The sequence below is a fragment of the Taudactylus pleione genome, unplaced genomic scaffold (genome assembly GCF_031769625.1).
Source record: "Taudactylus pleione unplaced genomic scaffold, aTauple2 ptg000910l, whole genome shotgun sequence".
Lineage (NCBI taxonomy): Eukaryota > Metazoa > Chordata > Amphibia > Anura > Myobatrachidae > Taudactylus > Taudactylus pleione.
In genome coordinates, this window is record NW_028285311.1 from 979533 (window position 1) to 1051621 (window position 72089).

At 43.1% G+C, this 72089-nt stretch overlaps 3 protein-coding genes across 10 annotated transcripts in view; 1 reads left to right on the forward strand and 2 right to left on the reverse strand.

Annotated features, from left to right (window-relative positions):
• Positions 1 to 9073: 9073 nt before the first annotated feature.
• Positions 9074 to 22344, reverse strand: LOC148473819 (uncharacterized). 6 transcript variants are annotated; one of them, XM_088459428.1, is made up of 7 exons: positions 22258 to 22344; positions 20700 to 20864; positions 19883 to 20072; positions 18314 to 18391; positions 18066 to 18163; positions 17540 to 17909; positions 9074 to 11651 (listed from the first exon to the last, which is right to left on the reverse strand). In XM_088459428.1, the coding sequence occupies exons 4-7, from the start codon at positions 18345 to 18347 to the stop codon at positions 10741 to 10743; spliced, it is 1413 nt and encodes a 470-aa protein (XP_088315554.1). In that variant the 5' UTR covers positions 18348 to 18391; positions 19883 to 20072; positions 20700 to 20864; positions 22258 to 22344; the 3' UTR covers positions 9074 to 10740. The 6 variants fall into 6 exon arrangements, with proteins under 6 accessions (XP_088315554.1, XP_088315553.1, XP_088315556.1 ...); XM_088459427.1 differs by having other exon boundaries at positions 19883 to 20119; XM_088459430.1 differs by lacking the exon at positions 20700 to 20864 and adding an exon at positions 21057 to 21093 and having other exon boundaries at positions 22258 to 22315.
• Positions 22345 to 25815: 3471 nt separating this feature from the next.
• LOC148473820 (uncharacterized) lies at positions 25816 to 40875 on the forward strand. 3 transcript variants are annotated; one of them, XR_015872949.1, is made up of 3 exons: positions 25816 to 26156; positions 32805 to 36724; positions 40818 to 40875. XR_015872949.1 is itself a non-coding variant. In XM_088459437.1 (2 exons), the coding sequence occupies exons 1-2, from the start codon at positions 25826 to 25828 to the stop codon at positions 33722 to 33724; spliced, it is 1251 nt and encodes a 416-aa protein (XP_088315563.1). In that variant the 5' UTR covers positions 25816 to 25825; the 3' UTR covers positions 33725 to 37432. The 3 variants fall into 3 exon arrangements, 2 of the variants coding, with proteins under 2 accessions (XP_088315563.1, XP_088315564.1); XM_088459437.1 differs by lacking the exon at positions 40818 to 40875 and having other exon boundaries at positions 32805 to 37432; XM_088459438.1 differs by lacking the exon at positions 40818 to 40875 and having other exon boundaries at positions 32808 to 37432.
• A 27213-nt stretch (positions 40876 to 68088) lies between these two features.
• LOC148473821 (uncharacterized) overlaps positions 68089 to 72089 on the reverse strand; it is a 16622-nt gene continuing 12621 nt past the window's right edge. The window contains exon 6 of the mRNA XM_088459425.1: positions 68089 to 69777. Coding sequence (XP_088315551.1) covers positions 69044 to 69777 — 734 coding nt within the window. The 3' untranslated portion in view covers positions 68089 to 69043. The remainder of the gene's footprint in view (positions 69778 to 72089) is intronic.

Here is a 72089-nt window from a genome sequence, read left to right on the forward strand (position 1 = left end):
ACATAGTCTATGTACCCTCACCAGTGACCACCTCGGCAGCGCCGCTCTTCAGCGCTATACACATTATATCACATAGTCTATGTACCCTCACCAGTGACCACCTTGGCAGCGCCGCTCTTCAGCGCTATACACATTATATCACATAGTCTATGTACCCTCACCAGTGACCACCTTGGCAGCGCCGCTCTTCAGCACTATACACATTATATCACATAGTCTATGTACCCTCACCAGTGACCACCTTGGCAGCACTATACACATTATATCACATATTCTATGTACCCTCAGTAGTGACCACCTTGGCAGCGCCGCTCTTCAGCACTATACACATTATATCACATAGTCTATGTACCCTCACCAGTGACCACCTTGGCAGCACCGCTCTTCACCATTATACACATTATATCACATAGTCTATGTACCCTCACCAGTGACCACCTTGGCAGCGCCGCTCTTCAGCACTATACACATTATATCAAATAGTCTATGTACCCTCACCAGTGACCACCTTGGCAGCACCGCTCTTCACCATTATACACATTATATCACATAGTCTATGTACCCTCACCAGTGACCACCTTGGCAGCGCCGCTCTTCAGCACTATACACATTATATCACATAGTCTATGAAGGTCTGCGGGATGGATCTTGTAGTGTTATTAGGAGACAGCAGCCAGATCACTGAGGCCTTTATTCCCGGCCCTTGTGGTGTAGATTTGTGGTGCCGACAATAATTTTCTCTCTGCTTTGTATTATTTATGCAGAACCCACACAATTCATAAAAATACCATTAGTTTCCTTATTTCTCCTAAAAAGGCCAAAATAATCTCCCCAAAGGAGACAAAAACATTTTTCATTGAATTGCAAGAAAGTGAATAACAATGGCCCTGATTCAGAGCCGGTCGCTATTTGCGCTCGCTCGTCCAGAAAATAGGGGTGGCTATTCAAATGAACCGTTAGCTGTTTGCTGTCTGTTCACGCCTCTAGGTCTGAACGAGCGAACAAAACTTGCGGTCGTTTTTTGGGAAACTACGCCCCCTGGCCGCTCGCATCCGACGTCATGTCCGCTATTTATTAGATTAATCGAGTACATCGAACAGGGTATGAACTGCTCGCTATTCTTGTGGTTGGTTTTTGCTACCACAATTTTGCGAGCAGTTCTGGCTAAAAAAAAACTCAGTGCCGTGGTCAGTGACGCTGCTGTTTTAAATATGCACACCCATAAAACGCCCGTTTTGACCTTTAAGCACGCCTGCGTTCTGATTTCCACTCCCCGTTTTCAAGCACCTTCCCCTGTTACCACCCACATACGCCTCATCCTGTCACTCAAATTATCAGGCATTCGCTTATTTGCGAGCACATGAATTTCGGCCGCACTGACTGGTTCGCGCATGTGTATAACGATCCGTACGCATGCGCAGTTTGGCAAACATCGCTCGGAGCGAACGAGCTGCCGCTTACGAGTGGCTCTGAATGAGGGCCTATGTTTTTAATTTTTTCTCTAACCACCACTATGAAATACTTTGTGGTTTGTGTACGTCACCATAAATCCACCATTCCAACAGCAAACAGCTGGATTCTACCCATAAGTTTCTATAATAAAATGTTTTAAAAAATAATAATATATTTTATCTTCTCTGTGTATGACTGATATACATAAAATGTATCCCCTATATAACAATGACGTGGTCTGTTATTACTGCAGAGAGTGGTGCTGATATCTAATAGTATAATAATGTATTTTATCTTCTCCGTGTATGACTGATATACATAATATGTATCCCCTATATAACAATGACCTGGTCTGTTATTACTGCAGAGAGTGGTGCTGATATCTAATAGTATAATAATGTATTTTATCTTCTCCGTGTATGACTGATATACATAATATGTATCCTCTATATAACAATGACGTGGTCTGTTATTACTGCAGAGAGTGGTGCCGATATCTAATAGTATAATAATGTATTTATCTTCTCCGTGTATGACTGATATACATAAAATGTATCCCCTATATAACAACGACGTGGTCTGTTATTACTGCAGAGAGTGGTGCTGATATCTAATAGTATAATAATGTATTTATCTTCTCTGTGTATGACTGATATACATAATATGTATCCCCTATATAACAATGACGTGGTCTGTTATTACTGCAGAGAGTGGTGCCGATATCTAATAGTATAATAATGTATTTATCTTCTCCGTGTATGACTGATATACATAAAATGTATCCCCTATATAACAACGACGTGGTCTGTTATTACTGCAGAGAGTGGTGCTGATATCTAATAGTATAATAATGTATTTATCTTCTCCGTGTATGACTGATATACATATAATGTATCCCCTATATAACAATGACGTGGTCTGTTATTACTGCAGAGAGTGGTGCTGATATCTAATAGTATAATAATGTATTTATCTTCTCTGTGTATGACTGATATACATAAAATGTATCCCCTATATAACAACGCCGTGGTCTGTTATTACTGCAGAGAGTGGTGCTGATATCTAATAGTATAATAATGTATTTATCTTCTCTGTGTATGACTGATATACATAAAATGTATCCCCTATATAACAACGACGTGGTCTGTTATTACTGCAGAGAGTGGTGCTGATATATAATAGTATAATAATGTATTTATCTTCTCTGTGTATGACTGATATACATAAAATGTATCCTCTATATAACAATGACGTGGTCTGTTATTACTGCAGAGAGTGGTGCTGATATCTAATAGTATAATAATGTATTTATCTTCTCTGTGTATGACTGATATACATAATATGTATCCCCTATATAACAATGACGTGGTCTGTTATTACTGCAGACAGTGGTGCTGTTATCTAATAGTATAATAATGTATTTATCTTCTCTGTGTATGACTGATATACATAAAATGTATCCCCTATATAACAATGACGTGGTCTGTTATTACTGCAGAGAGTGGTGCTGATATCTAATAGTATAATAATGTATTTATCTTCTCTGTGTATGACTGATATACATAATATGTATCCCCTATATAACAATGACGTGGTCTGTTATTACTGCAGACAGTGGTGCTGTTATCTAATAGTATAATAATGTATTTATCTTCTCTGTGTATGACTGATATACATAAAATGTATCCCCTATATAATAATGACGTGGTCTGTTATTACTGCAGAGATTGGTGCTGATATCTAATAGTATAATAATGTATTTATCTTCTCTGTGTATGACTGATATACATAAAATATATCCCCTATATAACAACGACGTGGTCTGTTATTACTACAGAGAGTGGTGCTGATATCTAATAGTATAATAATGTATTTATCTTCTCTGTGTATGACTGATATACATAATATGTATCCCCTATATAACAATGACGTGGTCTGTTATTACTGCAGAGATTGGTGCTGATATCTAATAGTATAATAATGTATTTATCTTCTCTGTGTATGACTGATATACATATAATGTATCCCCTATATAACAATGACGTGGTCTGTTATTACTGCAGAGTGGTGATGATATATAATAGAATAATAATGTATTTATCTTATCTGTGTATGACTGAGATACATACAATGTATCCCCTATATACCATCGACGTGGTCTGTTATTACTGCAGAGAGTGGTGCTGATATCTAATAGTATAATAATGTATTTATCTTCTCTGTGTATGACTGATATATATAAAATGTATCCCCTATATAACAATGACGTGGTCTGTTATTACTGCAGAGAGTGGTACTGATATATAATAGTATAATAATGTATTTATCTTCTCCGTGTATGACTGATATACATAATATGTATCCCCTATATAACAATGACGTGGTCTGTTATTACTGCAGAGAGTGGTGCTGATATCTAATAGTATAATAATGTATTTATCTTCTCTGTGTATGACTGAGATACATACAATGTATCCCCTATATACCAACGACGTGGTCTGTTATTACTGCAGAGAGTGGTGCTGATATATAATAGTATAATAATGTATTTATCTTCTCTGTGTATGACTGATATATATAAAATGTATCCCCTATATAACAATGACGTGGTCTGTTATTACTGCAGAGAGTGGTACTGATATATAATAGTATAATAATGTATTTATCTTCTCCGTGTATGACTGATATACATAAAATGTATCCCCTATATAACAATGACGTGGTCTGTTATTACTGCAGAGAGTGGTGCTGATATCTAATAGTATAATAATGTATTTATCTTCTCTGTGTATGACTGATATACATAATATGTATCCCCTATATAACAATGACTTGGTCTGTTATTACTGCAGAGAGTGGTGCTGATATCTAATAGTATAATAATGTATTTATCTTCTCTGTGTATGACTGATATACATATAATGTATCCCCTATATAACAATGACGTGGTCTGTTATTACTGCAGAGAGTGGTGCTGATATCTAATAGTATAATAATGTATTTATCTTCTCCATGTATGACTGATATACATAAAATGTATCCCCTATATAACAATGACGTGGTCTGTTATTACTGCAGAGAGTGGTGCTGATATCTAATAGTATAATAATGTATTTATCTTCTCTGTGTATGACTGATATACATAAAATGTATCCCCTATATAACAATGACGTGGTCTGTTATTACTGCAGAGAGTGGTGCTGATATCTAATAGTATAATAATGTATTTATCTTCTCTGTGTATGACTGATATACATAAAATGTATCCCCTATATAACAATGACGTGGTCTGTTATTACTGCAGAGAGTGGTGCTGATATCTAATAGTATAATAATGTATTTATCTTCTCTGTGTATGACTGATATACATAAAATGTATCCCCTATATAACAATGACGTGGTCTGTTATTACTGCAGAGAGTGGTGCTGATATCTAATAGTATAATAATGTATTTTATCTTCTCCGTGTATGACCGATATAGATAAAATGTATCCCCTATATAACAATGACGTGGTCTGTTATTACTGCAGAGAGTGGTGCTGATATATAAAAGTATAATAATGTATTTATCTTCTGTGTGTATGACTGATATACATAAAATGTATCCCCTATATAACAATGACGTGGTCTGTTATTACTGCAGAGATTGGTGCTGATATATAATAGTATAATAAAGTATTTATCTTCTCCGTGTATGACTGATATACATAAAAAGTATCCCCTATATAACAATGACGTGGTCTGTTATTACTGCAGAGAGTGGTGCTGATATCTAATAGTATAATAATGTATTTATCTTCTCCGTGTATGACTGATATACATAAAAAGTATCCCCTATATAACAATGACCTGGTCTGTTATTACTGCAGAGAGTGGTGCTGATATCTAATAGTATAATAATGTATTTATCTTCTCTGTGTATGACTGATATACATAAAATGTATCCCCTATATAACAATGACGTGGTCTGTTATTACTGCAGAGAGTGGTGCTGATATCTAATAGTATAATAATATATTTATCTTCTCTGTGTATGACTGATATACATAAAATGTATCCCCTATATAACAATGACGTGGTCTGTTATTACTGCAGAGAGTGGTGCTGATATCTAATAGTATAATAATGTATTTATCTTCTCTGTGTATGACTGATATACATAAAATGTATCCCCTATATAACAATGATGTGGTCTGTTATTACTGCAGAGAGTGGTACTGATATCTAATAGTATAATAATGTATTTATCTTCTCTGTGTATGACTGATATACATAAAATGTATCCCCTATATAACAATGACGTGGTCTGTTATTACTGCAGAGAGTGGTGCTAATATCTAATAGTATAATAATGTATTTATCTTCTCTGTGTATGACTGTTATACATAAAATGTATCCTCTATATAACAATGACGTGGTCGGTTATTACTGCAGAGAGTGGTGCTGATATCTAATAGTATAATAATGTATTTATCTTCTCTGTGTATGACTGATATACATAAAATGTATCCCCTATATAACAATGACGTGGTCTGTTATTACTGCAGAGAGTGGTGCTGATATATAATAGTATAATAATGTATTGATCTTCTCTGTGTATGACTGATATACATAAAATGTATCCCCTATATAACAATGACGTGGTCTGTTATTACTGCAGAGAGTGGTGCTGATATCTAATAGTATAATAATGTATTTATCTTCTCTGTGTATGACTGAGATACATACAATGTATCCCCTATATACCAACGACGTGGTCTGTTATTACTGCAGAGAGTGGTGCTGATATCTAATAGTATAATAATGTATTTATCTTCTCTGTGTATGACTGATATATATAAAATGTATCCCCTATATAACAATGACGTGGTCTGTTATTACTGCAGAGAGTGGTACTGATATATAATAGTATAATAATGTATTTATCTTCTCCGTGTATGACTGATATACATAATATGTATCCCCTATATAACAATGACGTGGTCTGTTATTACTGCAGAGAGTGGTGCTGATATCTAATAGTATAATAATGTATTTATCTTCTCTGTGTATGACTGATATACATAAAATGTATCCCCTATATACCAACGACGTGGTCTGTTATTACTGCAGAGAGTGGTGCTGATATCTAATAGTATAATAATGTATTTATCTTCTCTGTGTATGACTGATATACATAAAATGTATCCCCTATATAACAACGACGTGGTCTGTTATTACTGCAGAGAGTGGTGCTGATATCTAATAGTATAATAATGTATTTATCTTCTCTGTGTATGACTGATATACATAAAATGTATCCCCTATATAACAATGACGTGGTCTGTTATTACTGCAGAGAGTGGTGCTGATATCTAATAGTATAATAATGTATTTATCTTCTCTGTGTATGACTGATATACATAAAATGTATCCCCTATATAACAATGACGTGGTCTGTTATTACTGCAGAGAGTGGTGCTGATATCTAATAGTATAATAATGTATTTATCTTCTCCGAGTATGACTGATATACATAAAATGAATCCCCTATATAACAACGACGTGGTCTGTTATTACTGCAGAGAGTGGTGCTGATATCTAATAGTATAATAATGTATTTATCTTCTCTGTGTATGACTGATATACATAAAATGTATCCCCCTATATAACAATGACGTGGTCTGTTATTACTGCAGAGTGGTGCTGATATCTAATAGTATAATAATGTATTTATCTTCTCTGTATATGACTGATATACATAAAATGTATCCCCTATATAACAATGACGTGGTCTGTTATTACTGCATAGAGTGGTGCCGATATCTAATAGTATAATAATGTATTTTATCTTCTCTGTGTATGACTGATATACATAAAATGTATCCCCTATATAACAACAACGTGGTCTGTTATTACTGCAGAGTGGTGCTGATATCTAATAGTATAATAATGTATTTATCTTCTCCGTGTATGACTGATATACATAAAATGTATCCCCTATATAACAATGACGTGGTCTGTTATTACTGCGGAGAGTGGTGCTGATATCTAATAGTATAATAATGTATTTTATCTTCTCCGTGTATGACTGATATACATATAATGTATCCCCTATATAACAATGACGTGGTCTGTTATTACTGCAGAGAGTGGTGCTGATATATAATAGTATAATAATGTATTTATCTTCTCTGTGTATGACTGATATACATAATATGTATCCCCTATATAACAACGACGTGGTCTGTTATTACTGCAGAGAGTGGTGCTGATATCTAATAGTATAATAATGTATTTATCTTCTCTGTGTATGACTGATATAGATAAAATGTATCCCCTATATAACAATGACGTGGTCTGTTATTACTGCAGAGAGTGGTGCCGATATATAATAGTATAATAATGTATTTATCTTCTCTGTGTATGACTGATATACATAAAATGTATCCCCTATATAACAACGACGTGGTCTGTTATTACTGCAGAGAGTGGTGCTGATATCTAATAGTATAATAATGTATTTATCTTCTCTGTGTATGACTGATATACATAAAATGTATCCCCTATATAACAACGACATGGTCTGTTATTACTGCAGAGAGTGGTGCTGATATCTAATAGTATAATAATGTATTTATCTTCTCTGTGTATGACTGATATAGATAAAATGTATCCCCTATATAACAATGACGTGGTCTGTTATTACTGCAGAGAGTGGTGCTGATATCTAATAGTATAATAATGTATTTATCTTCTGTGTATGACTGATATACATAAAATGTATCCCCTATATAACAATGACGTGGTCTGTTATTACTGCGGAGAGTGGTGCTGATATCTAATAGTATAATAATGTATTTTATCTTCTCCGTGTATGACTGATATACATATAATGTATCCCCTATATAACAATGACGTGGTCTGTTATTACTGCAGAGAGTGGTGCTGATATATAATAGTATAATAATGTATTTATCTTCTCTGTGTATGACTGATATACATAAAATGTATCCCCTATATAACAACGACGTGGTCTGTTATTACTGCAGAGAGTGGTGCTGATATCTAATAGTATAATAATGTATTTATCTTCTCTGTGTATGACTGATATACATAAAATGTATCCCCTATATAACAACGACGTGGTCTGTTATTACTGCAGAGAGTGGTGCTGATATCTAATAGTATAATAATGTATTTATCTTCTCTGTGTATGACTGATATACATAAAATGTATCCCCTATATAACAATGACGTGGTCTGTTATTACTGCAGAGAGTGGTGCTGATATCTAATAGTATAATAATGTATTTATCTTCTCTGTGTATGACTGATATACATAAAATGTATCCTCTATATAACAATGACGTGGTCTGTTATTACTGCAGAGAGTGGTGCTGATATCTAATAGAATAAAGACAATACTATAAGTGTCACCTGAGTGATCTATCCCAGTTTTATATTACTGACACATGGAGGATTAGGAAAGATTAGATCTGATAGGTGATGTATGAGGAGTTATATAGCAGCTATACATAGATGGGGGTCATCCTCCAATAAGATATAACACATTATACAAAGAGGAGGGTTGTACAGCGCTAGGGAAATATAAACAACAATAAATAATATACGGCCTGATAAAGATACAAAAATATTATAGTATTTAATATGAAAATATCAAATAATAGAAATTAGAAACATAACACATAGATCATATAAAACATAGGTCACTGGTATTCAGACAAATTCTGATTACAAATAAGTGGGCACCAATAATAGTAAATAGAGAACCAGATATTAATGGTAACGTCACAAGCTAATAGGTGATGGAAAGAAGTTTGGTGCATCCGGGTAATGGCCAGTTGGCAGATAATTATATTACCAGGTTGCTGTGACAGAAGTCCGTCCAGTCTTTAGCAGGAAAGCTCGCAGTGGGTGATGGCTGGCCGGTGTAATCGCTGGATGTTCCCATATTCCTGCTTTCACTCCTGGTCCAGATAAGGAAGGACAAGTGGCCCAACCGTGTCCAGTGGATAAAGTTACTAACGCATTTTGGTGTGGAATTAGACCCACAACCTCATCAGAAGCATGTATTATACAGTATAATATGGCTGCCTTATATACCCAAGGAGCACATCAAACAGGCATCAGGAGGGGAACCATAATTAGTCATGTGATATGTAAGAATAAATATATTACATAGAAAACAATCAGTATCTAATGTATAATCAGCAAATGAGTTTGTAAAAACAATATAAACCCTAAGAATAAAAAGGTCCATTTACCAATTAATGCAGCACAGCAGCCGGGCCCAAGTCCGTGTCACATGATGTATTCAACAGCACATGATCGGAACGAACCAATCATGTTAATCTCTGCAGAGTTCCAGAATGAACTAGAGAGGGAGTCTGGATAATCAGATCCACCCGGTCATGTGATATAAACACACACACATGACTGGAATGGACCAATCAAGGAGATATCTGTAGAAAAACCAGCAAGAGGCTTGGATGATTTGTTCCACCCAGTCACATGGTAAACCGCAATCACATGACCGGTTACACCAGTAACAGTGAGTAAGAGTTGTCATGGGGAAGATATAGAAATACAGGTCTCCAGGAACATAGCATGTGTACAATGTCACATGATGGAGCTGACCAATTCCAATTATCACATGTTATATATATCATAGCGATTCTCCTAAGTTATAACACCATAAGGTATAAATTACATACATGATATAGTAAAGATAACGGATTTGTGATCTGTATAGCGGCAGCATCACCGGGATCAAGATCACGTTATAAACACATTATAATATCATATTGCATAGTTATAAGGTTGATAATATTAGTAATAACGTGCGATAGTGTCCACTAGTGAGTCACATGATATGATCACACCCACGCGCCCAATTACACTAATGAGGGCAGATAGATAGATATCTATCTAAGCAAATTAATATTTGTCCTAGGTCACTATTGGAGACTTATTCTGCAAATACTTAGAATATGAAGAGCTTAGATTTAGGCATAATGAGAACCACATGGAAAGTATCACGGTATATTCTGATACTGGAATCATACTTATATAAATATATATAATTTCCTGCGTGTATTAATATTAGATAGTATACATTTTAATGCATCTTTACCAAGCCCTATATTATTTATTGTTGTTGAGATTTCTTTAGCGCTGCACGTTCCTCCTCTTTTTATATTAATGACACATACCAATTATCTGTGGATGAAGAACTTAAAATGCTGTGTGACTGGAGTGTTACTAAAACCATGTTTTGTATTAGTTCATAGAAAAACTTTTTTCATGTGTGACATCTGATGTGTAACAAGGTTCGTTTTACGTGTAAAACATTTCCCACACTCAGAACATGGAAATGACTTCACACCTGTGTGACTTCTCTGATGAATAACAAGATCTGATTTATATGTAAAACATTTCTCACACTCAGAACATGGAAATGGTTTCTCATCTGTGTGACTTCTCTGATGCACAACAAGATTTGATTTCTGTGTAAAACATTTACTGCACTCAGAACATGGAAATGGTTTCTCACCTGTGTGACGTCTCTGATGCACAACAAGATATGATTTCCGTGTAAAATATTTCCCACACTCAGAACATGGAAATGGTTTCTCACCTGTATGACTTCTCTGATGTGTAACAAGAACAGATTTCTGTGTAAAACATTTCCCACACTCAGAGCATGGAAATGGTTTCTCACCTGTGTGACTTCTCTGATGTGTAACAAGATGTGATTTCAGTTTAAAATATTTCCCACATTCAGAACATGGAAATGGCCTCTCACCTGTGTGACATCTCTGATGTGTAACAAGATTTGATTTCTGTGTAAAACATTTACTACACTCAGAGCATGGAAATGGTTTATCACCTGTGTGACGTCTCTGATGAAAAACAAGATCTGATTTATATGTAAAATATTTCCCACACACAGAACAGGGAAATATTTTATCAGGTGTATGAGCTGCTCTATGTGTAACAAAAGCTGAGGTATCAGGAGAACATTGGTCACAATCAGAGGGATCAGATGATATATCTGCACTGTGAGGTACTGGATGTATATTTAGCATAACGGGATTATCTCCTGGAGATTCATGTGTGGTGTTATCTTCTATTTTAATATCTGTAGACAAGATGAGATCTCCCTCTAAGTCATTCCTGCTTGTGCGTCCATCTGCTGGAAATACAATAACTATTATTATTATTCAGAGTTCTTCATAAAGCTCACACATTTCACAGCGCCTTACAGAGAATATTTGGCCAATAGGCTTACAATCTATATTCACAACCATATCTACTTGCACACACAATATGCTTTATTTGGGTCACAGGTCAATTAACCTACCACTATGATTTTTCCAGGAAAAAAAATGCAAAACTCCACACATCACTTTGGTTGAAAATTAAACTCATGAACTTAGTGCTGTGAGGCAGCAATCCTAACCCCACTACACCACCATGTTATAAATTAAGAGGTTTAGCTGTTTAATTTTATGTATAATTTGCATATACAAACAGTGACCACATTATTACATTAACAAATGAACCAACAAGAAACAAGACTCTCATTGAACAGATAAAATGACACAAGCACATTATCTGCACAAGTCATAGATCCAGCCACAAGGACAATCTCAACCAGTGATGGACAATATCCATCTAGACCGCCCTCATACATAAACAGGGGAAACTTGTGGGATAATTACTAACAGCTGCGTCCACACTACACAAAGTTCTCCAGGTGGATACATAAATAGCAAAAGCAGCCTCTATATGGTCCTCTGGTCATCCTCAGGGAGAGAAGCCCCACCAGAGTCATGCTACTAAACTAGGGTAATGATTCACTGTATTTAATTGCTCAGAGGGAGGAAGAGCGATAGGACAGAGCTACACAGAATGATGATGGAACACAGAGGGGGAGGCAGCAGGACAGGGTAGGCAATGTCCAAGGGCAGAACGGGGGAGGCAGCAGGACAGGGTAGAGGAACGGCACAGAGCGGGTGGAGGCAGCAGGACACAGTAGGGGAATAGAGCAGGGCACAGAGGCAGCAGGACAGGGTAGGGGAATAGAGCAGGGCACAGAGGCAGCAGGACAGGGTAGGGGAATAGAGCAGGGCACAGAGGCAGCAGCATAGGGTAGGGGAATGGAGCAGGGCACAGGGCAGGGGAGGCAGCAGGACATGGTAGGGGAACGGCACAGAGTGGGGGAGGCAGGACAGGGTAGGGGGAACGGCACAGAGCGGGGGAGGCAGCAGGACATAGTAGGGGAATAGAGCAGGGCACAGAGGCAGCAGGACAGGGTAGGGGGAATAGAGCAGGGCACAGAGCGGGAGAGGCAGCAGGACGGGGTAGGGGAATAGAGAAGGGCACAGAGCGGGGGAGGCAGCAGGACAGGCTATGGGAACGGAGCAGTACGCAGAGTAAGGGAGGCAGCAGGACAAGGTAGGAGAACGGCAGAGGGCACAGAGTAGGGGAGGCAGCAGGACGGGTAGGGGAATGGCACAGAGCGAGGGAGGCAGCAGTACAGGATAGGGACTATCCAAGGGCAGAGTGGGGGAGGCAGCAGGACACAGCAGAGGAAAGGCACAGAGCAGGGGAGGCAGCAGGACAGGGTAGGGGAATGCCCAAGGGTACAGAGCGGAGGAGGCGGAAGGACAGGGTAGGGAATGTCCAAGGGCAGAGCGAGGGAGGCAGCAGGACACAGTAGAGGAAAGGCAAAAAGCAGAGGAGGCAGCAGGAGAGGGGAATGGCACATAGTAGGGGAATGCCCAAGGGTACAGAGCGGGGGAGGCAGGACAGGGTAGCGGAATGCGCAAGCGTACAGAGCGGGGGAGGCAGCAGGACACAGTAGAGGAAAGGCACAAAGCAGAGGAGGCAGCAGGAGAGGGGAATGGCACATAGTAGGGGAATGCCCAAGGGTACAGAGCGGGGGAGGCAGGACAGGGTAGCGGAATGCGCAAGCGTACAGAGCGGGGGAGGCAGCAGGACAGGGTAAGGTAATGCCCAAGTGAACAGAGTGGGGGAGGCAGCAGGACAGGGTAAGGTAATGCCCAAGTGTATAGAGAGCGAGGGAGGCAGCAGGACAGGCTAGGGGAATGGCGCAGGGCACAGAGTGGGAGATGCAGCAGGACAGGCTAGGGGGAATAGAGCAGGGCACAGAGCAGGGGAGGCAGAAGAACAGGGTAGGGGAATGGTGCAGGGCACAGAGCAGGGTAGGCAGAAAGACAGGGTAGGGGAATGGCACAGAGCGGGGGAGGAAGCAGGACAGGGTAGGGGAATGGCATAGAGCGGGGGAGGAAGCAGGACAGGGGAGGGGAATGGCATAGAGCGGGGGAGAGAGCAGGACAGCGGAATGGTGCAGGTCACAGATAAGTAACAGCAGAATGAGGAAGACAGCAGGAGGGCAGAGAAGGATACAGAGACAGGTCAGCAGATAAAGTGTAACAGTACAGAGCATCTAGGCACAGAAAGTGAAGAAGGAACTGTGCAATTACGGGTGTGTGGTTGTATCTGTGTGTGTGATGGGTAGTACACAGTATACTGACAATCACATAATATTCAAAAAACATAGTGGGTGCTGTCACATGTGGTAGTGCACAAGCCAGAATCATGGCTGTTATATGGGCTTTCATCAAATTGACCAGTGATTTACTTAGTATAGCTACATCCTTTGCACTGATGTATGAGATACACCAGAGAGTGTGGGGAGGAGACTGGTCAGATCTCTGGGCTGGTAACACACAGTGACATGATGTGAGGGGAGAGCAGGAGTATAATAGGGGCTGATGGCTCCTGATGTATGAGATACACCAGAGAGTGTGGGGAGGAGACTGGACAGATCTCTGGGCTGGTAACACACAGTGACATGATGTGAGGAGGAGAGCAGGACTACAATAGGGGATGATGGCTCCTGATGTATGCGATACACCAGAGAGTGTGGGGAGGAGACTGGTCAGATCTCTGGCCTGGTAACACACAGTGACATGATGTGATGGGGAGAGCAGGAGTATAATAGGGGCTGATGGCTCCTGATGTATGAGATACACCAGAGAGTGTGGGAAGGAGACTGGTCAGATCTCTGGGCTGGTAACACACAGTGACATGATGTGATGGGGAGAGCAGGAGTATAATAGGGGCTGATGGCTCCTTATGTATGAGATAAACCAGAGAGTGTAGGGAGGAGACTGGTCAGATCTCTGGGTTGGTAACACACAGTGACATGATGTGAGGGGGAGAGCAGGAGTATAATAGGGGCTGATGGCTCCTGATGTATGAGATACACCAGAGAGTGTGGGGAGGAGACTGGTCAGATCTCTGGCCTGGTAACACACAGTGACATGATGTGAGGGGGAGAGCAGGAGTATAATAGGGGCTGATGGCTCCTGATGTATGAGATACACCAGAGAGTGTGGGGAGGAGACTGGTCAGATCTCTGGCCTGGTAACACACAGTGACATGATGTGAGGGGGAGAGCAGGAGTATAATAAGGACTGATGGGTCCTGATGTATGAGATACACCAGAGAGTGTGGGTAGGAGACTGGTCAGATCTCTGGGCTGGTAACACACAGTGACATGATGTGATGGGGAGAGCAGGAGTATAATAGGGGCTGATGGCTCCTGATGTATGAGATACACCAGAGAGTGTGGGGAGGAGACTGGTCAGATCTCTGGGCTGGTAACACACAGTGATATGATGTGATGGGGAGAGCAGGAGTATAATAGGGGCTGATGGCTCCTTATGTATGAGATACACCAGAGAGTGTGGGGAGGAGACTGGTCAGATCTCTGGGCTGTTAACATAGTGACATGATGTGAGGGGGAGAGCAGGAGTATAATAGGGGCTGATGGCTCCTGATGTATGAGATACACCAGAGAGTGTGGGGAGGAGTCTGGTCAGATCTCTGGGCTGGTAACACACAGTGACATGATCTGAGGGAGAGAGCAGGAGTATAATAGGGGCTAATGGCTCCTGATGTATGAGATACACCACAGAGTGTGGGGAGGAGTCTGGTCAGATCTCTGGGCTGGTAACACACAGTGACATGATGTGAGGAGGAGACCAGGAGTATAATAGGGGCTGATGGCTCCTGATGTATGAGTTACACCTGAGAGTGTGGGGAGGAGACTGATCAGGGCTGGTAACACACAGTGACATGATGTGAGGGGGAGAGTAGGAGTATAATAGGGGCTGATGGCTCCTGATGTATGAGATGCACCAGAGAGTGTGGGGAGGAGACTGGTCAGATCTCTGGGCTGGTAACACAGTGACATGATGTGAGGGGGAGAGCAGGAGTATAATAGGGGCTGATGGCTCCTGATGTATGAGATACACCAGAGAGTGTGGGGAGGAGACTGGTCAGATCTCTGGGCTGGTAACACACAGTGACATGATGTGAGGGGGAGAGCAGGAGTATAATAGGGGCTGATGGCTCCTGATGTATGAGATACACCAGAGAGTGTGGGGAGGAGACTGGTCAGATCTCTAATTAGGAAACACACAGTGACATGATGTGAGGGGGAGAGCAGGACTATAATAGAGGCTGATGGCTCCTGATGTATGAGTTACACCAGAGAGTGTGGGGAGGAGACTGGTCAGGGCTAGTAACACACAGTGACATGATGTGAGGGGGAGAGTAGGAGTATAATAGGGGCTGATGGCTCCTGATGTATGAGATGCACCAGAGAGTGTGGGGAGTAGACTGGTCAGATCTCTGGGCTGGTAACACACAGTGACATGATGTGAGGAGGAGACCCGGAGTATAATAGGGGCTGATAGCTCCTGATGTATGAGATACACCAGAGAGTGTGGGGAGGAGACTGGTCAGATCTCTGGGCTGGTAACACACAGTGACATGATGTGAGGGGGAGAGCAGGAGTATAATAGGGGCTGATGGCTCCTGATGTATGAGATACACCAGAGAGTGTGGGGAGGAGACTGGTCAGATCTCTGGGCTGGTAACACACAGTGACATGATGTGATGGGGGAGAGCAGGAGTATAATAGTGACTGATGGCTCCTGATGTATGAGGTACACCAGAAAGTGCGTGGAGACTGGTCAGTTCTCTGGGCTGGTAACACACAGTGACATGATGTGAGGGGGAGAGTAGGAGTATAATAGGGGCTGATGGCTCCTGATGTATGAGATACACCAGAGAGTGTGGGGAGGAGTCTGGTCAGATCTCTGGGCTGGTATCACACAGTGGCATGATGTGAGGAGGAGAGCAGGAGTATAATAGGGGCTGATGGCTCCTGATGTATGAAATACACCAGAGAGTGTGAGGAGGAGACTGGTCAGATCTCTGGGCTGGTAACACAGTGACATGATGTGAGGGAGAGAGCAGGAGTATAATAGGGACTGATGGCTCCTGATGTATGAGGTACACCAGAAAGTGCGTGGAGACTGGTCAGTTCTCTGGGCTGGTAACACACAGTGACATGATGTGAGGGGGAGAGTAGGAGTATAATAGGGGCTGATGGCTCCTGATGTATGAGATACACCAGAGAGTGTAGGGAGGAGACTGGTCAGATCCCTGGGCTGGTAACACACAGTGACATGATGTGAGGGGGAGAGTAGGAGTTTAAGAGGGGCAGATGAGTCCTGACTTCCCCACTTGGCAGACACATTTAATGCCTTATGGAGCGTACACACGGTCAGATTTGTCAGACTTGTCAGATTTGTCAGATGAACGATTGAACGATTAAACGATCTGAACGATTTGAACGATTTGAACGATTGAACGATTTTTGACTGCATTAAAATGAATGGAATCGTCCAAGTCTGACTGCAAACCCATCAGATGTCAGAAATCGTTATCTGACCATCGGGAACGCGCATCGTTGATCGTCCATCGTTCAGGCATGTCAGATATGAACGATTTTCCTTCAGATATGAACGACTGAACGATTTTTAAATCGTTATCGTTCATATCTGAAGGAAAAATCTGATCGTGTGTATGCACCATTAGTTTGTACTGAAAAAAGATGGTGTAGGATAAGAGATTGTTGTAGTGACTGAATGAGGAGAATTTGTGACATTTTTTCAGTAATAAGTGTTTATTACTCACCTGTGCAGATATCTGTAGGGATTTCCTCCTCCTTACACTGCTGATCACCCCTCACATACGTCTCTTCTTCTCCCTCTATATCTTCTGCCTTCATATCAGTCACATACATCTCTTGTTCTCCCTCTATATCTTCTGCCTTTATATCAGTCACATATGTCTCTTCTTCTCCCTCTATATCTTCTGACTTCATATCAGTCACATACGTCTCTTCTTCTCCCTCTATATCTTCTGCCTTCATATTAGTCACATACGTCTCTACTTCTCCCTCTATATCTTCTGCCTTTATATCACTTACATAAGTGTCTTCTTCTTCTTCTTCTTCTTCTTCTTCTTCTATATTTTCAACCTTTATAAATGCCAGACCTTCATCCTAAATAACCCATAACACAAAAAAATTATTTAAGTCTGATGTAATTACATGAAATAAAACAATAGAATATCAGTGTATAAGACACACACCGCTTCTCTACAGATCATATAGTGACAGTCACTGTTGTATATTGGTGAGACCCTAAATCCCATCTACCTGATGCTCCTGTGGTGTCCTGCGATTCTCCTCTGTACAATCCTGTGAATACAGAGGTCGAGGACATCTCTCTGGGGTATTTCTGTTACTGGGTCCATCTGTAGGAGACACACAGTAACTGGGTACTATATATATATATATATATATATATATATATACATACATACTGTATATGTGATTAAGAGATTACATGTATATAAGGAGCCCCCATACCTGCTCTCCAGTACAGAAAACGAGTCTCCTCTTACCCAGTGATGTGAGGGGCCAATAATTCTCCATCATCAAGTCCTTGTACAGAGCCCTGTATTCCTCTATATACTCCCCTCCTGTATGGAGACATAGACAGCGACATCCTGATATCTTATAGGAACCTGACACACACAATGATAGTGTCATCACCCAGACACATCCCCTGTGTTACTGTATAATGTCCCATTCCCAGCAGTCACCTCTCCAGTCATCACCCAGACACATCCCCTGTGTTACTGTATAATGTCCCATTCCCAGCAGTCACCTCTCCAGTCATCACCCAGACACATCCCCTGGTGTTACTGTATAATGTCCCTTACCCAGCAGTCACCACCCAGACACATCCCCTGTGTTACTGTATAATGTCCCATTCCCAGCAGTCACCTCTCCAGTCATCACCCAGAACCATCCCCCGGTGTTACTGTATAATGTCCCATTCCCAGCAGTCACCTCTTCAGTCACCAGACACATCCACTGGTGTTACAGTATAATGTCTCATTCCCAGCAGTCACCTCTCCAGTCACCACCCAGACACATCCACTGGTGTTACTGTATAATGTCTCATTCCCAGCAGTCACCTCTCCAGTCATCACCCAGACACATCCCCTGGTGTTACTGTATAATGTCCCATTCCCAGCAGTCACCTCTCCAGTCATCACCCAGACACATCCCCTGGTGTTACTGTATAATGTCCCATTCCCAGCAGTTACCTCTCCAGTCATCACCCAGACACATCCCCTGGTGTTACTGTATAATGTCCCATTCCTAGCAGTCACCTCTCCAGTCATCACCCAGACACATTCCCCGGTGTTACTGTATAATGTCCCATTCCCAGCAGTCACCTCCCCAGTCATCACCCAGACACATCCCCTGGTGTCACTGTATAATGTCCCATTCCCAGCAGTCACCTCTCCAGTCATCACCCAGACACATCCCCTGGTGTTACTGTATAATGTCCCTTTCCCAGCAGTCACCTCTCCATTCACCACCCAGACACATCCACTGGTGTTACTGTACAATGTCCCATTCCCAGCAGCCACCTCTCCAGTCATCACCCAGACACATCCACTGGTGTTACTGTATAATGTCTCATTCCCAGCAGTCACCTCTCCAGTCATCACCCAGACACATCCCCTGGTGTTACTGTATAATGTCCTATACCCAGCAGTCACCTCTCCAGTCATCACCCAGACACATCCCCTGGTGTTACTGTATAATGTCCCTTTCCCAGCAGTCACCTCTCCATTCACCACCCAGACACATCCACTGGTGTTACTGTACAATGTCCCATTCCCAGCAGCCACCTCTCCAGTCATCACCCAGACACATCCACTGGTGTTACTGTATAATGTCTCATTCCCAGCAGTCACCTCTCCAGTCATCACCCAGACACATCCCCTGGTGTTACTGTATAATGTCCTATACCCAGCAGTCACCTCTCCAGTCATCACCCAGACACATCCCCTGGTGTTACTGTATAATGTCCCATTCCCAGCAGTCACCTCTCCAGTCATCACCCAGACACATCCCCTGGTGTTACTGTATAATGTCCCATTCCCAGCAGTCACCTCTCGAGTCAGCAGCTGAATGATCTTGTTGGTGAGTTCCAGAATCTTCTGGTTATTGTCTCTCATGTATCAGTGAGTGAGGTGGAGGCACCGTGATGGGGCTCTGGGTCCTGCTCAGTCCTCCTGACACACAGGGACGGCTGCTGGGTGTCTGACACTTACTGGATGTCTTCTTCACTACTGTGTAATCCTGGGTAGTGCAGAAGCCATCAATAGAAGGCTAAAATTATAATTCACCTATATGGAAGTTTTTAATAGTTAATTGTGCATAACTGATATCACTGTGACATTCCCAGATCCCCTCACCTCCCCAGTCATGTCCCTGTATTATTACTATAGATATAAGAGATGTCACTGTGACACTCCCAGACCCTCTCACCTCCCAAGTCATATCCCTCTATTATTACTATAGATATAAGTGATGTCACTGTGACACTCCCAGACCCTCTCACCTTCCCAGTCATGTCCCTGTATTAGTACTATAGATATAAGTGATGTCACTGTGACACTCCCAGACCCTCTCACCTCCCCAGTCATGTCCCTGTATTATTACTATAGATATAAGTAATGTCACTGTGACACTCCCAGATCCCCTCACCTCCCCAGTCATGTCCCTGTATTATTACTATAGATATAAGTGATGTCACTGTGACACTCCCAGACCCCCTCACCTCCCCAGTCATTCCCTGTATTATTACTATAGATATAAGTGATGTCACTGTGACACTCCCACATCCCCTCCCCTTCCCCAGTCATGTCTCTGTATTATTACTATTGATATAAGTGATGTCATTATGACACTCCCAGACCCTCTCACCTCCCCAGTCAGCAGGTAGATGATCTACAGGGTGAGATTTAGTATCCTCTCAGTCATCTGAATTCTGTCCTTGTCCATCATCAGTGATCAGTAATTTATACAGGACACATCTAACCCTCACATGACTTCTAGTAACAAGGATCTGACTGCACCCTGCACAGAAATCTAGAAATAAATATAATTATTAGAAGCTATTTCTTACCAGTTATTTATCTAGTGAGCACATATTACACAGTGCTTTACAGGGGATATTTAGTCACATCTGTCTCTGCCCCAGGGGAGCTTACAATCTACATTTCCTACCACATGGACAGCGCACACACACACACAATTTATGAAAGAAGCGAACTAACCTACCAGTGTGGCTTTGGAGAGTGTGAGGAATCCAGATCACCTGGAAGAAACCAATGCAAACAGGGGGAGAACATACAGAATCCACACATACAGCACCTTGGTTTGAAATTAAAGTCACGACCCCAGAGCAGAGTAGAAGTGCTGTCCACTACGCTATAGTGTTGCCTATATAAACATAATAGTACACTGAGTGACCACTAATCCCCTCATTCCCGGAGACATAGTCTTGGTCAGTGTTTCTCAGAAGTCCCTCAGACCCAGCTTCATAGGGCTGCTCAGTGACCACCAGACGGCATTGCTGGAGGTCACAAAAATGGTCCTCTCATGGCCAAGAGTCCAGGACCTCCACGACACATACTTGATGCAATTTGCCTAAGGATGCGGACCTGATCAGACACTTGTATTATAGTAAGAACGAAGTCTGCACCACCTGTATTATAGTAACAACTGGGTCTGCACCATCTGTATTATAGTAACAACTGGGTCTGCACCACCTGTATTATAGTAACAACTGGGTCTGCACCATCTGTATTATAGTAACAACTGAGTCTGCACCACCTGTATTATAGTAACAACTGGGTCTGTACCACCTGTATTATAGTAACAATGGGGTCTGCACCACCTGTATTATAGTAACAACTGAGTCTGCACCATCTGTATTATAGTAACAACTGAGTCTGCACCACCTGTATTATAGTAACAACGAAGTCTGCACCACCTGTATTATAGTAACAATGAACTCTGCACCACCTGTATTATAGTAAAAATGGGGCCTGCGCCACCTGTATTATAGTAACAACGGGGTCTGCGCCACCTGTAATATAGTAACAACAGGGTCTGCTCCACCTGTATTATAGTAACAACGAAGTCTGCTCCACCTGTATTATAGTAACAATGGGGTCTGCTCCACCTGTATTATAGTAACAATGGGGCCTGCTCCACCTGTATTATAGTAACAATGGGGCCTGCTCCACCTGTATTATATTAACAACAGGGTCTGTGTCACCTTTATTATAGTAACAACGGGGTCTGCGCCACCTGTATTATAGTAACAACAAAGTCTGCACCACCTGTATTATACAAATAGAAGACTTGAGTGCAACTCTCCTGCACAATGACAATGCAGCACCAGAGTCAGCTCCATCTGTACTACAGTAAAGTGACACAAGAGTCTGCTCAGCCTATAGAATAATAACATAATTACCTCCTGCCAAACACAACAATTGCTGCTTCCTGTATCTGCAGTCGTTGGGAATGATAGAGAGACTGTATGGGCGTGTAACGTCACTTCCGCCCTCACTACTACGTCACTTCCAGGGAACAAACACTGAAGGGGATCTATAGTCACCCGTTGTTCTTCATGAAGTGATTTGGGCCTCGGGAAAATGGCCGCCGCCTCCGTCTCTTTTGCACACTGGGGACACTTACTGTAGCTGTACATAGAGTCCTGCTCTAGTGCCCGGAGCTCCTCCCCCTTACTCCAGCAGCAGCATAAGCGTCACATGACCGGCTGCCGTGTGATCCTGTTCTAGCGGCGGCTCCTGCTGTATCCCTGGTAATGTCATCTACTATTATTATACAGGGGGAGCAGCCTGTGGTGTCCTGTTATTACTATTATTATACAGGGGGAGCAGCCTGTGGTGTCCTGTTATTACTATTATTATACAGGGAGAGCAGCCTGTGGTGTCCTGTTATTACTATTATTATACAGGGGGAGCAGCCTGTGGTGTCCTGTTATTACTATTATTATACAGGGGGAGCAGCCTGTGGTGTCCTGTTATTACTATTATTATACAGGGGGAGCAGCCTGTGGTGTCCTGCTACTATTTTTGGGGGAGCAGCCTGTGGTTTCCTGCTATTATTATTATACAGAGGGAGCAGCCTGTGGTGTCCTCTTACTATTATTATACAGGGGGAGCAGCCGGTGGTGTCCTGTTATTATTATACAGGGGAGCAGCCTCTAGTGTCCTGTTACTATTATTATATGGGGGAGCAGCTTGTGGTGTCCTGCTATTACTATTATTATACAGGGGGAGCAGCCTGTGGTGTCCTATTATTACTATTATTATACAGGGGGAGCAGCCTGTGGTGTCCTTTTATTATTATTATATAGGGGGAGCAGCCTGCGGTGTCCTGTTGTTATTATTATTATACAAGGGGAGCAGCCTGTGGTGTCCTATTATTACTATTATTATACAGTGGGAGCAGCCTGTGGTGTCCTCTTATTACTGTTATTATACAGGGGGAGCAGCCTGTGGCGTCCTGTTATTATTATACAGGGGAAGCAGCCTGTGGTGTCCAATTACTATTATTGTACAGGGGGAGCAGACTGTGGTGTCCTGCTATTATAGTTATACAGGGGGAGCAGCCTGTGTTGTCCTGTTATTATACAGGGGGAGCAGCCTGTGGTGTCCTACTACTATTTTTGTACAGGGGGAGCAGCCTGTGGTGTCCTCTTACTATTATTATTATTATTTTTTATTTTTTTTTCATCATAGTCAGTTCTCCCCCACTCATGCAGAGCACTAATGCTTACCGCCGGCCGGCTGGTATATGGAGTAGTTCGCTCTGTCGGCAATAAGTAGTCCCAATAATATTTTGCAATGATATCATATTGTCAGCTATTATCACCCATTGTGAGCGCCTGAATGTTATATTTTGTATATTTACAAAATATATTAATCTTCATTATACAGTAACACCAGGGGATGTGTCTGGGTGATGACTGGAGAGGTGACTGCTGGGAATGGGACATTATACAGTAACACCAGGGGATGTGTCTGGGTGATGACTGGAGAGGTGACTGCTGGGAATGGGACATTATACAGTAACACCAGTGGATGTGTCTGGGTGATGACTGGAGAGGTGACTGCTGGGAATGGGACATTATACAGTAACACCAGGGGATGTGTCTGGGTGATGACTGGAGAGGTGACTGCTGGGAATGGGACATTATACAGTAACACCAGGGGATGTGTCTGGGTGATGACTGGAGAGGTGACTGCTGGGAATGGGACATTATACAGTAACACCAGGGGATGTGTCTGGGTGATGACTGGAGAGGTGACTGCTGGGAATGGGACATTATACAGTAACACCAGTGGATGTGTCTGGGTGATGACTGGAGAGGTGACTGCTGGGAATGAGACATACAGTAACACCGGGGGATGTGTCTGGGTGATGACTGGAGAGGTGACTGCTGGGAATGGGACATGATACAGTAACACCGGGGGATGTGACTGGGTGATGACTGGAGAGATGACTGCTGGGAATGGGACATGATACAGTAACACCGGGGGACGTGTCTGGGTGATGACTGGAGAGGTGACTGCTGGGAATGGGACATGATACAGTAACACCGGGGGACGTGTCTGGGTGATGACTGGAGAGGTGACTGCTGGGAATGGGACATGATACAGTAACACCGGGGGACGTGTCTGGGTGATGACTGGAGAGGTGCCTGCTGGGAGTGGGGCATGATACAGTAACACCAGGGGACGTGTCTGGGTGGTGACTGGAGAGGTGACTGCTGGGAATGGGACATTATACAGTAACACCAGGGGACGTGTCTGGGTGATGGCTGGAGAGGTGACTGCTGGGAATGGGACATTATACAGTAACACCAGGGGTCGTGTCTGGGTGATGACTGGAGAGGTGACTGTTGGGAATGGGACATTATACAGTAACACCAGGGGATGTGTCTGGGTGATGACTGGAGAGGTAACTGCAGGGAATGGGACATTATACAGTAACACCAGGGGATGTGTCTGGGTGATGACTGGAGAGGTGACTCCTGGGAATGGGACATTATACAGTAAAACCAGGGGATGTGTCTTGGTGATGACTGGAGAGGTGACTGATGGGAATGGGACATTATACAGTAACACCAGGGGATGTGTCTGGGTGATGACTGTATCATTGTGTGTCAGGTTCCTATAAGCTGTCAGGATGTCACTGTGTATGTCTCCATGCAGGAGGGGGAGTATATAGAGGAACACAGGGGTCTGTACAAGGACGTGATGATGGAGAATCACCGGCCCCTCACATCACTGGGTAAGAGGAGACTGTAATTTATTTTACAGGGGAAAGCAGATATGGGCCCCCCTATATATACACATCACCTGATAATCACATATATACAATGTACTCAGTCACTGTGTGTCTCCTACAAATGGACCCAGTAACAGGAATACCCCAGAGAGATGTCCACATCCTCTTTATTCACAGGTTTGTACAGAGGAGAATCACAGGACCCCACAGGGGCATCAGGTAGATGGGATTTAGGGGCTCACCAATATACCACAGTGACTGTCACTATATGATCTGTAGAGAAGCTGTGTGTGTGTTATACAATGATATTCTACTGTGTAATGTCTATTAACAATATCAAACATTATTAAAAAACTATTTCTGTTTAGTGTGCAGCGCTGACTAATATTAAGATAGAAGATATAGAGGGAGAAGAAGAAACATATGTGACAAATAATAAGGCAAAAGATATAAAGGGAGAAGAAGAGACGTATGTGACTGATATGAAGGCAGAAGATATAGAGGGAGAAGAAGAGACGTATGTGACTGATATGAAGGCAGAAGATATAGCTGGAGAAGAAGTGACGTATGTGACTGATATGAAGGCAGAAGATATAAAGGGAGAAGAAGAGACGTATGTAACTGATATGAAGGCAGAAGATATAGAGGGAGAAGAAGAGATGTATGTGACTGATATGAAGGTAGAAGATATAGAGGGAGAAGAAAAGACGTATGTGACTGATATGAAGGTAGAAGATATAGAGGGAGAAGAAGAGACGTATGTGACTGATATGAAGGCAGAAGATATAGAGGGAGAAGAAGAGACGTATGTGACTGATATGAAGGCAGAAGATATAGAGGGAGAAGAAGAGACGTATGTAACTGATATAAAGGAAGAAGATATAGAGGGAGAAGAAGAGACGTATTTAACTGATAATAAAGCAGAAGATATAGAGGGAGAAGAAGAGACATATGTGACTGATAATAAGGCAGAAGATCTAGAGGGAGAAGAAGAGATATATGTGAGGGGTGATCAGCAGTGTAAGGTGGAAATCTCTACAGATATCAGCACAGGTGAGTAATAAACATTGATTACAGAAGCATCACATATTCTCTCTTTTCAACCACTAATATAATTTCTTATTTTACACCCTCCTCTGTCAGTACAGACTAATGAGGGAAATGTTCCTATCACTGTGTGTGATATAATACATTGCCCATGCCTGCACTCTATTACACATACTGAGATGAATATACAGAGAGTGTGAGGACATAGGGTGCAGCTAGTATGACCTGTGTGTGATATAATGTATAGACCATGCCTGCACTCTACTACACATACTGAGATGAATATACAGAGCGTGTGAGGACCTAGCAGGGTGCAGCTAGTATGACCTGTGTGTGATATAATGTATAGACCATGCCTGCACTCTATTACACATACTGAGATGGAGATCCGGAGAGTGTGAGGACACAGCAGGATACAGCTAGTATGACCTGTGTGTGATATAATGTATAGACCATGCCTGCTCTCTGTTAGACGCCTGACATTTCCCTGACGCCGGGAGACCGGCGCCCGGCATCCCAATCGAAGGGATGCCGGGCGCCGCGAGCTGGCATCCGCGGGGGGGAGGGTTAGGTTTAGGGCACCCGGGGGGATTTAGGATTAGGCACCCCCCCCAGGAAGGTTAGGGTTAGGCACCCCCGGGGGGACTTAGGGTTAGGAACCCCCCTGGGGGACTTAGGTTTAGGCAGCGTGTAAGGGGGGTTAGGGTTAGGCACTTGAGGGGGAGGTTAGGGTTAGGGGGTTAGGTTAGGTTAGTCAGTACTTACCTATACACGATCGGGATTTCCAGCGCTGTCGGGCTTCCGCTGCCGGGAACTCTGCTGTTGCCGGCCATGCGCCCGGCGGTATTTCATACCGATTCCGTTCTGTGTGTGATATAATGTATAGACCATTCCTGCACTATGTTACACATACTGAGATGGAGATACGGAGAGTGTGAGGACAAAGCAGGGTGCAGTTAGTATGACCTCTGTGTGATATAATGTATAGACCATGCCTGCACTCTGTTACACATACTGAGATGGAGATACGGAGAGTGTGAGGACACAGCAGGATGCAGCTAGTATGACCTGTGTGTGATATAATGTATAGACCATGCCTGCACTCTGTTACACATACTGAGATGGAGATATGGAGAGTGTGAGGACACAGCAGGATACAGCTAGTATATCCTGTGTGATATAATGTATAGACCATGCTTGCACTCTGTTACACATACTGAGATGGAGATATGGAGAGTGTGAGGACACAGCAGGATACAGCTAGTATGACCTGTGTGTGATATAATGTATAGACCATGTCTGCGCTCTGTTACACATACTGAGATGGAGATATGGAGAGTGTGAGGACACAGCAGGATGCAGCTAGTATGTCCTGTGTGTGATATAATGTATAGACCATGCCTGCACTCTGTTACACATACTGAGATGGAGATATGGAGAGTGTGAGGACACAGCAGGATACAGCTAGTATGACCTGTGTGTGATATAATGTATAGACCATGCCTACACTCTGTTACACATACTGAGATGGAGATATGGAGAGTGTGAGGACACAGCAGGGTGCAGCTAGTATGTCCTGTGTGTGATATAATGTATAGACCATGCCTGCACTCTGTTACACATACTGAGATGGAGATACGGAGAGTGTGAGGACACAGTAGGATACAGCTAGTATGTCCTGTGTGTGATATAATGTATAGACCATGCCTGCACTCTGTTACACATACTGAGATGGAGATATGGAGAGTGTGAGGACACAGCAGGATACAGCTAGTATGTCCTGTGTGTGATATAATGTATAGACCATGTCTGCACTCTGTTACACATACTGAGATGGAGATATGGAGAGTGTGAGGACACAGCAGGATGCAGCTAGTATGACCTGTGTGTGATATAATGTATAGACCATGCCTGCACTCTGTTACACATACTGAGATGGAGATATGGAGAGTGTGAGGACACAGCAGGATACAGCTAGTATGACCTGTGTGTGATATAATGTATAGACCATGCCTGCACTCTGTTACACATACTGAGATGGAGATATGGAGAGTGTGAGGACACAGCAGGATACAGCTAGTATGACCTGTGTGTGATATAATGTATAGACCATGCCCGCACTCTGTTACACATACTGAGATGGAGATATGGAGAGTGTGAGGACACAGCAGGGTGCAGCTAGTATGTCCTGTGTGTGATATAATGTATAGACCATGTCTGCACTCTGTTACACATACTTAGATGGAGATATGGAGAGTGTGAGGACACAGCAGGATGCAGCTAGTATGTCCTGTGTGTGATATAATGTATAGACCATGCCTGCACTCTGTTACACATACTTAGATGGAGATATGGAGAGTGTGAGGACATAGCAGGGTGCAGCTAGTATGTCCTGTGTGTGATATAATGTATAGACCATGCCTGCACTCTGTTACACATACTGAGATGGAGATATGGAGAGTGTGAGGACATAGCAGGGTGCAGCTAGTATGTCCTGTGTGTGATATAATGTATAGACCATGCCTGCACTCTGTTACACATACTGAGATGGAGATATGGAGAGTGTGAGGACACAGCAGGATACAGCTAGTATGTCCTGTGTGTGATATAATGTATAGACCATGCCTGCACTCTGTTACACATACTGAGATAGAGATACGGAGAGTGTGAGGTCACAGCAGGATGCAGCTAGTATGACCCGTGTGTGATATAATGTATAGACCATGCCTGCACTCTGTTACACATACTGAGATGGAGATATGGAGAGTGTGAGGACACAGCAGGGTGCAGCTAGTATGACCCGTGTGTGATATAATGTATAGACCATGCCTGCACTCTGTTACACATACTGAGATGGAGATATGGAGAGTGTGAGGACACAGCAGGGTGCAGCTAGTATGTCCTGTGTGTGATATAATGTATAGACCATACCTGCACTCTGTTACACATACTGAGATGGAGATATGGAGAGTGTGAGGACATAGCAGGGTGCAGCTAGTATGACCTGTGTGTGATATAATGTATAGACCATGCCTGCACTCTGTTACACATACTGAGATGGAGATATGGAGAGTGTGAGGACACAGCAGGATACAGCTAGTATGACCTGTGTGTGATATAATGTATAGACCATGCCTGCACTCTGTTACACATACTGAGATGGAGATACGGAGAGTGTGAGGACACAGCAGGGTACAGCTAGTATGTCCTGTGTGTGATATAATGTATAGACCATGCCTGCACTCTGTTACACATACTGAGATGGAGATATGGAGAGTGTAAGGACACAGCAGGGTGCAGCTAGTATGTCCTGTGTGTGATATAATGTATAGACCATGTCTGCACTCTGTTACACATACTGAGATGGAGATATGGAGAGTGTGAGGACACAGCAGGATACAGCTAGTATGTCCTGTGTGTGATATAATGTATAGACCATGCCTGCACTCTATTACACATACTGAGATGGAGATACGGAGAGTGTGAGGACACAGCAGGATACAGCTAGTATGTCCTGTGTGTGATATAATGTATAGACCATGCCTGCACTCTGTTACACATACTTAGATGGAGATATGGAGAGTGTGAGGACACAGCAGGATACAGCTAGTATGTCCTGTGTGTGATATAATGTATAGACCATGCCTGCACTCTGTTACACATACTTAGATGGAGATATGGAGAGTGTGAGGACACAGCAGGATACAGCTAGTATGTCCTGTGTGTGATATAATGTATAGACCATGCCTGCACTCTGTTACACATACTTAGATGGAGATATGGAGAGTGTGAGGACACAGCAGGATACAGCTAGTATGTCCTGTGTGTGATATAATGTATAGACCATGCCTGCACTCTGTTACACATACTGAGATGGAGATATAGAGAGTGTGAGGACACAGCAGGAAACAGCTAGTATGTCCTGTGTGTGATATAATGTATAGATCAATCTACGCTCTGTTAGTAGTGACTGATTTAGCTCTATGTAAGAACCATTACAGTGTAGCATATAGGTAAGGTGTCTGAATTCAGTGTCTGAATCTGGGGGAAATGTATGAAGCCCTAGAGAGAGATTAAGTGGAGAAATTGCCCGCCGCAGCCAATCAGCTTCTAGCTATCATTATCAAGTACAGTTCTTAAATTTACAGAAGCTGATTGGTTGCTTAGGGCAACTTTTCCACAAACCTTTTGTAAGGTTTGGTACATCTCCCCCTTAGTCTTTTTTAGTGGTTACTCCCCGGCCAGTGTTACTGCTACAACCTAAACCTCCTCATGTAAAAAAATCACCAAATGATGAAGTCATTGGCCGTCATTCAATATAGCGCAATCTTTCTGAGGGTGCAAGGAAAAATCAGATGAAAGCTCCAGCCGCGCTGCTGTTTGCTGGCTTAGCGTGGCACTAACAGCCTCGCAGCCGGCACTTTAGTTGGAGAATTTCGGTTCTCATGACTAAACACCCAGGTTACTTCGTGAGAACTGGCATTCTCTGACTTAACACTGCGCTGAATTGAATGGGTCCTGGAGCTCCCACAATTGCGGCCACTGACTGTTTGGAGATGTTGGGGTACAGCAGGGGACGTCTTATAGTTACACAGTATGGAGATGTTTGGGTACAGCAGGGGACGTCTTATAGTTACACAGTATGGAGATGTTGGGGTACAGCAGGGGACGTCTTATTATAGTTACACAGTATGGAGATGTTGGGGTACAGCCGGGCACGTCTTATTATAGTTACACAGTATGGGGATGTTGGGGTACAGCCGGGCACGTCTTATAGTTACACAGTATGGAGATGTTGGGGTACAGCCGGGCACGTCTTATTATAGTTACACAGTATGGAGATGTTGGGGTACAGCCGGGCACGTCTTATTATAGTTACACAGTATGGAGATGTTGGGGTACAGCCGGGCATGTCTTATAGTTACACAGTATGGAGATGTTTGGGTACAGCAGGGGACGTCTTATAGTTACACAGTATGGAGATGTTGGGGTACAGCAGGGGACGTCTTATTATAGTTACACAGTATGGAGATGTTGGGGTACAGCCGGGCACGTCTTATTATAGTTACACAGTATGGGGATGTTGGGGTACAGCCGGGCACGTCTTATTATAGTTACACAGTATGGAGATGTTGGGGTACAGCCGGGCACGTCTTATTATAGTTACACAGTATGGAGATGTTGGGGTACAGCCGGGCACGTCTTATAGTTACACAGTATGGAGATGTTGGGGTACAGCCGGGCACGTCTTATTATAGTTACACAGTATGGAGATGTTGGGGTACAGCAGGGGACGTCTTATTGTTACACAGTATGGTGATGTTGGGGTACAGCTGGACACGTCTTATAGTTACACAGTATGGAGATGTTTGGGTACAGCTGGACACGTCTTATAGTTACACAGTATGGAGATGTAGGGGTACAGTTGGGCACATCTTATTATAGTTACACAGTATGGAGATGTTGGGATACAGCCAGGCACGTCTTATAGTTACACAGTAGGAGATATTGGGGTACAGCCGGGCACGTCTTATAGTTACACAGTATGGAGATATTGGGGTACAGCCGGGCACGTCTTATAGTTACACAGTATGGAGATGTTGGGGTACAGCCGGGCACGTCTTATTATAGTTACACAGTATAGAGATGTTGGGGTACAGCTGGACACGTCTTATAGTTACACAGTATGGAGATGTTTGGGTACAGCAGGGGACGTCTTATAGTTACACAGTATGGAGATGTTGGGGTACAGCCGGGCATGTCTTATAGTTACACAGAATGGAGATGTTGGTGTACAGCCGGGTACATCTTATTATAGTTACACAGTATGGGATGTTGGGGTACAACTGGGCACGTCTTATTATAGTTACACAGTATGGAGATGTTGGGGTACAGCCGGGTACGTCTTATTATAGTTACACAGTATGGAGATGTTGGGGTATTGCCGGGCACGGCTTATTATAGTTACACAGTATGGAGATGTTGGGGTACAGCCGGGCACGTCTTATTATAGTTACACAGTATGGCGATGTTGGGGTACAGCCGGGCACGTCTTATTATAGTTACACAGTATGGAGATGTTGGGGTACAGCCAGGCATGTCTTATAGTTACACAGTATGGAGATGTTTGGGTACAGCCAGGCACATATTATTATAGTTACACAGTATGGAGATGTTGGGGTACAGCCGGGCACGTCTTATTATAGTTACACAGTATGGAGATGTTGGGGTACAGCCGGGCACGTCTTATTATAGTTACACAGTATGAGATGTTGGGGTACAGCCGGGCATGTCTTATTATAGTTATACAGTATGGAGATGTTGGGGTACAGCCGGGCACGTCTTATTATAGTTACACAGTATGGAGATGTTGGGTTACAGCCGGGCACGTCTTATAGTTACACAGTATGGAGATGTTTGGGTACAGCTGGGCACGTCTTATTATAGTTACACAGTATGGAGATGTTTGGGTACAGCCGGGCACGTCTTATTATAGTTACACAGTATGGAGATGTTGGGTTACAGCCGGGCACGTCTTATTATAGTTACACAGTATGAGATGTTGGGGTACAGCCGGGCACGTCTTATTATAGTTACACAGTATGGTATAGCTCTACAGGAGCGCTAATTCCTATATAATTATTCTGTTCCCAGCAGATGGACACAGCAGCAGGAATAAATCGGGGAGACGTCTCATATTATCTCCAGATTGTGACCTAAATGATAATAACTTCTCACAGGACTCTCCAGGAGAAAACCCCATTATCCCCAGTATACATCCAGCATCTCACAGTGCAGATATATCATCTGATCCCTCTAACCATGAAGAATGCACCACTGATACTCCCAGTAGTGATACACACAACTCAGATCACACAGGTGATAAACCATTGTCATGTTCTGAATGTGGGAAAGGATTTACTAAGCAGATCAGTCTTTCTATACATCAGAAGAGAGTACACACAGCTGATAGGCCTTTTCTATGTTCTGAGTGGTGGAAATGTTTTACATGCAAATCATATCTTGTTAGACATAAGAGACATTACACAGGTGAGAAACAATTTTCATGTTCTGAATGTGGGAAATGTTTTACACAGAAATCAGATCTTGTTATACATCAGAGATCTCATACAGGTGAGAAACCATTTCCATGCTCTGAGTGTGGGAAATGTTTTACACGGAATTCAGAACTCGTTCAACATCAGAGATGTCACACAGGTGAGAAACCATTTCCATGCTCTGAGTGTGGGAAATGTTTTACACGTAAATCATTTCTTGTTCTACATCAGAGATCTCACACAGGTGAAAAACCATTTCCATGCTCTGAGTGTGGGAAATGTTTTACACATAAATCAGTTCTTGTTACACATCAGAGAAGTCACACAGGTGAGAAACCATTTCCATGCTCTGAGTGTGGGAAATGTTTTACACAGAAATCAGAACTTGTTAGACATCAGAGACGTCACACAGGTGAGAAGCCATTTCCATGTTCTCAGTGTGGGAAATGTTTTACAAAGAAATCCACTCTGTTTAGTCATCAGAAACGTCACACAGGAGAAAAACAAAGTATATGAGCCTTAAGAAATATATAGAAATTGCAGCCGTATTTGCAGTACTGTAATATCATTGGGAATTATCAGAACAAGCATAAATACAATGTTAGCCTAGATTGCTGTCCCTGCTTGATGAAGAGTAAATGACATTTACATTATCACACTATGGGTCTGATTCAGCAGCGGAAGCAAATGTAGCTGCAGTCTCTTACAGATCGCATGTGCTAATATATGCTAATGCCGAGGTACAGCCGCCATAACCACGCCTACTGCTGCCTTCTCATTATCCTCCAATGTAGCCCTCCTGTGTAATCATCGGTACCATCGCCGCACATCAAGCAGTCACGCAGCATTTAAATCAGGTCTGACCAGCCGCAAACACTGCGGCTCTCCTGACACGCAGAGAGATCTCATGCTGCAGCTGCCATCGTTATGGCTAATTTATACCCGTCCACGACATGGCGATCACACGGACACACACGCCCATGACATGGCGATCACACGGACAGAAGCGCCCATGACATGGGGATCACACGGACAGACACGCCCATGACATGGCGATCACAGGGACAGACACACCTATGACATGTCGATCACACGGACAGACACGCCCATGACATGGCGATTACATGGACACATACGCCTGCAGTTTTCTGTCCACTCCCCTATTACTTCCCCCAAACGCTGTCACCCTGCCACTCACTATGTGATGTATTCCTCTGTGCATCCGTAATTACAATGTGATCGCTGTGTGTGCGCAGTGTGACTTATACGCAGGTGTGATGGCAAACATTCGCTCTATCTGCGTAACTATTGTCATTGTGTCCTCTGCTGAATCAGCCCCTATATACTAATATATTACACTTTATTATATATCCACATGGATGTCACCAACATAGGCTCCAACAGGTTCCTCATGTAATGGCTTTCAGTTTCCTTATTCTATCAGATCAGAGTTTCCCAAACTCCACTATTACAGGCCAAGTATTAAGGATATCCATGCTTGAGCACAGGTCACTTAATTAGTGCCTCAATCAGTTTGAATTAACAATGTGGATTAAAACATGGATATCCTTAAAACTTGGATTGTAATGGCAGAGTTTGGGAAGCTCTGTATTATAATATTATTGTGCTATTGGCCTATTTGTACAGTAACAAGACCACATGATGTAATATAGGGACATAACTAATCTGTCATCATGACAATGTGCTGGGGATGTAATATGGGAAGTGGGAAACTATGACATCATGTGATGACTGGGCTGTAAGTGATGGGGGGAGATGGGTGATATAATGACATCTGTAACCTGATTTTATCTCACTGGATCCAGTATTCTCTGGTTGGGTTTCCTGGTAAATGGATCTCTAATCTCCTTACAGCAGTCTGATGTCTGGTTCTTTCTACTTAGATCCTCTGTACCCTACTATTTACACTATTCCAAAAGATAAGGACATTAAAATCATGATCCCTTATGTTATTTATACATTATTAGATAATGTAATTAGTGTTGGGACACAGGAAGCTGCTGGTCCTGGTATAAACCACTAACCGTAATGACCATTAGGTGCATCAGGCTCCCGATATCCCCAGCAGAATACAGATGTGAGCAGGGTACGTAGTAATGGAGGAATAATGCAGGGACATCACAGGATAAGTAGGATCAGTACAGATTGTCCTCAGTATGTCCTGCACTGTCACCTCCCACAGTGGTGACACCACCAGTAATGTGCAGGGTCAGGAGATGGAGATTATTTGGTAGTGAGGAAATCACAGAAAAGACCATACAAGCTTTGTTATATACCTACAAAGACATGAGCTCAAAGAGTTTGGTAACAAGTAAAGAAGCCAAACGCCGCACGGACCTGTCTGACGTCCATGTGGGGTAACATAGCTGTGTGTGGCATTTGTTTGTTAGTATTTACCACATTTTTTGTCCTGAATGTTTTTGTACATTGTTAGTAAAGCTGGAATAGTGACCAGTTGTCCTCTCGGTGGTGCACATGTTCTGTGATGGCTGTCATGGAGAAAATATAATTTCTCTTATGATCAAATTCATTTGTATGACGTGAATTAAGCTATTAAAATAACCTTAAAATGATTATAAGTGATACAAATATTGATAGGCAATATTACCATATATATCTGATCTAGAATTAATGTTTTAAGTTAATAAAACGTAACATATAGAAGATGCACATTATAGAAATTTTTGTATTTTACACTTCCAAGATGACAAGATGCCAATAAGCTGAGTGATTTACAAATCATAATTCTGAGACTCACATAAACCTGTGACTGTCTGAGAGCCCATAGATAAGATCTGCTCTGATGGGTCATACCAATGACTAAGTACAATCACAATGACCACCCTGCTGTGTAAGATCCAGCGTGTGAGATAACCAGCCCTGTGTGACCATCTGAGAGCCCATAGATAAGAGCTGCTCTGGTGGGTCACACCAATGACTAAGCACAATCACAATGACCACCCTGCTGTGTAAAATCCAGCGTGTGAGATAACCAGCCCTGTGTGACCATCTGAGAGCCCATAGATAAGAGCTGCTCTGGTGGGTCACACCAATGACTAAGCACAATCACAATGACCACCCTGCTGTGTAAAATCCAGCGTGTGAGATAACCAGCCCTGTGTGACCATCTGAGAGCCCATAGATAAGAGCTGCTCTGGTGGGTCACACCAATGACTAAGCACAATCACAATGACCATCCTGCTGTGTATGATCCCCCATGTGAGATAATCATCCCTGTGTGACCATCTGAGAGCCCATAGATAAGAGCTGCTCTGATGAGTCATACTAATGACTAAGCACAATCACAATGACCGCCCTGCTGTGTAAGATCCAGTGTGTGAAATAACCAGTCCTGTGTGACCAAGTGACTTCATTTCCTGATATTGTGGAGAGAAGACAAACCAAGCTGGCACGGTGTTAGCTGAGAACCCATCTCTGGACCTATGGACATTGAGTTACAGCCTAGGACATTTGCATACAAGCTACAGAAATTAGGTAATATCACTTTAAATTCTCCAAGATGAAGATTTAGGACACAAATTACATGTTGGCACCTGTTACTTATGTGTATTGTAATGAGCTGTGATATATAAAGCGACCATTGTAATGAGATAATTAGCTTTCGGAATTGAAGCCGAGACATGCATGTAGCTGCTGCTGACCGTGCGATATCTATATGCCAATGACTGCAGACTGATAATTCCCTGATATAGAAACATCATATAAAAATGTATATTTTCCCTGTGCAGTCCCTCCTGGGTGATTCAGATGCCTCTGATGAAGCTGTATCATACAGAGAAACGCATTAGTCAGACTTCAGGCACGGACCCCAGACCCAATTGTGTTTACGGTAACTTCATCATGCTAAAGACCACCATCTAATAATGATGTAATATTTCATATTGCTGGTCCAACTCAAGTCCTAATGATCCAATCATCAGCAATATAGTAGTCACCCAGGAGGGACTGCGCAGAGCTGGAGGCACAAATCCAACACCCTGGGTATCCTGCTGGTTACATTGGACTATTCACAGTGGACACTGTAATACTACATGTACTCTACCTACCTTCAAGTCATTATTATGTGAGACATCATGTGACTCTGACACAAACATCCTATTGGTCAGGGCCTTATATCTATTGGTTATAAATTTATGTTTTATATATTGGAACAATATGTAATTGTACTATACGTTTTCTGTGCTAAATATGAATAAATGTTATTGTTAGATATACCCTATCGGAGTGTTTAATACTAATCATCAATACTTTTGCGCTGTTTTTCTATATTCTTTATGCTCTACATGATCTCAGGTGACCTCCTGATTTTGTACAGCAGCAAATGTATATGAAGATATTTTATATCCTATAGTTAATTCTAAATGGGTTATAACAATATCTGTGTGCCCTATAAAATTGAGTCACATATTTCCTGTAGGACATAGAAGTGACACCAGGTAGCACAGTCCTTTAGTTTCTTTATTCCTATGTGGAAGGAGTTGGGAATCTACAGGTAATCAAAGTTTATATGAAATGGGATTGGTGACCCAAGATATACTGAAAGGGCCGATGTAGCCTGGAGCAGACTTCATGAAGGATACTCGGAGATGCAGGTTATTAATGCACAGGCTGCAGATTAGGAATGGCTTTTCTTATCTGCTTACAATTTTTAGCAGTGTGATTGTTTTGACGAGAAGCCCCTACCTGCTGCCAGATTTTGGAGAAGTCACGGAGTAGCAATTTGGCTGCTGCATCTGAAGGAGGAGGGATGGAAGAGAAGGCAGGAACCTGGGGCAGCATACCATGGACTGTATGGATTGGAATAGAAGAGGATAACTCGTAGTGATTGTTGTGAGTGAATTCTGCTGAAGGGAGAAGCTCAGACCAGTTATCCTGAGATGAGAGAATGTACACACTTGTAATGTCTGACACAAAGACCTCCAGAATTTGGCCACAAACTGTACACCCCGATCAGAGACAATTTCAATGATACAGCCAGAGACAGAATATTTCTCTGATGAAAAATTGAGCTGGAGCAGAAGGAAGATCTCAGAGTGGTATGAAGTGGTCCATTTTGGAGCATTAATCTACACAGATTGCTGGTGTATTTGTTTGAGGATGGTAGTTCGGCCCATGGAAATGTGGGACCAGGGAATGGTTGGAATGGGCAACTGCCCTGCTGGAGATGGCCAGGGACATTTGGGTTGAAAACACTTGAAATAGGCGACCACAAAGTGCTTGATATCTTCAACTCGGGAACAGTGTGCCCATTTTTGACTTTTTGTTTCTAGTGTCTAGGAGGAATAAAAGTATTCCTATGAGGAGTGAAAATCTGCGTAACAACTCACTCATTCAGGATTGAGAATATGCCATTTCTCTTCTAGTGATGGTTCCTCATTCCCTACCATGGATAGAGAGTCTGCATTACAGTTATTGTGTCCAGGGCAAAAGGAGATATAGATGTAAAAAGTTGGAAAGAACAAAAACATCGACTCTGGCGAGGAGTCATACTTTGGGCTGACATGAGGTATAGAAGGTTTTTATGGTCAATGTAGATGGTTAAAGAAAATCAAGCTCCTTTTAAAAATATGTCTAAACTTTTAAAATCAGATTCATGACCAGCAGCTCTTTCAGCAATGGAGTAGTTTACTTTTGGATGGCAGGAATTTCTTAGAGAAGAACCCACAGGGGTGAAATATGCCATCTGCCACCCTCTGGGAGAGAACTGCTTCCACTCCAACTGATGATGCATCTACCTCCAAGCAAAATGGGAGTGAGTTGTTAGATTTATTGAGTATGGGTGCAAAGTTGAAGGCTTGTTTTTGTTGTTATCACTTTCCTGCTAATCTACTGGATTGGCACCCTTCTTGGTAAGGGCCGTAATAAAGAGACGATTCTGGGGTATCCTCGTAGGAACTTGCACCAATAGTAAGTGAACACAAGAAACTATTGTATGGCTTTAAGACTCGTGTTTTGTAGCCAATTAAGGCTATCCTGGACATTTTCTCAGTCCATCTAGTTTGTGTTGACCTCAACAAGACATTTCTACAATTTGCAGAATTATTTTGTCATAGACTAAGAAGTACTTTTAAATTTTTACGATGGAATTCTAGGTTTGGGAGAAAATTTGAATGTTATCCGAATATACTACCATGATTACATATAGCATGGCCAGGAAGATCTCATTAATGACGTTTTGGAAAACTGCAGGAGCATTACATAAACCATAGAACATCACAAGGTACTTGTAGTGCCCGTCTTGAGTGTTGAACACTGTTTTACATTTATCCTCTTGAATAATTCTGATGAGGTTGTAAGCCCCTCAGAAATCCAGTTTAATGAAGATGGTCACCCTTTGACTTGATCAAATAATTCAGAAATCAATGGAAGAGGGTACAGATTTTATATCATGATGTCATTCAGCCCACTATAATCAATGCATGTTTGTTTCCCATCTTTTTTTTTTTTAACAAAGAAGATTCCAACAATGGTGTGGCAGAGTGGGTCTCTTCCCACATTCTAAGGAAAGGGTTAACATCCTGTACCATGGAGGAACCACACCCTTTCCTCAATTAAGACCAGCTAAGGGATTAAAACCTGTATAGATGAGTTAGTCAGGGGGAATTTGAGGGAGAGGTTTCTCCTTTGGCAGTGCTCACTATGCTGGACAAGCTGAGCCCCGACTCTTGTGAATACTCTGCTTGTTTGACCTGCTGGCTCATGTAAGCTGAGTTGTTGTTCCTGAACTGTGTTTGCCTTGTGTGAGAAGCCAGTACACTGGCTCTGCCTGTTTAAGCCTGGAATAAAAGCTTACTTGTCTGCAGCATCTCAGTCTCCGATTGGTTGTCTGGAACTTACTTTCTACAAATGACTACAAAGGTGGAAGGGTGGATAAATCCCCTTTTCAGGTTTTCTTTAATGAACTCCGGCATGGACAGGGTTTTGGTAATGGAAAGATGGTAAACCCTTCCTCCAGGTGGTGTTTTTCTCAGGATTATGTCTATAGGACAGTCCCAGTCTCAGTGTGGAGGTAATGTTTCAGCAGCTTGTTAAACATCCTGGTACTCTTTGTGGGCTGGAGGAATGGCAGGATTCTCAGAAGCAGAGATTGTAGGAAGGACTTGCTCAGATCACAGTCCGGTACAAGAGGAAGTCCAGGCCAAGATTTGAGAAGACCAGTCAACATGTAAATTATGCAGACATAACCATAGAAGTCCAAGGATGACTGGGGGCTTTTGGCATGATTAGGAAGGAAATTGACTCAGCATGCAGAACAAATATGGAGAGATTCACCGGGTTAATCTGTTAAAGAATGGTACTGCCAGATCCGACTTCCATCCAGGTATGCATAGATGTTATTGAAATTGCTAACTTCTTTCACAAGGTGACTGAAATTGAGTTACCAGCTGCTCTGCAAGTGAGCGGACTAGTAAGTATACAGTACCCCTAGGATATTTAATAGTCTTGGACATGAAACAGCTGTGTATTTTAATTACACCAGGAGAGCAAATAGAAACTCCTAAGCTGATGTCTCCTAGCACATAGTAGAGGCTCAATTTCTCCTGAAACCATCATTCTCCTTCATCAGGGGTGAGGCAAGAATAGCCTAATTGCATTGGTTCTTCCATGCTGGAAGGTTGGTGGAGGTTGGAAGTTCTTTCTTGGAAGCGGAGATCCACCTGGTTGCAGAGAGAGATTAGTTTGTCCAGGTTAGTAGGTAGTTAATGGGATGATGCTTTTTAATACTGTCTAATAGACCTTGACAGATGATAGTGACAAGCACCTGGTTCCATTGTTGTTCAGATAAGAGTCTGAAAATGCACCACATGTTGCCCCCTTAGGAGGCTTTGTTCTCCTGGGATTATTGAATATCCTTCGAAAAGGTGGCTAGGAAGCTGATGGAGAATGACAGGATAAGATCAGATATTTCCTATAGCATAGGTGACCATGCCATGGCTTGCCTGGAGAGCAAAAAGATAATGTAGGCTATTTTGGCCCTGTAGGGAAGTTCCCAGTCTTTAGCGCAAAGTGAATACCATATTGGTTAAGGAAACCCCAACAGACCTTAGCAGAGCCCGGATGGCAAAAATGGAGGACTGGACCTCTCCTAATTAGGCATCGGTGGTGCAGCTTGGTTACTTAGATTCACTTGGATTGCATCCATATGATTAAACAGGTGCAGGAACTGCATAAATTAGCCTTGATAGGCTTCTTGTTTTTCCAGTCAGATATTACAGCACACTTGTATACATCAGATGGCTTCCTGAAACTAGCTATGCCCCACCAGTTCTCTCTATTGACTTGCTGCTAGTCAGTGTCAGAAGTCCTGCCCTCTGGATCCCACAATCTTTTGGTGCTTTCACACACTCCAGAGCAGTCACATCCATGTAGTGCAGCTGTGTGTAAAACATTCTCTGTTGAAGATAGCAGAATCCTTAACCCTGCCTGCCCTTTGTCCTAGGGTGCAAGTCCTGTTCTGTACATCAGAACATGGCAAAGTACCCTTTTTGCCATATACCCTTCCACTTTACTTGGTGAAGTGGACTATTTATCTGGAAAAGATTTGTCGAACCAGCTACCCTGAGAGTATAGGCATTTTTAAGGTAAACCCCAGCTCTACATTCCATCCACTGTAGCGGGTCATGGCCAGTGACCAGAGTGAACTCCCTACCAAGCAGGTAGTACAGCAGGGCTTCCACTGTCTACTTAATCCCCAGGCTTTCCTGCCCCACTAGAGCATACTGTACATTTTTATCTCTCGGGAGTAGTTTACTGCTGAGGAAAAGAATCTGTCTTTCCTCGTCCTTCACCATCTGAGACAACACTTTACCTGAAATTAGGTGCCATACATAAGGCTTCTTTCAAATCTCTCCATGCGGCCTCCGAGGATTCGGACCAATGTAACCTGTCTGGTTTATTCTTTTTCAGAGAACCTGTTAATGAAGCGGCCCTAGTAGCAGAGTTTTGAATAAGTTGCTGGTAGAAACTGACTAAACCCAGAAAAGTATGTAGCTGAAACTTCCTTTCTGGCTTAGGCCATTCCCTCACGGCTTCCTCCTTATCCACCTGGGGTGTTAACATTGCCCAGCTGACCACGTAGCCTAGGTACTTGGCCTCTGATATGGCAATTGCACATGTGCCGGGTTTGATGCAAGACTGATGTCTCAAAGACATAGAACAGACTCCATCTTGGGAAGACGGGATTCCCTGTCTTGACTATGGATGACTGTCATTGAGGTAAGCGGTGGCATTTTCTCTGTAAGGTTTTACCAATCTATCCATTTCCCTTTGGAATGTGGCTAGTGCCCCATACAGGCCAAACGGCAACATCTGGTACTGGAACAGCCCTTCCTGTGTCAAAAAAGGCCTGTTTTGGGATTAGCTGAGGCAGTGAGTGGTATCTGCCTGTACTCTTTTGTTAAATCCAGGGTAGTCAAATATGGACTAATGGCCAGATTCTCCACTACCTCATCCACACGTGGCATCGGATAGGCATCGAACCTGGACACCTTATTCAATTTCCTAGAGTAGTTGCAAAAGCGAATGGTTCCCAAGGGTTTTGGTATGAGGACTATGGGATTATTCCATTTGCTAGTGGATTCTCCCACTACCCTGAGTGGCAACATGTCCTCCACCTCTCACTTCCCTGCAGCCCTTCTTGCCTCAGATATTCTATATGGCCGCTGCTTAACTATAACTCCTGATGGAGTAACAGTATCATGCTCAGGTATCTTGGTACGCCTTGAATATTGATAAGAACATCCTAATTCTGAGCTACCATTTCCACCACTTGTTGTCTTTATGTTGGTGTAAATATAAAGAGGAACCCTGCGCAGATTGTTGCTAATGAATTAATGCAATCTCAAAAAATTCCTCAGTTATACCCTTATATATAAATTACCTTTCTTATGGTATCATTCCAATTTTCATTATGATCATATAGGGTTTGGTGCTACCTTCCTCATTAGGAAAAGAAGAATGAGGACCATAAGGTGCACCCCTGAGGTTTATCTGTATCTCATATTCATATTTCAATGTGTAATATGTATAATATCTTTAAAACATAACCTTTATTTATTTTCTTATTAAAATGTGGAATTCTTCCACTAGTATATTATGGGCAAAAATAAAATAACATTTATAGAAAAAGACGCGAGCAAAGTGTGAATACTGTGATTAAAGTCTTACATCCACTGTTCTATTACAGAGACTCCTCCATGTATTTATTATTATTCACCTAGGTATTGGAGATTATATAATCAGTGCTAGCGTCACATAGCTATGTACATAAAACCATATGGTCCATATCACATACTCCTAGTGTTATAATAGCACTACCCTCTATTCTATTACAGAGACTCCTCCATGTATTATTATTAGTCACCTAGGTATTGGAGATTATATAATCAGTGCTAGCATCACATAGTTATGTACATAAAACCATATGGTCCATATCACATACTCCTAATGTTATAATAGCACTACCCTCTATTCTATTACAGAGACTCCTCCATGTATTTATTATTATTCACCTAGGTATTGGAGATTATATAATCCGTGCTAGCATCATATAGTTATGTACATAAAACCATATGGTCCATATCACATACTCCTAATGTTATAACAGCACTACCCTCTATTCTATTACAGAGACTCCTCCATGTATTTATTATTATTCACCTAGGTATTGGAGATTATATAATCAGTGCTAGTGTCACATAGCTATGTACATAAAACCATATGGTCCATATCACATACTCCTAATGTTATAATAGAACTACCCTCTATTCTATTACAGAGACTCCTCCATGTATTTATTATTATTCACCTAGGTATTGGAGATTATATAATCCGTGCTAGCATCATATAGTTATGTACATAAAACCATATGGTCCATATCACATACTCCTAATGTTGTAACAGAACTACCCTCTATTCTATTACAAAGACTCCTCCATGTATTTATTATTATTCACCTAGGTATTGGAGATTATATAATCCGTGCTAGTGTCACATAGCTATGTACATAAAGCCATATGGTCCATATCACATACTCCTAATGTTATAATAGAACTACCCTCTATTCTATTACAGAGACTCCTCCATGTATTTATTATTAGTCACCTAGGTATTGGAGATTATATAATCCGTGCTAGTGTCACATAGCTATGTACATAAAACCATATGGTCCATATCACATACTCCTAGTGTTATAATAGCACTACCCTCTATTCTATTACAGAGACTCCTCCTTGTATTTATTATTAGTCACCTAGGTATTGGAGATTATATAATCAGTGCTAGCGTCACATAGCTATGTACATAAAACCATATGGACCATATCACATACTCCTAATGTTATAATAGCACTACCCTCTATTCTATTACAGAGACTCCTCCATGTATTTATTATTATTCACCTAGGTATTGGAGATTATATAATCCGTGCTAGCATCATATAGTTACGTACATAAAACCATATGGTCCATATCACATACTCCTAGTGTTATAATAGCACTACCCTCTATTCTATTACAGAGACTCCTCCTTGTATTTATTATTAGTCACCTAGGTATTGGAGATTATATAATCAGTGCTAGCGTCACATAGCTATGTACATAAAACCATATGGACCATATCACATACTCCTAGTGTTGTAACAGAACTACCCTCTATTCTATTACAGAGACTCCTCCATGTATTTATTATTATTCACCTAGGTATTGGAGATTATATAATCCGTGCTAGCATCATATAGTTATGTACATAAAACCATATGGTCCATATCACATACTCCTAATGTTGTAACAGAACTACCCTCTATTCTATTACAAAGACTCCTCCATGTATTTATTATTATTCACCTAGGTATTGGAGATTATATAATCCGTGCTAGCGTCACATAGTTATGTACATAAAACCATATGGTCCATATCACATACTCCTAATGTTATAATAGCACTACCCTCTATTCTATTACAGAGACTCCTCCATGTATTTATTATTATTCACCTAGGTATTGGAGATTATATAATCCGTGCTAGTGTCACATAGCTATGTACATAAAACCATATGGTCCATATCACATACTCCTAATGTTATAATAGCACTACCCTCTATTCTATTACAGAGACTCCTCCATGTATTATTATTATTCACCTAGGTATTGGAGATTATATAATCAGTGCTAGCATCATATAGTTATGTACATAAAACCATATGGTCCATATCACATACTCCTAATGTTATAACAGCACTACCCTCTATTCTATTACAGAGACTCCTCCATGTATTTATTATTATTCACCTAGGTATTGGAGATTATATAATCAGTGCTAGTGTCACATAGCTATGTACATAAAGCCATATGGTCCATATCACATACTCCTAATGTTATAATAGAACTACCCTCTATTCTATTACAGAGACTCCTCCATGTATTTATTATTAGTCACCTAGGTATTGGAGATTATATAATCAGTGCTAGTGTCACATAGCTATGTACATAAAACCATATGGTCCATATCACATACTCCTAATGTTATAATAGCACTACCCTCTATTCTATTACAGAGACTCCTCCATGTATTTATTATTAGTCACCTAGGTATTGGAGATTATATAATCCGTGCTAGCATCATATAGTTACGTACATAAAACCATATGGTCCATATCACATACTCCTAGTGTTGTAACAGAACTACCCTCTATTCTATTACAGAGACTCCTCTGCTGCATAGAAGTTGATCATTTTAGAACAAGAGGAACAAAGTATCTAAAGGGATTGAGGTGTCACTATGGGCCAAATGTAATAGGGTGTCACTATGGGCCAAATGTAATAGGGTGTCACTATGGGCCAAATGTAATAGGGTGTCACTATGGGCCAAATGTAATAGGGTGTCACTATGGGCCAAATGTAATAGGGTGTCACTATGGGCCAAATGTAATAGGGTGTCACTATGGGCCAAATGTAATAGGGTGTCACTATGGGCCAAATGTAATAGGGTGTCACTTTTAGTAACAGTACAAACTCGTACCTTGTCGCATTTTGTAAAGGTGCGAGTTTGTGCTGTGACTCGCAAATTCAATAACCTGCAAACTTTTCAGCTCGAGACTACTACATTTGTGAGTTTAGGTGAGTTTAAGGACTATGGCCCTCATTCAGAGCCACTCGCTAGCGGCAGTTCCGAGCGATGTTCGCACATCTGCGCATGCGTACGGTTTTTAGTACGCATGCGCGAACCAGTCAGTGCGGCCGAAAATCGTTGGTACGCAATATAGCGAGGGCCTGCTATTTTGAGTGACAGAATGAGGCGTATGTGGGTGGTAACAGGGGAAGGTGCTTGAAAACGGGGAGTGGAGATCCGAACGCAGGCGTGCTTAAATGTCAAAACGGGCGTTTTAAGGGAGTGCATAATTAATACAGCAGCGTCATTGACCACGTCACTTGGTTTTTTTTAACTCAGAACTGCTCGCAAAATAGCGGTGGAAAACACCAACCACAAGAATAGCGAGCAGTTCATACGCTGTACGATGTACTCGATTAATCTAATAAATGGCGGACATGACGTATGGTGCGTGCGGCCAGGGGGCGTTTTTATCAAATAAACGAGCGTATGTTTTGCTCGCTCGTTCAGACTTAGAGGTGGGAACAGACTGCAATTTGCGAACGGATCATTTGAATAGCCACCCCTTGTTTTTGAACGAACGACCACAAATAGCGAACGGCTCTGAATCAGGCCCTATGTGTACTGACACCTTTTAATGTGAGTAGCATTAAAAGGTGCGAGTTGTAGAGAAGCCATCACAGATCAGTGAGATCCGTGATGGTTTCTGTGTCTCTTTAAAAAAAAACATGACGTGCAGACCCCACCTAAAAGCCTCACCAGCCGTGGGCTTTATAAAGCCTGTCCTCCCCATAGACTTCTATGGAGAGAAATCTCCATTGAAGTCTATGGTGGGAACCGCGACATTGTATCTACTGATGTAACCACAAGGGTGACCTCAATTAACCAGGACAGGCTTTATAAAGCCCGGGGCTGGTTATGCTTTGGGGGGGAATGACCGTAATTTTTTTTTTAAACACCATTTACATAAGTACACACAGAAACATGTATATATCTCCTGGCTATAAGTACACACAGTAACATGTACATATCTCCTGGATATAAGTACACACAGAAACATGTACAGATCTCCTGGATATAAGTACACACAGTAACATGTACATATCTCCTGGCTATAAGTACACACAGTAACATGTACATATCTCCTGGATATAAGTACACACAGTAACATGTACATATCTCCTGGATATAAGTACACACAGTAACATGTATATATCTCCTGGCTATAAGTACACACAGTAACATGTACATATCTCCTGGATATAAGTACACACAGTAACATGTATATATCTCCTGGCTATAAGTACACACAGTAACATGTACAGATCTCCTGGATATAAGTACACACAGTAACATGTATATATCTCCTAGATATAAGTACACACAGTAACATGTACAGATCTCCTGGATATAAGTACACAAAGTAACATGTACATATCTCCTGGCTATAAGTACACACAGTAACATGTACATATCTCCTGGCTATAAGTACACACAGTAACTTGTACATATCTCCTGGATATAAGTACACACAGTAACATGTACATATCTCCTGCATATAAGTACACACAGTAACATGTACATATCTCCTGGATATAAGTACACACAGAAACATGTACAGATCTCCTGGATATAAGTACACACAGTAACATGTACAGATCTCCTGGCTATAAGTACACACAGTAACATGTACATATCTCCTGGCTATAAGTACACACAGTAACATGTACTGTATCTCCTGGCTATAAGTACACACAGTGACATGTACATATCTCCTGGCTATAAGTACACACAGTAACATGTACATATCTCCTGGCTATAAGTACACACAGTAACATGTACGTATCTCCTGGCTATAAGTACACACAGTAACATGTACTGTATCTCCTGGATATAAGTACACACAGTAACTTGTACATATCTCCTGGATATAAGTACACACAGTAACATGTACATATCTCCTGGATATAAGTACACACAGTAACATGTACATATCTCCTGGATATAAGTACACACAGTAACATGTACATATATCCTGGATATAAGTACACACAGTAACATGTACAGATCTCCTGGATATAAGTACACACAGAAACATGTACAGATCTCCTGGATATAAGTACACACAGAAACATGTACAGATCTCCTGGATATAAGTACACACAGAAACATGTACTGTATCTCCTGGATATAAGTACACACAGAAACATGTACAGATCTCCTGGATATAAGTACACACAGAAACATGTACATATCTCCTGGATATAAGTACACACAGAAACATGTACAGATCTCCTGGATATAAGTACACACAGAAACATGTACAGATCTCCTGGATATAAGTACACACAGAAACATGTACAGATCTCCTGGATATAAGTACACACAGAAACATGTACAGATCTCCTGGATATAAGTACACACAGAAACATGTACAGATCTCCTGGATATAAGTACACACAGAAACATGTACAGATCTCCTGGATATAAGTACACACAGAAACATGTACAGATCTCCTGGATATAAGTACACACAGAAACATGTACAGATCTCCTGGATATAAGTACACACAGTAACATGTACAGATCTCCTGGATATAAGTACACACAGTAACATGTACATATCTCCTGGATATAAGTACACAGAAACATGTACAGATCTCCTGGATATAAGTACACACAGAAACATGTACAGATCTCCTGGATATAAGTACACACAGCAACATGTACAGATCTCCTGGATATAAGTACACACAGTAACATGTACAGATCTCCTGGATATAAGTACACACAGTAACATATACATATCTCCTGTATATAAGTACACACAGTAACATATACTGTATCTGCTGGATATAAGTACACACAGAAACATATACTGTATCTCCTGGATATAAGTACACACAGTAACATGTACTGTATCTCCTGGATATAAGTACACACAGAAACATGTACATATCTCCTGGATATAAGTACACACAGTAACATGTACATATCTCCTGGATATAAGTACACACAGTAACATGTACAGATCTCCTGGATATAAGTACACACAGTAACATGTACAGATCTCCTGGCTATAAGTACACACAGTAACATGTACATATCTCCTGGCTATAAGTACACACAGAAACATGTACAGATCTCCTGGCTATAAGTACACACAGTAACATGTACATATCTCCTGGCTATAAGTACACACAGTAACATGTACATATCTCCTGGCTATAAGTACACACAGTAACATGTACATATCTCCTGGCTATAAGTACACACAGTAACATGTACATATCTCCTGGCTATAAGTACACACAGTAACATGTACATATCTCCTGGCTATAAGTACACACTGTAACATATACTGTATCTCCTGGATATAAGTACACACAGTAACATGTACATATCTCCTGGATATAAGTACACACAGTAACATGTACATATCTCCTGGATATAAGTACACACAGTAACATGTACATATCTCCTGGATATAAGTACACACAGAAACATGTACATATCTCCTGGCTATAAGTACACACAGTAACATGTACATATCTCCTGGATATAAGTACACACAGAAACATGTACATATCTCCTGGATATAAGTACACACAGTAACATGTACAGATCTCCTGGATATAAGTACACACAGTAACATGTACAGATCTCCTGGATATAAGTACACACAGTAGCATGTACAGATCTCCTGGATATAAGTACACACAGTAGCATGTACAGATCTCCTGGATATAAGTACACACAGTAACATGTACAGATCTCCTGGATATAAGTACACACAGTAACATGTACAGATCTCCTGGATATAAGTACACACAGTAACATGTACATATCTCCTGGATATAAGTACACACAGAAACATGTACATATCTCCTGGATATAAGTACACACAGTAACATGTACATATCTCCTGGATATAAGTACACACAGTAACATGTACAGATCTCCTGGATATAAGTACACACAGTAACATGTACATATCTCCTGGATATAAGTACACACAGTAGTGAGTAACATGTACAGATCTCCTGGATATAAGTACACACAGTATTATGTACAGATCTCCTGGATATAAGTACACACAGTAACATGTACAGATCTCCTGGATATAAGTACACACAGTAGCATGTACAGATCTCCTGGATATAAGTACACACAGTAGCATGTACATATCTCCTGGATATAAGTACACACAGTAGCATGTACAGATCTCCTGGATATAAGTACACACAGTAACATGTACAGATCTCCTGGATATAAGTACACAGTATCATGTACAGATCTCCTGGATATAAGTACACACAGTAACATGTACATATCTCCTGGATATAAGTACAGTAGCATGTACAGATCTCCTGGATATAAGTACACACAGTAACATGTACAGATCTCCTGGATATAAGTACACACAGTAACATGTACAGATCTTCTGGATATAAGTACACACAGTAACATGTACATATCTCCTGGATATAAGTACACACAGTAACATGTACATATCTCCTGGATATGTGCAGGTTTCTGTATTAATCTGAAACTAAAGCTGGTCTATTATTTGGGGACTTTTGGTAATCTTTTTATTTCTCAGGATAAAACAGACACCCTATTAAAATTGGGTGAGTTGATTTATTTTCAATCTGAAAACATCTGGATGCGAGTTTGAGAATGGGGATTTTTAGTAACTAAAAAAATGTGAGTTCTATTGAACTGACACCGTATTACATTGGAGAGTTGTGAAAAATTGCGAGTTTAGCCAAATCCCGCAATTTACCAAAACAGACATCCTATTACATTTGGCCGCTGTCTCTCACTGGCTTAATATTAGCTTAGATTACCAAACCAACAGGTTAATTTCATGATGTCATAGATCCTATTGAAATATTTATACATTTGCTGCTGGCAAGGTTCTCACTATTAGGATAGTTATCATTACGTAGCTGTATTCAATGGTTCTATGTGCGGAGAAATAATCTATTGTAAAGGAAATGCTGTTTCTACTTCAGGGTCCATAGGGGGTCCACAGGGTTGACCTCGGGGTATAGCTGGATCTGGATCCACGGCCACCACGCAGTTAAAGCTGTCACTGCTCCCAGGATGCACTTGGGTCCGTCCTCTATACCCCGCCCCTGAGCCACAGGCACCTCAGTTTTAGTTGGTGACCCTGTTGCAGTGGGGCTGCAGAAGCAGCCCCATGGCTTTATTTTAAAAGAAATTTTTCATTTTTTCCTTTAGGACGTCCACGCTGCTGCTACTTCTCCCCGCTGGTGCCGCGACGCCAGTACAGATCTGGGGATCGCGACAGGACCCCAGAGTCTGTACTAGCCGGGCTCTGGGGACTCCCTGTGACTGCTGCCGGATCGCCGGGGATCAGGTAAGCCGCGGGTCACCGCGTGCGGCAGCCCGCAGATACTTCTTATGCAGTCAGAAGCCTCCGGTCTCTGGGGACAGACCGGAGGCGCTAGCAGCGGCGGCGGGCTCCCCCTCTATAGAGGAATACCCCGCGTGTCCGCTAGACCACCAGGGTGATAGGCTGGAAGCGGGACTGGCAACCCGGGGGTTAAATGCTAGCCAGAGGAGGCAGCCTTCCCTGTCTAGCGGCTCCTCCCCTCAGCGCGCCTTTCAACACGCAGTCTGGCGTCGCTGAGCTGCTCTTATCTCTCGGCCACTCCTCCTCTTAGGTCTCCGGCGGCCATCTTTCCTGACGGGCATTGCAGACTCCCAGGCGGTATCAAGTGGACCGGTCCCCCTGTGTACCTCTCCCCTGCTAAAGGACAGTGTACACAGTGCTATAGCCCTCCCAGACACTGAATCTGGGCGGTCGATTGTAGCAGAAGGTGCAGTGAGTATAACTTTTCTGCATTGTATGTGACTATTGCTAGTGCTGCCTGCCTGTGACTTATTCTCCATTACTGTCAGCTTATACCTATCCCTTACCTTCAACGGCCCGGCAGGTGTGTGGGGGAAGGGCGTTTTTCTGATACCCTCACTTATATAAATCACTTATTGGTTGGTCAGTCACATACTGTTGTGTGCTACACAGTACCATATCTGGGCTGTTTGTGTTGCATACTGGTGAGTGCGTGGGTGTTAACACCGTAATTCCTCTGGTGATATGTATTTTTTGTGTATTTATGGTGTCATGTCTGATGAGGAGACTGAGCACTCCGTGGCTACTGTGTTGTTTTTCCTGCAGACGCTGTGCTGCGGGAATTGATGGGCAGGATTTATCACAGGATGGTCTGTGCGGGCGGTGCCAGCTGGTACCGGGTCCCTCTAAACCCCCGATGTTTTCACAGGTGCTGGCGTCCATTGCGGACCGGTTATTGGTCACATCAACTGTCCCTTCTAGGGCCTTGCCCCAGCCCACCATCCCCCGCCCCCTGGGTATTCCGCAAATATTGCAGTCTCCCCCCGGGGCTGCCTGTGTATGTCCAGTCTCCTCCTGTGATGCAGCAGTCTGTGGTGCCTTTTCAGAGTTTTCCTCAGATGGCTCCTCCACCTTGGGTGGATGTTCTCTCCAGCTCTGTACAGAGTCTGTCGGCCTCATCCTCGGCATTTCAGTCGATGTTGCAGAGTGATGTGCCACCAAGGGCATCCAAACGTCCTGTCGTGAGTTCACTGGCTGCGCAGTTGTCGGACTCGGAAGTGTCCTCAGATGGCGGAGAGATCCATGAGGACTCTGACTCTGATGCCATGGGGCAGGAGGTGGAGGCTAAGTCCTCCATTAATGTTCCAGCATTAGTTAGGGCGGTGCGGGCTATCCTCCATATAGAGGATGATGCGCCGGCTCCTAGGCCGAAGTTTCCTAATTTTAAAAAAGCCAAGGTAACTTCGAATGTGTTTCCCCTGTCTGATCAATTAACGGATCATATGGCGGCGGCCTGGCAATTACCCAGTAAGAGGTTCCTTCCTCAGAAGAGGTTGGCGTCAAATTATCCTTTTCCTGAAGCTCATTGCAGGAAATGGGAGACTCCGCCGGCGGTGGATTCCCACGTCACCCGCTTGATCAAAAGTGCAACGCTGCCATTGCCGTCTATCTCCTCTTTAAAGGATCCCACAGACAGGAAGGTGGGGACTTGTTTGAAGTCCATTTACTCTATTTCCGGGGCGGTGGCTCACGTCCATGGCTATCTCCTGGGTGGCTAATGCCATTGAGAACTGGGCCAATGCCTTGGAGGATACCTTTACTGATGATGCTCCGGATATCCAGAGAGCGTTAGTGGGACAGATGAGGGATGTGGCTTCCTATATTGGGGAAGTGTCTTTGGATGCCAGCCTGCTAACTTCTAGGGTTTCGGCTGCTTGGCGGTCCCTGTGGCTGAGATCCTGGAGGGGTGATGCAGACTCTAAAAAGGGTCTGGAGGCCTTGCCTTTTAATGGAGAATTGCTATTTGGTCCAGATTTGGACAAAATAATTGATACCTTGGCTAAGTCCAAGTCGGCTTTCCTCCCTTCGGCCTATGCGCCGGCTAAAGTGAGGAGCTCTGCTTTTCGGTCCTTTCGGGTTCAGGGTAAGGCCAAGGGTCAGTCCTTCCCGAGACATTCGGCGACCAAGGCCGCACCCAAGCCCAAGAAGCAGGCATGGAGTGCTCGGCGCCCTTCCAAGCAGGAGGATAAACCTGCTGCCTGATGGGACGGGCCTCTCTCTGGGGGACCCCAGAGTGGGAGGCTGACTTCTCCAATTCACCCAGTGTTGGCACAATACCACCACGGATGCCTGGGTTCGAGAAGTAGTCTCTCAGGGTACGCCCTGTCTTTTCGGTTCAGGCCGCCCCACCTGTTTTTCTGCACGAGTCCTTCTCTGGACAAGACCAAAGCTGTCCAGATTCAGGTAGCTATAGAATCCTTGCTACAAGCAGGGGTCATTGTTCCCGTTCCGCAGTCTCAGCGCGGGACGGGGTACTATTCTACTCTGTTTCTGGTGCAGAAACCCAATGGTTCTCATCGCCCTATCCTGAATTTGAAGTCTCTGAACACATACCTCAGAGTTCCCAAGTTCAGGATGGAAACGTTACGTTCCATCATTCTGGCGATGGAACCCGGGGATTACATGGTCTCCCTCGATATCCAGGACATCTATCTCCATGTGCCCATAGCACCGGCACATCAGCGGTATCTGAGGTTTGCTATCCTGCATCATCACTACCAGTTTCAGGCGTTGTCTTTCGGCCTTTCCACGGCTACGAGGGTGTTCACCGAGGTGATGGCAGTTATGGCTGCCCACCTTCGGGGTCAGGGTATATGGCTGCTGCCGTACCTGGATGATCTTCTGCTGCTGGCAAGCTCCCCGGAGGTGCTTCTTCGACATCTCCACCTGACCATTGCTTGTCTTCAAGCGCACGGGTGGTTGATAAATTGGAAGAAGTCATCTCTGATCCCATCACAACGGATGGTCCATCTGGGAGCACTTCTGGATTCTTGTCAACAAAGGATTTTCTTGACTCCGGAAAAGGTGTCTTCCCTTCAACTGAGGATACACAGTTGCCTGAACAGTGGCAGGGTGTCGGTCCATTCGGCAATGAGAGTCCTGGGGTCCATGGTGTCGGCATTCGACATGGTGGAGTTTGCCCAGTTCCATTCCAGGCCCCTGCAGGGGCAGATTCTTTCGGAGTGGAACGGGTTATCTCACCGGCTCCATTCTCAGATGCTGGTCTTGTCCCCGGATGTGCGCTGGTCTCTGGCGTGGTGGCTTCAGTCAGCTCATCTCATCCAGGGTCGCCCCTTTTAGATCCCGGACTGGGTTCTGCTTACGACAGATGCCAGTCTCCGGGGTTGGGGGGCAGTGACTTGCTCGTTGTCTCTTCAGGGCTGTTGGTCAGCGGAGGAAGCCGTCCTTCTCATAAATGTTCTAGAGCTGCAGGCAGTGTACCGTGCTCTACTGTCGTCAGGCACCGTTCTTCACGGAAGAGCAGTTCAGGTGCAATCAAACAACGCTACCACAGTGGCGTACATAAATCACCAGGGAGGGACTCGCAGTCGAGCTGCGATGTCGGAGGTGTCTCAGATCCTGGCTTGGGTGGAGTGCCACCTTCTGGCAATCTCGGCAGTCTTCATCCCGGGAGTCCTCAATTGGGAGGCGGAATTCCTCAGCCGTCACTATGTGCATCCCGGGGAATGGTTGCTTCACCCAGAGGTGTTTCAACTTCTCGTGGACAAATGGGGACTGCCAGAGTTGGACCTGATGGCCTCCCATCACAACTGCAAGTTGCCCGTGTACGGCTCAAGGACAAGAGATGCAGGCGCAAGCCTAGTGGACGCGCTGTCTGAAATGGACGTTTCACCTAGCTTACCTGTTCCCTCCGATCTCCCTGCTACCTCGGGTACTCAGAAAAATCAAACAGGACGGGGGCACGTTTCTGCTGGTGGCTCCAGCGTGGCCCAGATGTCCTTGGTACTCCGATCTCAGGAGCTTGTCCATCGACGTGCCGTACCTTCTACCTCAGCATCGGGACCTGCTGTCTCAGGGGCCCTGCCTTTACCCGGATCTGGGTCGGCTGTCTTTGACGGCGTGGCTCTTGAGACAGCCATCTTAAGGTCCCGGGGTTTTTCTAACTCTGTCATCAGTACCATGCTGAGGGCGCGTAAGCCTGCCTCTGCACGGATTTACCACAGAGTGTGGCACACTTACTTTCAGTGGTGTGAGTCCAGAAACTTTGATCCTCAGTTGTTCAGGGTTTCTAGGATTTTGGCATCTCTGCAGTCAGGTCTTGACCTGGGCTTACGTCTTGCTTCCCTGAAGGTTCTGTCTGTATGGTTCCAACGTCGGATCGCTACACTGCCTGATGTTCACACCTTTTTCCAAGGTGTTCTTAGAATTTAACCTCCCTTTGTGCCTCCAGTAGCTCCATGGGACTTGGTGGTGGTTCTTCGGGTCCTGCAGGGACCTCCCTTTGAGTCTCTTGAGTCCGTTGACCTCAAGTGGTTAACACTGAAAACTGTGTTTCTCCTGACAATTGCTTTGGCCAGGAGGGTATCTGAGTTGGGGGCACTTTCCTGTAGTCCCCCCTTCGTAATTTTTCACCAGGACAGGGCTGTGCTTCGTACTCGTCCTGAGTTTTTGCCTAAAGTAGTCTCTAAGTTCCACATCAATCAGGAACTTGTGGTACCAGCTTTTCAATCTCCTGATCTTACAGCTGGTGAGGCTTCGTTGGACGTTGTCCGTGCTCTCAGAGTTTATGTTGATTGGACGGCTTCTGTAAGTCCGATTCCTTGTTTGTCCTCTTTGGTTTTCATAAGAGGGGTTGGCCTGCCAACAAACAAACGTTAGCCTATTGGCTTTGTTCTGTTATTAGGGAGGCTTATATACAGGAACGTTTACCTGTTCCAGCCTCTGTTAAGGCTCATTCCACTCGGTCTGTGGGTCCTTCTTGGGCTGCTCGATGTGGTGCCTCCGCTGTTCAGCTGTGCAAGGCAGCCACTTGGTCTTCCATTCAGACATTTTTGAGGTTTTATGCGTTTGACACCTTTGCCTCTCAGGATGCATCCTTCGGGCGCAGGATTCTCCTTTCTGCTCAGGAGCGTCCCCGCCCTTAGTTGAACTGCTTTGGGACATCCCCAAGGTCAACCCTGTGGACCCTGAAGTAGAAAACAAGAGATATGGTAAGAACTTACCTTTGTTATCTCTGTTTCTACGAAGTCCATAGGGTCCACAGGGCGCCCGCCCTGACGCACCTGGCTTCAAATGGGCTGTGTGGCTGGTCACCGGTTTTCCATCTCCCATTTCTGTGAGTACGGTTTCTTGTGTGTTCCAGTCTTCCTTCTCTCTGTTTAGTCTCCTCCGGCCTTGGCTGCTTACCAACTGAGGTGCCTGTGGCTCGGGGGTGGGGTATAGAGGAGGATGGACCCAAGTGCATCCTGGGAGCAGTGAAAGGAATCCACATCGCCGGCGGTTCAAATCCCGGCAGCGCCAGCCCGACACAGCATGAAATCCCGAACGTCGGAAGGTAAGTATTAACTAACCTATTTTTCCCCCTAATCCCCCCTCTTAAGTGCCTAAACCTAACCCCCCCTTCCCCGCTGCCTAAATCTAAGTCCCCCGGGGGGGGTACCTAACCCTCCCCCTAGCCTAACCTCCCGGGGGGGGTGCCGAACCCTAAATCCCCCCCGGGAGCCCTAAACCTAATTTCAACGCCTGTCATTTAACCCTTGCCGGGATTAAGCAGTCGGGAAGCGGGCAGTCGGCATTGCGTCTGCCGGCTTCCCGACTGCTTCCCCTTAGGACAGACCGGGGATGACGGCAGTGAAGTCAGGCGGCATACTAGTAACCCTGCGCTTCCACTAGACTACCAGGGACTTGTATGCTGGTGCAGGAACCAGCGTCCCAGGGGTTAATTGCAGGCCAGGGGAGGCAGCTTTCCCCGTTTTGCGGCTCCTCCCCTCAGCTCAGTGCACCTTTCCACTGCGGTTTGGCTTTGCTGAGCTGCTCTCCTAAAGCCACACCCCCTCTGAGGTCTCTGGTGGCCATTTTCTTGGTGGCAAAGTTGCAGCTCTCTGGTTATCGTGTGCCCAGCCCCGCTGCATACCTCTCCCTTTTGGGTCAGCGTATGTAGAACTATTAGACACTGAGTCTCCGTACATGATTATAGTGCCATTGTGCAGGGTCATTTCTGCATTGTATGTGACTTATGCTAGCGCTGTCTGTCTGTGTCTATTTTTTTCACACTGTCAATATATATTTTCTCTGATATCAGAATGGTCACATACTGTTGTGTGTTGCACTGTGCCATATCTGAGCAGTGTGCTCCTGCATCAGAGATGTTTGGCTGCATGTTATGCATTTCCTGAAGTTCATTGCATGAAATAGAAATCTTCCCCTGCGGTGGATTCACATGTAATGCGCTTAATTAAAAGTGCTACGTTACCTATGCCTTCCATTTCTTCCCTGAAGGTAGGAAGGTGGAGGTTCACCTGAAGTCTCTATACCCTTCCCTCAGATGTTTCTGGGGCTCAGATGACTTTGGTTGGTAACATCAGTGATGCAGCTACTTATATTGGGGAGGCTGTGCTGGATAGCACAGCCTGACTTCCAGTGTCTCAGCTGCAGCTGTGTCTGCTTACCATTCCCTGTGGTTGTGTTCTTGGAAAGCGGATGCTGATAAAAGAAAGACCTAGTATACTTACTCTACAATGGGGAAATATAGTTCGGCCATGACCTGGACAAGATTGTGGACATGTTGGTAGCGGCAAAATCTGCGTTTCTGCCTTTGGCTGCAAAGCCTTGCACCTCTTACTTTCGGTCCTTTTGTCCTCAAGGTTAGCCCAAAGGTCAGACCTTCCCAAGGCTGTCAGCTTCTGAAAAGGCTGTCAAACCCAAGAAACGGGCCTGGAGTATAAGATGTCCGGCTTCCAAGTCCGACGACAAGCCCTCAGCCTGACTAAATGGGCCTCCCCCTGGGGGATCCCAGGGTGGGAGGCAGACTTACTCAGTTCACCCAGTGCTGGTGTCAAACCACCACGGTCACTTGGGTAAGAGAAGTGGTCTATCATGGGTATGCCATCTCATTTCGCAGAAGTCCTCCCCATCAGTGTTTCTGCACAGGCCTTCTGTCAAACAGGGACAAGGCCTTACAGAGCCAGAAAGCCATACAAACTTTGCTCCAAGCAGGGGTCATAGTACCAGTCCCGTTACCTCAGAGAGGAACGGGCAATTACTCCACTCTCTTTCTGGTTCAGAAGCTGAACGGATCCCATCAGCCTATCCTCAATCTCAAGTCCCTGAACAAATTCCTCAGGGTACCTCGGTTCAGGATGGTAACCCTACACTCCATTATACTGGCTATGGAACCTGGGGATTTTAAGGTGTCACTGGATATTCAGGACACATACCTACATGTATCAATTGTTTCCTCTCAAGAGCGTTATATCTGGTTTGCTATACAGCAGCAACAATTCCAGTTTTGGGCTCTGCCTTTTGGCCTCTCCACTGCACCTCGGGTGTTTACCATAGTTATGGCTATCATTGCATCCCATCAGCGGAGACAGGTTGTCTGACTGTTACCTGGACGACCTCTTACTGTTGGCAGGGTCTCCAGGAGTACTTCGCCACCATCTGCAGCTTACAATCTTTGTTCTCCAGATACACGGGTTGTTAATCAATTGGGAAAAGTAATCCTCGACTCCAAAGCCAGAGGATGCTCCATCTGGTAGCACTGTTGGATTCCCAACAGCAGAGGATCTTTCTGACAGCAGAAAAGATCTCCAATTTGCAGATGCAAGTACGCGGATGCCTCCACAGACGCCAGGTGTCAATCCACTCAGCGATGCAGGTACTGGGGTCCATGGGGTCGACATGGTGGAATATGCCGTTTCATTCCAGGCCTCTGCAGAAACTGATCCTCTCCATGTGGAATGGATTACCCCTTCAGATAAAAGCACAGTTGATTGTGCGATCTCCAGAGGTGCATCTGTCTGTCTTGGTGGCTGCAGACAGATCATCTCACCAAAGGGCACCCCTTTTGGATTCTGGACTGGGTAATCCTGACTATGGATGCTAGTTTCCAGGGTTGGGGTGCAGTGGCCGGTCTGCACTCTTTTCAGAATCATTGGACAGTAGAGGAATCCTCCCTACCAATCAACATATTTGAACTTTGGGCAATCTTCAGGGCCCTCGAGCTAGCCAGACTCATAGTTCAGGGAAAACCCGTGCAAGTTCAGTCAGACAATGCCACGACAATGGCTTACATCAACCATCAAGGAGGAACTAGAAGTCAAGCGGCAATGACAGAGGTGTCACGCATTCTGACATGGGCGGAAGGCCATCTCCCAACCATATTGGCAGTGTTCATACCGGGAGAGCTTAATTGAGAAGCGAACTTCCTCAGCCATCACGACGTGCATCCAGGGGAATGGTCTCTTCACCAAGAGGTGTTTCAACTCCTAGTGGACAAGTGTAGCCTTCCAGACATGGACCTCATGGCCTCCTGACACAATCACAAACTGCCAGTGTACGGGTCCAGAACAAGAGATGCCGGAGCGATCTTGGTAGATGCTCTGTCGGTAAAGTGGACCTTCCAGTTTGCGTACCTGTTTCCTTCAGTCTCCCTTCTTCCTCGAGTAATTCGGAAGTTCAAACAAGGAGACACTGTCCTGTTGGTGGCTCCAGCATGGCCCACACATCACTGGTACTCAGAACTTCAGAGTCTCTCCATCAACACTCCATTGCTGTTGCCTCAAAGTCCAGACCTGTTGTCTCAGGGTCCTTGCCTTTTCCCTCCTAAAGTCCAAGGGTTTTTCCAGCTCTGTAGTTAACACTGTTCAGAGCGCGTATGCCAGCCTCTGTTAGGATTTACCAGAGTGTGGCATACCTACTTATAATGGTGTTGTCCCAGAGGTTACGATCCCCTGGTGTTTCTGATTTCGAGAGTGTTGACGTTCCTTTAAGTGGGACTGGATCTCGGTCTAAGCTTAGCCTCACTGTAGGTGCATGTCTCTGCTCTGGCATTGTGGTTCCAACGAAGGATTGCTCCTCTTCCTGATATCCACACTTTCCTCTAGGGCATCCTCAGAATTCAGCCTCCCTTTGTTCCCCCAGTGGCTCCTTGGGATTTGGCTGTGGTCCCTCCGTTTGAGCCCGACTTTGGTGGATCTCATATGGCTTACAGCTAAGAATGTTTTTCTTCAGCCTATAGCTTCCACCAGAAGAGTGTCAGGCTTAAAGGCGCTCTCTTGTCGCTCCCCTTTTCTGATATTTCACCAGGACTGGGCGGTGCTTCAGACTCGCCCTGGATTCCTTCCTAAAGTGGTTTTTAGTTTCCACATTAATGAGGAAATTATTGTACCAGCCTTTCAGTCACGAAACCTCTCGGCAGGTGAGGCCTCATTGGATGTGGTATGCGCTTTCTGAATTTATGTGGACCATACCTGTTCCCTTCTGAAATCGGACTCCTTGTTTGTACTCTATGGATTCCACAAGAAGGGATGGCCAGCCAATAAACAAACTTTGGGTAAATGGATTTGCATGACGATCTCTGAGGCTTACACTCAGGAGGGTCTTCCTGTGCCGCCCTGTTACTGCTCTTTCTCCTCGGGCTGTGGGTCCCTCGTGGGCAGCTCTCCGTGGTGCCTCAGCTGTTCAGCTTTGCAAAGCGGCCATGTGGTCTTCTGTCCAAACCATTCTAAGGTTCTATGCATTGGATACCTTCACCTCTGATGCTTCCTTTGGGTGCTGGATTCTCCTATCAGCTCAGGAGCATCCCCACCCTTAAGAGGACTGCTTTGGGACATCCCCAAGGTCTCCATGTGGAGGCTTTGGACCCTGAAGAAAATGAGATATGGTAAGAACTTACCTTTGATATCTCTTTCTTCGAAATCCATAGGGTCCACAGGGCACCCACCCTAACATACCTGGCTTCAGATGGGTTTCATTTTGGTCTCCGGTTTTCTGTCTCCTATGTGAGAATGTGATTCTTATGTGTTCCAGACTTTGATCTCTCTCGTCCTCCTCTGGCCTTTGGTTTATTACAAACTGAGGTGCCTCGGGGGCGGGGTATAGGGAGAGTGGCCCAGTGCATCCTTGGAGTTAAAAATTAACTGTGTGGTGCCTGGATGTCCTTGCCATCACCTTCACCCCAAGGTCTCCCTGTGGACCCTAAAGAGAGATAACAAAGGTAAGTTCTTACCATATCTCTCATTATTCCTTCATGGAGCCGGCCGCTGACAGTGTGATCGCGTATCACATATGTATAGCTATCCCGTTTTATTTGTTCATCATATACAACATAAAGTGACTTTAATCAGATACATTTGCTGATTCACTGATATGTGGACACAGTGGATGTGCCGCCAATCCACATTTCGCCCTTAAGGATTTTTCAAGGCAAACAGATTCCTTCCTCTCTCTAAACTTAAATACCCTCCCTCCACATCTGATTGGTGCAGGGACGTATAGGTTATTTTTTCTCTTTTTTATGTTGTCTGCTCCTCTATTGCTTTCCTGGGACAGAAAGGTTTACTTCTGAGAAATTATTTAGTCAAATAATTTATAAGGGTCTCCTAATAAAGACCTTAGATACAAAATCATGCCAAATATTAGTAAGAGGTTTTTATCACCTTATAATAATCATTAATTGATTATATTATTAATCCATATATATCTCTAAATTATTTTTATATCATAAAAAACTGGATGTTATTATGAATACAATAATTGTATTAGGAAAAATAGTTCTAAAATAATATTTTCCTACATAGTATTAAAAGTATTGTACATAGTATTAATTATACATTTAGAATTATCATATTTAATATACACCATTATAAATATACCATACCCTATACCCAGTTATAAATGGGAAATACCATTCTAAATAAATTCCTTTATCAGTTATAAATATACCATATTGAATTTTTAGTGAGTCACAAAGGATTAACAAAAGTGAATACTTGTTATATATGACAAGTGTATGTGTCAAAAAATATTAATGTGCCATCTGTATCCTACTCCTCCTTTATTCTATGTGACTTCTAAATAACCTATGTTGAACAAAATTTCCTTTTGTAAGAAAAAATATATGCTAGTGATGCCTCTTACGGCTCTCATATTCACAATTGTGTACTAAAAACCAAAAAAGAAAAAAAAAAATATTGTGAAAATAAATTATCACTCAATAAACTAAACACACTAATCGTGACATCATCTACCAGATCCCCTGTGTAATGGAATAAGGATACTAAATATAGGTGAACCTCCATCTACCAATTCCCTGTGTTATAAAATAGGGTACTAAAACAAAGGTGAACACAACCTTCAATATCTGTATTCATCCTAAATGTCTATATTACATCTTGTTCCTCAATTTTGTTCAAAATTTTTTTTCTTTTTTCACATTTTCTATTTCCTATTTTTAAGGTATATTATTGTTCAATCTAGATCTCAGATCTTAAGGAACCATTTCCTTTTGAGTGTCTTCCATTCAACTCATTTCATCCAAAATCCATTAGGTAACATATAGAGTTTATTCCAGAAAATTTGTAAAACAATACACGGACACAGTGGATGTAAGATTTTAATCACAGCATTCACACTTTACTCACATCTTTTTCTATAAATTTTATTTTTGTCTTTATGTTGGTGCTAGGGAAGACTCTATGGGAACTAAGCAGTCCTCGGTTTTGAAACAAGAACAATGGTATGATCCTTGTGTGCACAACAACTGAACAAAGAGCCACACACCAGCTCTTAACAGAATAATCAGCAATGGTGCGCAACATAACATAAACGTGTCGGTTGGGGGCAGTCTAAGGCTGAGGAGGTTACCAGGAGTAAGGAGGCATTTGTTGCAGAGGAACAGGGGCCCCGTTAACATCTTATTGCATTTATCATTCATAAGAACTCTGATAGGAGTCCCTTCAATCACTCTGCAAAATTTGGCACTGCTAGTTATTGGTTGTCAAGTGTGTTGTAATAAAAGGATTTTATACTATGAGATCTGCTTCCTTTACATGATTTGAACAATTTAGATTAAACGGGGACAGAGTACTTTGATATGTCTACGTAACATCTGCTGTTTGTGAGTGGAATATATAGGGGACATCCCCATAAATCACTATATAAGTGGTGGACATGACACACATCTCTGAAAAGAACTGGTGGTCACCACAAGTGATATTTGTAGATATTTATGTGACTGTGTCACAATAGAAAGTTTTGTTTTTTCTTTTTTCATGTTTATACGTACAACCTTCAGTCATACGCTAAAAGAAAAAATAAAGGGTTCTCCCTCTCATCATCACAAATAAGTGACATCCATTTTTATTTGGTGTATATGTTACATTGGGTGCCATTGCTGATGACTGTCATCCATTCTTTTTTTAGTCCTCGATTTTCACTGCTCTCAACGTTCGCGTCAGAGCTTCCTCCACCCAAGGTTGACATGATATACTTGCTCTATTTGCCATCTACCCAGTTGCCGTACTCGATAGTTCACAGGTCCTACGGCCTCTGTCACTTCATAAGGGCCTTGCCAATGTGTATACAACTTGCTCTCTTGGGTGGGCACTAGGACAAGCTCCTTGTCACCTGGATTAGAGGTGTGTATGGTAGCTCGGGTATCATAACCCCTCTTTTGCCACCCCTGTGCTTTCATTAGGTGTTGCTTGATCGATTTATTTATTATTTATTTATTAAGTTTCTTATATAGCGCAGCAAATTCCGTTGCGCTTTACAATTTGAATCAACATTAAGAATATACTGGGTTGTAAAAGACATACATATATACATACATAAAAGACATACATAAGGGTAAGAAGGCCCTGCTTGCAAGCTTACAATCTATAGGGAAATAGGTGTTGATACACAAGGATAGGTGCTACATATTGCAAATTGGTCCAGCCCGATTGCAGATGTTCTTGGTGGGCTGTATAATCCAATCACACTGGAAAGCTGGCCTAGGGTTAGGAGGATGTTAAACTGAAGAAAGAGAAGATGTGATAGATGTTTCCTATAAGAAGAGAGTTAGATAGGGAGCTATAAAAGGTTAGGTGGGCGGTCCTGGAATCTGACAAGCTTGTCTGAACAGGTGAGTTTTCAGAGAACGCTTGAATGTTTGGAAACTAGTGGAAAGTCTTATTGTGCATGGGAGGGCATTCCACAGGGTGGGTGCAGCCTGAAAAAAGTCCTGTAACCGTGCATGGGGACAAGTAATGGCGGGGATGACAAACGCAGATCTTGTGCAGAGCAGAGATGTCAGGTTGGAAGATATTTTGAGATAAGTGAAGAGATGTATGTTGGTGTGGTTTGGTTAATAGCTTTATGTATGAGTGTAAGTATTTTAAATTGAATATGGTAGAAGACCGGCAGCCAATGAAGGGACTGACAGAGTGGCTCCGCAGACACTGAACATTTGGTGAGAAAGATCAACCTCGCAGCTGCATTCAAAATGGATTGTAGTGGGGAGAGCCTGTTTTTGGGAAGACCAATAAGGAGACTATTGCAATAGACAATGCGGGAAATAATGAGTGCGTGTATTAGAGTTTTTGCAGTGTCTTGCATAAGATATGGTCGAATTTTGGCTGTTTTTTTAGATGTATGTAACAGGATTTAGAGACAGATGTGTGAAAGTGGACCTTTCCATTGTAATCGGGCATACAATTGGGCCACAAACTGTACCACATTTGGTTCCTGGGTCCCTGCTGTTTCCACCCTTATTTAAAAATATCCAAAATTCCTCGGGGTTGCCTCCCAAATAGAAGTTCAAAGGGAATGAACCCTATTGATGCCTGTGGCACCTCCTATACTGCAAACATGAGGTAAGGCAACAGGGTTTCCTAGTCTTTTTTTATTTCTTGAGCCACGGCTCACCGAATTATTTATTTATGGGTCCTACTGAACAGCTCAACCAATTTATGTGTCTTGCACAACTCCTTCATTAAGCCTGACATGAAGGGAGTGCCCTGATCAGTTAGGATTTCTTTTGGATTCCCAGACGAGTGTACAATCGTAGTAGCTTTTTTGCTATTGTACTTGACTTAATTTTCCAAAGTGGTATTGCCTCAGGATATCATGTCACTAGTCAAGTACTACCAGAACATATTGATGTCCTCAGGCTGACTTCTCTAAGGGGTCCACTAGGTCCATGGAAATCTGCTGAAATGGCACTGGGATTATAGGAAGAGGTATCAGGGGAATTTGGTAATCTGGTTTATGGGCAATCTGCTGACAAACTGCGCAGGCTTGGCAATATATCTTGACCACCGTGCAGATTCTTGGCCAGTAAAACCTCTATAGCATCGATTTAGAGGTTTCTCCCTCAAATGCCCCGCAAGGTGTGTATTGGCTGCCGCTAATACAAAAGGGATGTGTACTTGTGACACCAAGAGCTGGTTAACTATTTTCTCCAGAACCACAGATACCCTATAGAGCAGATCCTTTCCTACTATGAAGTATGGTTCTCCCTCAGCTATTCTCAGACTTCCACGCTCTTTTCACTTTCACACATATTTGAAGGCATTTTCCAATTCACAATCATTTAAATGATATCAAGCAAAGTCTTGGAGTGCTACAGTCCTCAACACAGGAGACCAATCTTCTCCAATTGGCAAAGTTTCTGTCCCCCTCAGTTCCTTCTATGACCAGGACTTCTTCCTTACATCTTCTGGAATGTGAAGCAGGTCTAGTAGCAGCCAAAGCCTGACTCCAAATTTTCCTGATTTCTCCCTTCAATTCTGGGGTAGAAGTAACAGGATCATTTAGAGTCAGGTGTCTGGCCAGTGATTCAGCCGATCCAGTCGAGTATAATTTCCCAGGACAGGGCAAAGTCTCACCCCAAAATAAGGGGTATGGGAACATTGGTGCTATTGCCACTACCACTTGCACCATTTGTCCCCTCATGGTAACAGGAAGATGAACACTGTTACTGCTCGGTAGTCCCATGGATGCATAGGACCTTTACTGGTGGTAGCCTGTTTGTCAGGCCTTCTGCAACTACAGTGCTGGATATCAAAGTGACTTTACTACCTGAATGCACCAATGACAATACTGCCTGTTGTTGTATCAGGCTGGTCACCTGGAACAGCAATGGGCTACCCATGGATGAGAACATGGTGAAACAAACGGGGAATGCAGGGGGCCTAGTCGCCCCACCTAACAATCCACCAGTTTTTGCCCAACTACTTTCTCTATCTGGCTAATTTTCTCCAGAATGTAATGACTGTCCCCAGCTCTTCAAACAACCGAGGATCACTCTGCAGGACCCATTTTTGCAGTTCCTAATTTAGGTTCCGCACACAAAGGTCAATTGCCAGGATTTCCAATATCCTCTGAGGAAATGACCAGCAGATCTAAGGCCAAGAACTGTGTTAAGTTGCTTAATCACTTTCTGACTGTACCAGTGGGACCACTGTAATTTGCTTGTGATTCCCTCCTGGATGCCATAACAATTGCGGGCACATCATATCAGCACAGAGTCTTCTATTCATCTATTTGATCCACCTCACGGAGACTACATTTCCCATACTGCTCCACAACGCAGATCCACCAACCCTCTCTGACTTCCTCTATACCCCGGCCAGGACTAAAAATTGAAGTGGAGACAGGTTATCACGCTTGGTGTCCACACCGGAATGGAAGGTAAGAACACTCTACAACTTATTTCCATTCTAAGCACCTGGAGTGCCATTAAGACCATCAAGGTCTCAGGAGTTTAAATATACAACTGCTACTTAAAGACTCCATTGGTGACATTCCTTCTATTTACCAGACGGATGTAATAGCCTTAGAGAAGATACCATGGAGTGATATAGGAAAAAGCTCATGTGTGTATATAAGAGGGGAGTAGAGTAATGAGGAGGCAATGTGTACAGAGGGGTGAGATACAGGGAGAGTGATGGATGTAATAGCCTTAGAGAAGATACCATGGAGTGATATAGGAAAAAGCTCATGTGTGTATATAAGAGGGGAGTAGAGTAATGAGGAGGCAATGTGTACAGAGGGGTGAGATACAGGGAGAGTGATGGTTGTAATAGCCTTAGAGAAGATACCATGAAGTGATATAGGAAAAAGCTCATGTGTGTATATAAGAGGGGAGTAGAGTAATGAGGAGGCAATGTGTACAGAGGGGTGAGATACAGGGAGAGTGATGGATGTAATAGCCTTAGAGAAGATACCATGGAGTGATATAGGAAAAAGCTCATGTGTGTATATAAGAGGGGAGTAGAGTAATGAGGAGGCAATGTGTACAGAGGGGTGACATACAGGGAGAGTGACGGATGTAATAGCCTTAGAGAAGATACCATGGAGTGATATAGGAAAAAGCTCATGTGTGTATATAAGAGGGGAGTAGAGTAATGAGGAGGCAATGTGTACAGAGGGGTGACATACAGGGAGAGTGACGGATGTAATAGCCTTAGAGAAGATACCATGGAGTGATATTACAACAATCAATTTTTAAAACATGTTGATTTTGGATTAAAAGGTGAAATTTGTAGGACAGGACATAAATGTCAGGTTTGAATATGAAATTATCTGGTCACAGATGGTGTTTAATATTTGTTACACTGTTTTTTTTTTTTTAACTTGCTTAGAAAACCCACTTAATTGTTGCACACTTTGTGTATTACCACAGTTAGTTGCCCCCCTCAGCTAGCTGCCCCCTAATACTGAATGGTAAGAAATAGTCTGGCTGATAAGACACATGACTACATCTGAGCCTATTGGTCAGTGGAATGAAATGCAGAGTAATGAAAGGACATACATAGCACTGTGTGTGTGTGAGTATATAACAGGCAGTGTGCTACTATAATCTATGCCTTACTGATCCCCATCACACACAGGTAATGACAATTACAGCAACTCATTACATCACATACGTATAACATCAGATGGAAGATGTGATGTACTCCACGATGGACTGACATTGGGAATATATCACCACATGGATCTCTTGGTTAGAGTTTAAGGAGACTGAGGACTATTTGCTTTCGGTTAGCAACACAAAAACATCTTTCCCTCCCTGTTCTTTGCAATGTCTGTTTCCTTCTGTTGTACATGATTGTGAAATATATACTTCTCTTTTATTACAGGTTGATTGTTGGATGGAAAATGTACCAATGTTTAGTCTACTGATGACGCTGTGTATTGTCCATTCTACAATTGCTGGTACTCAAAACACAAAAGATTAGCCCAAATAAATTTAAGCATTTGAATTATTTAAAAGTATTATGTTTTATGTCTTTCAGCTCATGTTTTTTTTTTATGTTTTATTTGATGTGTAATAAGATTTGATGTCTGTGAAAAACATTTCCCACACTCCGAGCATGGAAATGGCTTCTCCCCTGTGTGACATCTCTGATGTGTAACAAGATCTGATTTCTTTCTTAAACATTTCCCACACTCAGAGCATGGAAAAGGTTTATCCCCTGTGTGAGTTCTCTGATGTGTAACAAGATATGACTTCTGTGTAAACCATTTCCCACACTCAGAGCATAGAAACGGTCTTTCCCCTGTGTGAGTTCTGTGATGTGTAACAAGATTTGCTTTTGCTGTAAAACATTTCCCACACTCAGAACATGGAAATGGTTTCTCCCCTGTGTGACATCTCTGATGTGTAACAAGACTTGTTTTCCTTGTGAAACATTTCCCACACTCAGAGCATGGAAATGGTTTCTCCCCTGTGTGATATCTTTGATGTGTAACAAGACTTGTTTTCCTTGTGAAAAATTTCCCACATTCAGAACAGAAAAAGTTTTTATCACCTCTGTGAGCTGTACTGTGTGTAGCAATATTGGAGGTATCAGGGGAACATTTCTCATGATTAGAGGGACCAGATGATATATCTGCACTGTGACGTTCTGGATGCAAATACTGAGTAATGGGGAAGTCTCCTGAAGAACCCTGTCTGATGTTGTCTTCTTTTTTAAAATGTAAACACAAAATGAGATCTCTTTCTGAGGTATTCTTTATTGTGCGTCCATCTGTAGGAAATAAAATAAAGTGTATGGATAGCATTGCTATTACTAAGTTCTTGATATTTAGTGGTTTTGTTTCTTTTTCCAGATTGTAAATAAGATACAGTTACAAAATAACAAAGACGACTTGTCTTAAAATATAAAGAGAATTACATAACCCAGCAATGACAGCCCTCGTCAGCTGGCATTGGATATTTCATGGTTTGTACATTTGTGTAGCATATACTGAGGGTGAGGGGTATAGACAGCACCTAAGGGATGGTATAGTGGCAATGTGCAGCATATAATGTGGGTGAGGGGTATAGGCAGCACATAAGGGGGTGTATAGATCTAATATGCAGAATATATTGTGGGTGAGGGGTATAGACAGCACATAAGGAGGTGAATAGTAGTAATGTGCAGCATATGCTGTGGGTGAGGGGTATAATGGAGTGTATAGTAGTAATGTGCAGCATATACTGTGGGTGAGGGGTATAGGCAGCACATAAGAGGGTATATAATAGTAATGTGCAGCATATACTGTAGGTGAGGGGTATAGACAGCACATAAGGAGGTGAATAGTAGTAATGTGCAGCATATGCTGTGGGTGAGGGGTATAATGGATAGTATAGTAGTAATGTGCAGCATATACTGTGGGTGAGGGGTATAGGCAGCACATAAGAGGGTATATAATAGTAATGTGCAGCATATACTGTAGGTGAGGGGTATAGACAGCACATAAGGGGATGTATAGTAGTAATGTGCAGCATATACTGTGGGTGAGGGGTAGAATGGGGTGTATAGTAGTAATGTGCAGAATATACTGTGGGTGAGGGGTATAGACAGCACATAACGGGGTGTATAGTAGTAATGTGCAGCATATACTGTGAGTGAGGGGTACAGACAGCACACAAGGGGGTGTATAGTAGTACTGTGTAGCATATACTGTGGATGAGGGGTATAGACAGCACATAAGGGGGTGTATATTAGTAATGTGCAGCATATACTGTGGATGAGGGGTATACACAGCACATAAGGGGGTGTATAGTAGTAGTGTTGTACAGCATATACTGTGGGTGAGGGGTATAGACAGCACATAAAGGGGTGTATAGTAGTAATGTACAGCATATACTGTGGGTGAGGGGTATAGACAGCACATAAGGGGTGTATAATAGTAATGTGCAGCATATACTGTGGGTGAGGGGTATAGACAGCACATAAGGGGGTGTATAGTAGTAATGTGCAGCATATACTGTGGGTGAGGGGTATATACAGCACATAATGGGTGTATAGTAGTAATGTGCAGCATATACTGTGGGTGAAGGGTATAGGCAGCACATAAGGGGGTGTATAGTAGTAATGTACAGCATATACTGTGGGTGAGGGGTATATACAGCACAAGGGGTGTATAATAGTAATGTGCAGCATATACTGTGGGTGAGGGGTATAAACAGCACATAAGGGGGTGTATAGTAGTAATGTGCAGCATATACTGTGGGTGAGGGGTATAGACAGCACATAAGGGGTGTATAGTAGTAATGTGCAGCATATACTGTAGGTGAGGGGTATAGACAGCACATAAGGGGTGTATAGTAGTAATGTGCAGCATATACTGTGGGTGAGGGGTATAGACAGCACATAAGGGGGTGTATAGTAGTAATGTGCAGCATATACTGTGGGTGAGGGGTATAGACAGCACATAAGGGGTGTATAGTAGTAATGTGCAGCATATACTGTGGGTGAGGGGTATAGACAGCACATAAGGGGGTGTATAGTAGTAATGTGCAGCATACACTGTGGGTGAGGGGTATAGACAGCACATAAGGGGTGTATAGTAGTAATGTGCAGCATATACTGTGGGTGAGAGTTATAGACAGCACATAAGGGGGTGTATTGTAGTAATGTGCAGCATACACTGTAGGTGAGGGGTATAGACAGCAAATAAGGTGGTGTATAGTAGTAATGTGCAGCATATACTGTGGGTGAGGGGTATAGACAGCACATAAGGGGTGTATAGCAGTAATGTGCAGCATATACTGTGGGTGAGGTGTATAGACAGCACATAAGGGGTCTATAGTAGTAATGTGCAGCATACACTGTGGGTGAGGGGTATAGACAGCACATAAGGGGGTGTATAGTAGTAATGTACAGCATACACTGTGGGTGAGGGGTATAGACAGCACATAAGGGGTGTATAGTAGTAATGTGTACAATTAGGCTGTCATGTTGTGTATATGTAACATTGCCAGGTGACATATGAAAGGTATTAGAGGAAGTCTATCTCTGGCCGTGTCCTCTGTCTGTCTCTGAGACAGGGAGGAAAGAACTGCTGGAGGGTG

Coding starts and splice junctions, on each gene's coding strand:
- LOC148473819 (XM_088459428.1), bottom strand. CDS start 18,347: ATGATGGAGAATTATTGGCCCCTCACATCACTGG. Junction 17,910..18,065: donor GGACACCACAGGAGCATCAG/GTAGATGGGATT, acceptor TGGGTTATTTAG/GATGAAGGTCTGGCATTTAT. Junction 11,652..17,539: donor CCCTACAGATATCTGCACAG/GTGAGTAATAAA, acceptor TTGTATTTCCAG/CAGATGGACGCACAAGCAGG.
- LOC148473820 (XM_088459437.1), top strand. CDS start 25,826: ATGAAGGTAGAAGATATAGAGGGAGAAGAAGAGACGTATGTGACTGAT. Junction 26,157..32,804: donor CTCTACAGATATCAGCACAG/GTGAGTAATAAA, acceptor TTCTGTTCCCAG/CAGATGGACACAGCAGCAGG.